Source organism: Oncorhynchus keta, chromosome 20, assembly GCF_023373465.1.
Source record: "Oncorhynchus keta strain PuntledgeMale-10-30-2019 chromosome 20, Oket_V2, whole genome shotgun sequence".
Lineage (NCBI taxonomy): Eukaryota > Metazoa > Chordata > Actinopteri > Salmoniformes > Salmonidae > Oncorhynchus > Oncorhynchus keta.
In genome coordinates, this window is record NC_068440.1 from 10,682,256 (window position 1) to 10,743,203 (window position 60,948).

The following is a 60,948-nucleotide window of genomic DNA, read 5'->3' on the forward strand; positions in this document are numbered from 1 at the left end:
TAGTTTGTGGATGAGGAGGTTGGGCAGCGTCCCTGTCTGGCTTTAGTCCCTTGGTCTGGACCTCTGTGGGTTCCCAGCTCTGTAAGTCCAACAGTACTGATACTCTCTTGTCTTCACTCTGGTCTATAGACTGGTTTATGTAACTTAAACACACACATGACGTTTTCTGAAGAACAATATGGGAATACATTTCTGTAAACATATTCCATGTTTTTTACAACTGCAGCTGACTTATTACCTTACCCTTGCTGGGAGGATGATAGTGAGAGAGCTGGCAGTGTTAAACACACAGGTAACCATGCAGATTATTGGACAGAGATCATCTTATCTAATAGGCATGATTACCTTCAGTATCCACTATGGTCGTGAAATACTTTGTTGTCCTTTCCCTCATTTTCTCACAGATTTTCATGATGGAGCAGCCTATTTTCTCCTGTTTCACTCCTGTAGGGAGGTTGGTGTGGGAGGAACTGTCTTCTCAAACTGAACAGGTAGCCATTCATATGCAGGTACCTCAGATGTTTCCTCAACCTTAGAACACAGACCTGTGTAGTTCAACTGCCAAATCTTTTAGCATCTATAATCAGTGGCCACCACTTGCGATCCTCCCTAAACATCTGTCACTCCTTTAGGCTACCAGTCTATCATTCAAACGGACTCTTAAATTGATACTGTCTTGTTCCTTAGAATGTGGATGAGGAGGTTCAGCAGCAGCCCGGTCTGACTTTAATCTCTTGGTCTGGACCTCAGTGGGTTTCAAGCGCCGTGAGTCCATCCATGCTGATACTCTCTGGTCTTTAGGGGGGCTTAAACATAAACATAACGTTCTCTGAAGAAGAAAAAAAACGTATGGAAATGCATTTCTGTAAACATATTCCCTTTTGTTATAGCCTGTCAAACTGCAGCCAACGTATTGCCTTACCCATACTGGGAACGCGCTGGTGAGAGAGCTGTCAGTATTAAATACACAGGTAACCATGCCGAAAATTAACCAATGCTCATGTGATCTAATAGGGATAATTACCTTCAGTATCCACTATGGTAGATTAATACTTTGACGTCTTTAAAGCTGTTTCTTATTTTCTCACAGATTTTCATGATGGAGAAGCCCATTTTCATCTGTTTCACTCCTGTAGGGAGGATGGTGTGGGAGGAACTGACTTCTCAAACTGAACAGGTAGCCATTCATGTGCAGATACTTCAGATGTTTCCTTAACATTTGAACACAGACCTGTGTAGTTCAACTGCAAACCCTTTTAGAATCTATAATACAGTGGCCTCCTTTTGAGATCCTCCATATACCAGTCGGTCACTCCTATAGGCTACCAGTCAATCATTCAAACTGACTCATAAATTGATCCTGTCTTGTTCCTTAGTATATGGATGAGGAGGTTGGGCAGCAGCCCTGTCTGGATTTAATCCCTTGGTCTGTTTATTAATAATCACAGAGAACGCTCTACAATTAGGGTATGTCTTTGTTTTGCAGCCAAATAGTGAAGACTCTGGTTTTCCCTTTGAGAAGATGCAGCTGGTTGGGAACTGGGGTTCGTTTCATTTCCATACCTGGATAATCCGTTATGGACGAGTGCAGGTACTTCAGACATATTCTTAACATTTATGAACACACCTGTGTGTTTTAACTCCCATTTGTCTCTGGGGTTTCTTTTGTATGTCTGGTCCTAATTGAAACCTAGAGGAAAGTTGTTGTACGAACATCATGTGGGCTCTATATCACTGCCAGTGGTGATCACCTGCCAAATGATATAGAAATCTACATCTAAAATATACAGAGAGGTGTGCAGACTGAAGCTGTTTTTCCTTATAGCAAAACGAAGAGGACATGCATCACCTGTGCATTGTGAGGGGAGTGGAGAAACAGCTGTGGTGGAGCAGAGTCATTCAGGAAAAAATCCTGGACCCATGGGTGAGAGATTCTCAACTGATCTTTCATCTCACATGCACCTGTTTTGTGTCAAATGATGTACAAAATATAGGGCTACTTATATTTCCTGAATGAAATGTAATTTTTCCATGTGTCTCTTTGAAAGGGTAATGTCCAGGTGGTCCTCACCAACAAGGAGGTGACTGGTATTAAGGTACAGTCAAACACGCATAAAAGAAAATGGAAAGTGGCAAATGTCCATTTACCTATTTAAATAAATGTTGACAAAATGAAATTATACATTTAAATTTCTATCCTCATTTTTAGTACCTTGGTAGAAGGATCCATGGACTCAGGTCTTGCCTCGTCAAGAGGAGGTCAGAGTTCACCTATTATGAGGACGCCCAGGTATGCCTCGTTGTTTCTCTGTGATAGGATTTATTTCAGTGTTTGGTTGAGGGGTTTTCAACATTGTGGTTGGGCTGACGGTGTTGTTTGTTAAACAGCAGGTGGATATCTCCACCACAGTGGAGGGGTTCCAGGAGAGGGGGGATGACATGATGACGTATCAGTTCTCTACCTCTGACATTATCACCACCCCTCATGAGCCGTCCTCTGGCTCCTCTCAGCAGTTCCCCCAGGATTCTCCACCTTCCCCTCCGCCTCCCCGGTTCCCTTCCCCTCCACCTTACCACTTCACCCAGGACCAGACCCCTGATAGCACTTCTCAGGTAAAACTCTTTCTACAGTCAATAACCCTTTTTATTTGTTTTCCTGACATTTGTACTTGTGTGTACAGGTGTGTGTCTCAGTGTCATTGTGTTCCAAGCACAGTGTTTTGGTTTCAACAGGTTTGTCAAGTTTTTAGGTCAGGATGGAAGTATTGTTATGGTGTCACTGAATGTTTTGTCCTCTTCAGTTGCAGGTGAAATGCAGTTTAGTATTTATTTTTATTTACTTGTCTAGGTAAGTTAGTTAAGAACATATTCTTAACTGACTTACCTTGGGAGCCCAGAGTTGATGTTAATGTGATGTCTGTTTTAGGAGTTTGTGGAGGAGCAACATAATGTTGCAGATGTGCCCCAGCTGTGGTGAGTTTGCTTTCATGTGTTCATCTATAGTAAAAAATATTTGCTTTGAAATAATCTGCCCCTATATTGTAGTTATACAGATGTAGGACCTTAATAACCTTTTACTGCAGTGGGCTAAATCAGGGTCACTGTCAGGATCGTCATAAGAACACTCGGACCAAAGCGCAGCGTGAAATCGGTTCGACATCTTTTATTTGAAGTGAACCGCACAAAAACAATAAAGAATAAATTAAACGTTATGATCTGGAGTGCTCAAAGGCAACAACACAAAAACAAGATCCCACAAAACACAGAGGGGAAATGGCTGCCTAAATATGATTCCAAATCAGAGACAATGATAAACAGCTGCCTCTGATAGGGAACCATACCAGGCCAACATAGAAAAAAACACACCCCAACCTAGTCACACCCCAACCTAACCAAAAAAGAGAATAAAAAGGCTCTCTATGGTCAGGGTGTGACAGTCACACACAGTGTTTCTTAGTAGTCTTAAACAAATCTACCTTGAAACAAAAGTATACATCTCACACACATGGATATAGTCTTAAAAAAAGAAGACACCATTAGCATTTCAGATATAGAGTTGAAACACTTTATATACACTACCGTTCAAAAGTTTTCAAACAACTACTCAGTCAAGGGTTTTCTTTATTTTTACTCTTTTCTACGTTGTAGAATAATAGTGAAGACATCAAAACTATGAAAGAACACATGGAATCAAAGTATATTTTATGTTTGAGATTCTTCTAATAGTCACCCTTTGCCTTGACAACAGCTTTGCACACTTTTGGCATAGGAAATATTTGTTATTATGTGGATTATAATTTACATTTTTGAAGGGGTTGATAGATTTTTCATTAGGGCAAATCAAGTCTGTAATTACAAACTTTAAAAGCCTTTTTAAAACTAAAATACACTACAAGTGTCCCAGCAACAAACGAGTGATCAAATTAAGATCCTACATTGGTATGGTTTTTATAAATCCTGCAGTTGTAACATAGGCTAACATAAAAGGATATCTTCATCTCATGGCATTAATGTATGCTTTAGCTTCTTATGTTGCACATTTGCTACTAAACATTTCTATTTACAGGAGTTACTTTGGAAACCAAGGGACAAGCAACTTCTCTCTGAGGCTGGCTGGTATCCGATGTGCTATGGAGGTGAGAAAGTGAGAATTTACCACCTTTTGAATTTCATTTGATGTACATTTCTGTACCATTTCTAAATGTACTGTCTTGTTCTCACAGGCTCTGACATCCTCAGACAGTACCTCCCTTAATTACCTCACCCACGCTGGGAGGATGGTGTTGAGTGGACTGTCCGAGCTCAACCAGCAGGTAACCATTCAAATAATTGTACAACATTCATCAGACCAGATATATAGTTCCCACTGGGCACAGATGTCATTTCAGTGTGTCGTTTTTAGTTACATTTGGTTGAGTTGTCAACTAATATGAATTCAATAAAAAAAATGTACCATGTCATTGGACTTAGGTTAAAAGTTTGGTGAAAAAAATATGTTGATAACTCTTTTCAATTCCAATCAGTTTTCCATGTTGATTCAACATCATCACATTACATTGTTTTTGTTGAAATGACAAGGAAACAAAGTTGATTCAACCAGTCTTTGCCCAGTGACTTACATTTAGACTATAGTGATTCATAAGGTTTAGTTGAAAAGTTCCAATATCTTACAAGCCAAACAATCAGAGGCCCTCTGACTTACAGACCTGAAGCTTTGAGTTTATGATCCAAGTTCTAAGGAATTGTATGGTTGTTTTGTTTTGAGGATGTGAGCCAGTTTCAGCAGGCCTACGACATCCTGGTGAACTTCATTAATGAGCCAGCAAACAGGGAGCGACTAGAGCTGGAGATGGCTCTTGTAGGAGTAGGTTTACATGCAAGCTTTAGCGTTAGCTGCAGGCACCGTCTGCTCATCCAACATCTACTCAATGAGACTTTCTAAAGTGCTTGTCAATGAAAAATACGTAATTATCTTATTTGTTTGACTTCAGATCAACCACATCAATTTCACAGATGTATTTTATGAATTCGTTCTACTGAGCCTTCTTGAAGGAAAAACATCTCTTCCAACTTCTGTAAGTGACCCTAATAATGTAAACATCCTGTTGTTTATCTACCCCATCCACACTGTAGCCATACCAGGTCTGTAGACACTCACTCATGTCCCCTGTTCCTACTCCAGAGGCCTGGTAGCTTCTTTTATCTGCTCATGGAAGTGATGATGAGGATTCGCCCCCCTGGAGGAGCCTGGACAGAGTCTGCTGGGAACTTCTACCTCCTCATTAAGGTGCATATTTATTTATTTATTCTCCCTCCCTCTCTCTCTCTCTCTCTCTCTCTCTCTTGAACTGTGTGTGATGGTTTGTCATCCTTTTTTCTTTGTAGCTGGTCATTAACTATTTGTTGATGATGTGTCTGTTGTCGTCAGGATCAGATGAAGGCGTGGTTGGACTCCATCTTCAACCTCGATGAGTCCATCTATGAAAGCCCACAGAGGCTCTCGTGGCAGGTGATGGAGAATCTAGAAATACCGGTTGACTTCCTCCTGTCCAGCCTGGATTAAGGGTCCCAAACTGAGCTGAGGATCCCAAACACAAAATAAAGTATTTTGCATTTAAACATTATCTGTCAATCTCAAACTAATTTTACATCATGTCAAATCAAATCAAAGCACATTTTATTGGTCACAAACACATGGTTAGCAGATGTTAATGCGAGTGTAGCGAAATGCTTGTGCTTCTAGTTCCGACCGTGCAGTAATATTTTAAAAGTAATCTAACAATTTCAAAACAACTACCTTATACACACACAAGTGTAAAGGAATGAATAAGAATATATACATGTAATTATATGGATGAGCGTGGCGTGCGGCATTGGCAAGATGCAGTAGATGGTATAGTACAGTATATACATATGAGATGAGTAATGTAGGGTATGTAAACATTATATAAAGTGGCATTGTTTAAAGTGACCAGTGATACATTTATTACATCCATTTTTTTATTATTTAAGTGGCTCGAGATTTGAGTCAATATGTTGGTAGCGGCCACTCAATGTTAGTGATGGCTGCTTAACAGTCTGATAGCCTTGAGATAGAAGCTGTCTCTCAGTCCCAGCTTTGATGCACCTGTACTGACCTCACCTTCTGGATGATCTTTTTGGCCTTCCTGTGACATCGGGTGGTGTAGGTGTCCTGGAGGGCAGGTATTTTGCCCCCCGGTGATGCATTGAGCAGACCTCACTACCCTCTGGTGAGCATTACGGTTGTGTGCGGAGCAGTTGCCGTACCAGGCGGTGATACAGCCCAACAGGATCCTCTCGATTGTGCATCTGTAAAGTTTGTGAGTGTTGTTGGCGCTGTTGCGCCTTCTTCACCACACTGTCTGTGTGGACCATTTCAGTTTGTCCGTGATGTGTATGCCGAGGAACATAAAACTTTCCACCATCTCCACTTGTGTCCCGTCGATGTGGATAGGGGGGTGCTCCCTCTGCTGTTTCCTGAAGTCCACGATCATCTCCTTTGTTTTGTTGATGTTGAGTGTGAAGACATTTTTCTGACACCACTCTCCGAAGGCCCTCACCTCCTCCCTGTAGGCCGTCTCGACGTTGTTGGTAATCAAGCCTACCACTGTAGTGTCGTCTGCAAACTTGATGATTGAGTTGGAGGCGTGCATGGCCACCCAGTCATGGGTGAACAGGGAGTACAGGAGAGGGCTGAGAACGCACCCTTGTGGCAGTGGTGAGGATTAGCGAGGTGGATATGTTGCTTCCTACCCTCACCACCAGGACCCAGTTGCACAGGGCGGGGTCAAGACCCAGGGTCTCGAGCTTGTTTTTCCATATGAAGTTGTACAAAAGCCTATCTAAGGTACAGCAAGTGGATTTGGGAATGTCAATAGATGAAAAAAGATAGGATGCATAAAATAGCCCTTCAGCTTTGGATAAAAGCACCCTTCGTTGAAGACTTAAATCCAACCCTAACCACGAGGATAATTTTTAGTGACAGATTCAGTTACAGGGTTCAAATTAAGATCATTCACAGCCTTAAGAGTTTTGGTGATCTTTACACCGAGGTAGTTTACACTATCTTTTTCAGAGATGTTACAATCTGCTGGATTGACAGCTTCTTTCAAAGCAAACATCTCACATTTGGAAAGATTTAATGCCGAACCTGAGATTTTGGAGAACTGCTTCACGATATTCAATACTAATCTAGCTTGTTAAACATTTTTCAAAAAAGGTGAGGTGTCATCCGCCAGTTGGGATATCTTGATCTCTCTGGCCTGGAATGTACTGCCTTCAAATGGACTTTTATGAACTAATGAGCATAACATTTGAGATACTAACAAAAAATGTAAAAAGGTGAAATTGGACAACCTTGTCGTATTCCTTTGTAAATGTTAAACCTTGAGGATGTTCCATGACAGAGTTTTATACAGCAATTGCCACCATTATACAGAGTTATAATAGCGTAAACAAAAAAACGACCACATTTCAAATGCTTAAGACAATCAAAGATAAAATTGTGACTTACTGTATCAAATGCTTTCTGAAATTTCCAAAAATAGGATAACAGGGAAGTCATCCAATAAATCACAATACTCAACCAAGTCTCAGATTATTAGATATATGGCGCCCTTTCATAAACCCTGATTGATGAATGTCAATGAGATGTGGTCCTTCTGTGGCTCAGTTGGTAGAGCATGGCGCTTGTAACGCCAGGGTAGTGGGTTCGATTCCCGGGACCACCCATACGTAGACTGTATGCACACATGACTGTCAGTCGCTTTGGATAAAAGCGTCAGCTAAATGGCATATATTATTAGATCATTCAAGCAAGACTTGAACCTTTTTGCAAAGATCAAGGCTATAATTTTGTGGTCGTTATTTAGGAGTGTGATTGGACGCCAATTATCCATATTTAAGAGATCCTTGCGTGGTTCAGGTATAAGGGTAATAACCCCTTGCTTCAGAGAGGCAGGTAGTTCTCCCTTCTTTATAGCCTCCTTAAAGGTTTCAAGTAAAAATTGTGCTATTTCTTCAGAGAAGGTTTTGTCAAATTCAGAGGTTAATCCATCTCAACCTGGAGATTTGTTATTTTTTTAACTGAGCAACCCCATAATGGATGTCCATAATGGATAAATCTTGACAACAAGACCGACTGAATTCTTCACGAACCGAATTAACATTCTCTATAGAATCAAGGTGATCCTTAGAGTCACTCAAATTGTTATCTAAGGAGTAAAGATTCTCATAAAACTTAGTGGTAAAGTCTGATAACAATTCTCTATCATCAGTGGTAACCCCATTAATCGTACATTTCCGAAGTGTGTTGAGTTCCCCTCTCCTCTTTTCCAAATATAAAAAAGCATCTACTGTTCTTTTCGCATTTTCAGGCCATTGTTTTCTGGATCTTATGAAAGCTCCTCTAGCCTTTTCCTCACGCAATGTATATTAGTTGATTCTGTAAATCATTCAATTTAGCTTTCTCATTAAGATCAAGATGCTCAATCTCTGTGATATCCGCAATTGTCTTAGAGATTTCAGCTACCTCACATCTCCTTAAAGCAAGCCGTTTTCCATAATTAATACAGGCTGAGCGGATTTTACATTTCAGCAGTTCCCAATATTTCCCATATTCTGCATTAGATGTAGCTACCATCATTACTGCACAATCTTACAGTCAACTATATGACTTTATGATCTGTCAGGACTGCAGGCAGTATTTTTTACCTCTACAGTGTTGGGCTCAAGACTAGAGGTTTATCACCCACAAATCAATTCTTCATTGTAAAGAATGATCTCTATTACTCCATGTGTATTGTTTCTCTCCAAGGTTTTTAACTCTCCATTTGTCAATTAAGTCCAGGCTTTGGCAGAAATTCACCAACTTGTTCACACCAATTTTAGGCCTATGGGGGAATATATCAGTCTTATTAGAATAAATCATATTAAAATCTCCACCAACTATAATCTGACTGGATAGATATTTTCTCACAAGACTTTTAAGAATTTCTTCAATATCCTCTAGAAGTAAGTTATTTGGAGGACTAGAACAGTAGCCATATACATTACACAACACAAATCATCTGTCCATGTGGTTGATGACCGCTACTAGCCAATGTCCATTGGAGTCCACTTGAGAAAACAAAACATGTCCATTTGAAATTGTGTGCTAAAATTGCAACCCCAGCTGAATGATTAGTCCCGTGGGCCAAAACAATGACCTTGCCCCACTGATTTTTCCAATAATTATAGTCCTCTTTGCATGAATGTGTTTCTTTAACGAATACAAGATCTGCGTTGCAGTCCTTACAACAACAAAAACTTCTCTCTTTAACAGGTTTTGTATCCCCCTGGCATTGATTGACATAAACTTCAAGTCCGTATCTATAGAATAGAAAGCAAAATCCTATGCAATCTCAACTCTACCCTCTCTATAAAAAGTTGCTTCATATATGTATTAAACAGAAGTCTTAACTTGTAAACAGTAACACCATAATTCAAAACTAGAACGCTCAGTTTGCAGTGGGGAATGAGGTACCTTGTAAACCTACCGACAGAACAAATCACCCTGGTCGTGTTTATTTTCCATCGTTGAAAAAGGCTCTGATTCCCCTGTAGTATCCACCCTTTCCTTGATTTCGGGCCTGTTGTACAAGAGGCCACAATTTTGCCTTTGCTGCTGCAGTCTAGTCCTCACCGAATCTAAATTCTCTCTCTTTCACAAAGGCGCTTTCCTTTGCTTTCTTCCAAACTGCATCTCTCGCTGTCCGAAAAGCAAACTGGATGATGATCGAGTGGCTGATCTTGTTTCTTCACAATACGATGAGCGATATAAACAGCCATATCCATATATCCATCGGGGAAGTCCGGTGCCACATGGTTACAGATGTCTCTAAGCCCTTCACATTCTCATCCTGGTCCTCAGAGACACTATAAAGCCATAGCCCCCACATTCTCCGGTATTGCTCTGCTTCCGATAAACGCTCTTGCATGTCTGCAATGGTCTTCTCCTGTGCAGTGCATTTCTCAGAAGTAGCAGTGTTTGCAAGTTTAAGCTCTTCGATACTCTTGTATGCATGATTCAGAGGTCTCGAGGTCAACTATTTTTGATGTGTTTTCGCGTATCATTTTCTCCAGACCATCGGCTCTTTCGTTTATCTTTGCAGAGACAGCATCGATTATGTTGACCTGTAGTTCGCGCAAAGACAATTCTTGTCTTTTTGAGTGCAGGACAATTGACTGGATTTTCAGAATCAACCGAATGTCCAAAATCCTCCATTTCTTCTCTAATGACATCACTGAGAAACATTCCCATTAGCATTTCACTTCTTTCATATTAACATTTTATCAACTAGTCTTTGAGATATTAGGCTACCAGGGTTCTTACTTTGCATTTTGGTGTACTGAAAAAAATACTCTGATGTCCGTCTTTTTTCTGCCTGGCTGGCTACACACAAACAGTGTGCAGGTTATTTACAGTAGCTGGGCTTCTATCATTCTAGATGGACTTCGATTTAAAAGGTAGCTAGCTAGTCGGCTAGCAAATGTGAAACGGGTTACAGTGACAAGGGTTGACAGCTGTGTGAGTTCACCATTTACACAACGTATGCTGCAACCTTTTGTAATTTGAATATAGTTTGTTTTTTATTGGCTGGCTTCCAACAATAGCTGAATTTGCATATTTATTTTACCTTTATTTAACCAGGTAGGCTAGTTGAGAACAAGTTCTCATTTGCAATTGCGACCTGGCCAAGATAAAGCATAGCAGTGTGAACAGACAACACAGAGTTACACATGGAGTAAACAATTAACAAGTTAACACAGTAGGTGGGAGTCTATATACATTTGTGCAAAAGGCATGAGGATTTTAGGCGAATAATGGCAATTTTGCAGATTAACACTGCAGTGATAAATGATCAGATGGTCATGTACAGGTAGAGATATTGGTGTGCAAAAGAGCAGAAAAGTAAATAAATAAAAACAGTATGGGGATGGAGGTAGGTAAAAATGGGTGGGCTATTTACCAATAGACTAAGTACAGCTCTCTTGAATCGGTCAGCTGCTCTGTTGGCAGATGTTTGAAGTTGGTGAGGGAGATAAAGTCTCCAACTTCAGGATTTTGTGCCAGTCACAGGAGCAGAGAACTGGACAATGCTGGCAAAATGAGGTGTTGGCTTTAGGGATGATCAGTGAGATACACCTGCTGGAGTATCGTGCTACGGTTGGGTGTTGCCATCGTGACCAGTGAACTGAGATAAAGGCGGTGCTTTACCTAGCATGGACTTGTAGATGACCTGGAGCCAGTGGGTCTGGCGACGAATATGTAGCGCAACACCAGCCGACTAGAGCATACAAGTCGCAGTGGTGGGTGGTATAAGGTGCTTTAGTGACAAATTGATGGCACTGTGATAAACTGCATCCAGTTTGCTGAGTAGAGTGTTGGAAGCAATTTTGTAGATGACATCGCCTTAAGTCAAGGATCGGTAGGATAGTCAGTTTTACTAGGGTAAGTTTGGCGGCGTGGTGAAGGAGGTTGTGGAATAGAAAGCCGACTCTTGATTTGATTTTCGATTGGAGATGTTTGATATGAGTCTGGAAGGAGAGTTTACATCTACCAGACACCTAGGTCTTATAGATGTCCACATATTCCATCTGAACCCCAGGTGGTGATGCTGGTCAGGCGTGGCCTGGGTGCAGGACATCACGGTTGAAAAGCATGCATTTGGTTTTACTAGCGTTTAAGAGCAGTTGGAGGCCACGGAAGGAGTGTTGTATGGCATTAGCTCGTTTGGAGGTTAGCTAGCACAGTGTTCTTACGGGCATTTTGGTGTACTATAGAATGGTGTCATCTGCGTAGAGGTGGATCAGGGAATCGCCCGCAGCAAGAGCAACATCATTGATATATACAGAGAAATCCCCACCATACCTTCTCCGCTATGCAATCTGGTTTCAAGTTTGGCTGGTCATGGGTGCACCTCAGCCACGCTCAAGGTCCTAAACGATATCATAACCTCTATTGATAAGAGACAATACTGTGCAGCCGTGCTCATCGACCTGGAAAAGCTTTCGACTCTGTCAATCACCACATTCTTATTCAGACTCAATAGCCTTGGTTTCTCAAATGACTGCCTCGCCTGGTTCAACAATAGCTTCTCTGATAGTTCAATTTAAAATCGGAGGGGCTGTTGTCCGGACCTCTAGTTGAGTCTCTATGGGGGTGTCACAGGGTTCAATTCTTGGGCTGACTCTCTTCTCTGATACACATCAATGATGACGCTCTTGCTGCTGGTGATTCTCTGATCTACCTCAAGTCAATAACACCATTCTGTAAACTTCTGGCCCTTCTTTGGACACTGTGTTAACTAACCTCCAGACGAAGCTTCAATGCCATACAACTCACCTTCCGTGGCCAACTGCTCTTAAATGTCAAGTAAAACTAAATGCATGCTCTTCAATAGCAGATAAAAGTCTCCAACGATCGCTGCCCACACCTCCCCGCCCGTCCAACATCACTACTCTGGGGTTCTGACATATAATATGGGGACAACTACAAATACCTAGATGTCTGGTTAGACTGTAAACTCTCCTTCCAGACTCACATTAAGCATCTCAATCCAAAATTAAATGTAGAATCGGCTTCCTATTTCACAACAAAGCATCCTTCACTCATGCTGTCAAACATACCCGGCAAAACTGACCATACTACTGATCTTCGACTAAGGCGATGTCATTTATAAAATAGCCTCCAACACTCTACTCAACAAATTGGATGCAGTCTATCACAGTGCCATCCATTTTGTCACCAAAGCCCCATATACTACCCACTACTGCGACCTGTACGCCTCGTTGGCTGGCCCTCGCTTCATACTCGTTGCCAAACCCACTGGCTTCAGATCATCTACAAATCTTTGCTAGGTAAAGCCCCGCCTTATCACAGCTCACTGGTCACTGTGATAGCAGCACCCACCCGTAGCACGAGCTCCAGCAGGTATATCTCACTAGTCACCCCCAATGCCAATTCCTCCTTTGGCTACTTTTCCTTCCAGTTCTCTGCTGCCAATGACTGGAACAAACTGCAAAAATCACTGAAGCTGGAGACACATCTCCCTCACTGCTTTAAGCACCAGCTGGAAGCAGCTCACAGATCACTGCACCTGACATAGTCCATCTGTAAATGCCCATCCAACTACCCCTTCTTCATTCTGTAACCATTTATCTTGATCCTGGCACCCCAGTATCTCTACTTGCACATTCATCTTCTGCACAACTACCATTCCAGTGTTTTAATTGCTATATTGTAATTAGCAGTTCGCCACTATGGCATATTTATTGCCTTACCTCGTTTATCTTATCTCATTTGCACACAATGTATAGACTTTTTTCCTACTGTATTATTGACTGGATGTTTGTTTATTCACTGTGTATCTCTATGTTGTATGCTTTGCTTTATCTTGGCCAGGTCTCAGTTGTAAATTAGAACTTGTTCTCAACTAGCCTACCTGGTTAAATAAAAGTGAAATAAAAAAAAATACATTTGATGTTTTGGTGCCTTTTGACTTAAGGCAATTCAGAAAGCTGATTGAGGACCTTATTACTGACTAATGTGCCTGTTTATGACTGCAACATTGAGTTATTAAATCTCTCACGTCGTCTCCTTGTGTACGATAAGAACATGTTCAAATCAATTTAAACTTCATGTGCAGACAAAAGGGGAATGAGCAATGCACAAGAGGAATACAATTATTTTATCGTCTTCGTTATCAAATTATGCTTTTTTCTGTGCTGAAACCCTTTGGCAGAACATTTACATGCAGCCTAAGAGCCATGGAGGGAATTAATCATTTAACTCCTTCACGGGGGATTAGTTTAATTAAGATTTTGAAGTGAGGGTGAAATAGGGAAAACAGTAATGTGGAGTTCTGTAGAGTTATGGAGGAGCTCTGCAAACCAACATTCAATGGAGGTCCTGAAGAAAGCTTCCTTTCTTGCTAATGTGGTCCGTGACATGGTCACATTAACCATCACTTGTTTTGTAACTATTTAATCCTAGTAAAAATCCCCTGTCTTAGGTTAGTTAGGATGACCACTTGATTTTAAGAATGTGAAATGGCAGAATAATAGTATAGAGAATGATTTACTTCCGCTTGTATTTCTTTCATCACATTCCCAGTGGGTCAGAAGTTTACATACACTCAATTAGTATTTGGTAGCATTGCCTTTAAAATGGTTTAGCTTGGGTCAAACGTTTTGGGTAGCCTTCCACAAGCTTCCCACAATAAGTTGGGTGAATTTTGGCCCATTCCTCCTGACAGAGCTGGTGTAACTGAGTCAGGTTGTCACGTTCGTTATAATGATTGGACCAAGGCGCAGCGTGCGTAGAGTTCCACATAATTTTAATAAATCGAAACTCACCAAACAAAAACAATAAAGGACAACCGAACCGTGAAGCTACTGGTGTGCACACAGGCAACTAACTGTCCACAAGATCCCACAAATCACAATGGTAAAAATGGCTACCTAGATATGATCCCCAATCAGAGACAATGATAAACAGCTGTCTCTGATTGGGAACCATAGCAGGCCAACATAAACCATTAATCACCGAGATGACCCACCCTAGTCACTATCACGCCCCAACCAACATAGAAAATAAACAGCACTCTATGGTCAGGGCGTGACACAGGTTTTAGGTCTTCTTGCTCACACACGCTTTTTCAGTTCTGCCCACAAATTTTCTGTGGGATTGAGGTCAGGGTTTTGTGATGGCCACTCCAATAGCTTGACTTTGTTGTCCTTAAGCCATTTTGCCACACCTTTGGAAGTATGCTTGGGGTCATTGTTCATTTGGAAGACCCATTTGCGACCAAACTTTAACTTCCTGACTGAGGTCTTGAGATGTCATGATGACATCTATTTTGTGAAGTGCACCAGTCCCTCCTGCAGCAAAGCACTCCCACAACATGATGCTGTCACCCCTTTGCTTCACAGCTGTAATGGTGTTCTTCTGCTTGTAAGCCTCCCACTTTTACCTCAAAACATAACGATGGTCATTATGGCCAAACAGTTCTATTTCTGTTTCGTCAGACCAGAGGACATTTCTCCAAAAAGTACAATCTGTGTCCCCCTTTTCAGTTGCAAACCGGTCTGGCATTTGTTATGGCGGTTTTGGAGCAGTGGCTTCTTCCTTGCCGAGCGGCCTTTCAGGTTATGTCGACATAGGACTCGTTTTACTGTGGATATAGATACTTTTGTACCCGTTTCCTCCAGCATCTTCACAAGTTCCTTTGCTGTTCTGGGGTTGATTTGCACTTTTCGCACCAAAGTACGTTCATCTCTAGGAGACAGAACGCATCTCCTTCCTGAGTGGTATGACGGCTGCGTGGTCCCATGGTGTTTATACTTGCGTACTATCGTTTGTACAGATGAACGTGGTACCTTCAGGCGTTTGGAAATTGCTCCCAAGGATGAACCAGACTTGTGGAGCTCGACAAAACAAAATTCTGAGGTCTTGGCTGATTTTTTTTGATTTTCCCATGTCAAGCAAAGGGACACTGAGTTTGAAGGTAGGCCTTGAAATACAGTCACAGGTACACCTCCAATTGACTCAAATTATGTCAATTAGCCTATCAGAAGCATCTAAAGCCATGACATAATTTTCTAGAATTTTCCAAGCAGTTTAAAGGCACAGTCAACTTAGTGTATGTAAACTTCTGACCCACTGGAATTGTGATACAGTGAATTGTAAGTGAAGTAATGTCTGTAAACAATTACTTGTCATGCACAAAGTAGATGTCCTAACCGACTTGACAAAACTATAGTTTGTTAACAAGACATTTGTGGAGTGGTTGAAAAACTAGTTTTAATGACTCCAACCGTATGCAAACGGGGTTACAGCAACAGGATGACATACTAGAAGCATCTATTACAGGTTGTCAGGTAACCCGAATATTGCTACAAAAAAAAAGCAGGTCTCCCTCGTATAAGAGTTTGCATTTATTTGATTCTTAAAAATAGTCATTAAACTTCTTGAAAAAAAAAAAAACAATACAAAACTATCCTACATTATTTGTCACATTCATTCTTGTGGCAAGACCATCGTTCCTTATCTTCTCAAAACTGTCAAGAGGAAAGTCCCTGAGTGTTCTGTCTCCTGTATCCCATTACAGATATAATTCTGGATCTGGTCTATTCCATTATAGTCTTTGTATCAGAACGTTCAGATGCTTTGGTGAGATGCTTTATGGTAAAAGTCCAATCAGACAATCCAAAGCTTCACAACACATAACTTCACTGCAGTGCCAGGAATAGCTGTGTGACATTGCAAATCCCAAACAGTTAGAGAACTTGGCCTGCATGCATCAAATGAGGGAAGTTGAAGAAACTCTGCCCAAAACAAATATTGGTATTTGTTTCATCAGTCCATTGTTGATTGAAACACCAAAAATATAGTTTTGGGGTGTAGTTTTCCTTTCAAATGTGGCTGAGGGACACTAGTGAGTGAAGGATCTTGACTACAGTGAGGATATAGAATTAAAAACAGTCTTTGAACCCAAGATCCACATCATTTCCAGGTACGAGCTTGTATTTTATTTTCAATTATGTTATCCTGGTAGGCAGTACAAGTGAAATATCACCTTACATAAATGAGTTAGAAAATGGAATGCATTTAATAAAAGCTTCAACGTTACCGTGCGACACTCTACAGTCGTTTCACTTTCTGTATTGGCAGCAAATCGACTCATTTGAGGGTAAGAAATATAGATATGATCCCTGCTCAATTTCATTTCACAGACCAGATCAGTCCGTTAAAGTTTAGTGCCACCTGCTGGTCAATATGGAACAATGTCTAAAACAAAAAAAATTGAGGAAATGGTCCAGCGCCACCGGTTCTCAATCTCTGAGAAGACCGAAGTTATTGAGCAAACACTTCAAAGCATGTTCCAGATACCAGTTGTAACATTTTAAAAAGGCTGTTTCATACTTTTTAATCAAAGCAAGCAAAGTCCACACAAAGTCATGTCGTGGCTCGGTCAAGTGTCCTCAACTGTGAGAGCAGTAGCCAAACAGGTAGATCTATAAACCCGTCAAATCATGGTAAATGGAATGATTTAATCATTTGGTGCATACATGTTCGCCTGTACAATCTGGCAAAGAGATGCTCAACTAAGAAAGGGACGATGTGCTTAGAAATCATATATAAGCCGTCTACATTCCAAAGCATTCAGATACACTTAAAAATACAATTTTATATGTACATAATAAAAAGGCTTGCTGAGAGCTTATAAAAAAATATCATACTCGTGGAGAACATCGACTTTTCAAAGGAAGAGAGCGGACTAAGTTTACAATGGGTGAGTGGAGACCGCCATAGGAACGGTATTCCAGCAAAACAGCAGACCTCTTCCGCCAAGTAAAGAGGTGGTCTGGGGGGTTCAATTCTGAAACTCAAACTGTGGTGTATTTCATCCACCCATTAATTCTCTGATCTAATTATACAAGATGTACTCCTCCCAAACTGACCATGGATCAGTGTACAGAAACATTTTAAATATTCAAATTGGTGTGTGTGTGTGTGTGTATTTATATCTGTCGCTCAACATAGTTCAACTCAAATTGCAGTTAGACCCACTAAAGTCATTTTAAACCTGGGCAAGAACATCCGATACATCTGAACTCTAATTTCAGTGGAAATCCCCCATTGACGTCAATGCAAAATGTAGGCACAACTTAAACCAGCTTTGGCATCTCAAGTTTAGATTGGGCCCTCACTGAATAGCAGGCAGAGATTACTTTCCTTTAACACCCTTCAACCCTGAGAGATGAATGTTAACCCAGACGTTGTTCACGTTCTCATTCAGGGTTGGAGAAGACAAAACGGCACAGTAACTGTAGCAGAAACAAGTAATGGGACATATTCATTGTCAGAAGGACACAGCAATCTGAAAGCCTTATTCCTGTCCGTCTCCGTCTTTGGGGAGTGGGACTACTAGTGATTAAAGCCACAGGGGCCTTGAAACGGGAGGACGTTATTCTTTGTATTGACATCAGCAGGGAGAGGGTGGGGGGTTGTGGCTTTTGCAACAGTAAAAATATAATCACCGCTGCACTCGAAATGGCACGGACCATAACACCCACAGAGGACAAAGCTAACGTGGTGCCATGAAAGTCTAAACAATTCCCGACTTTGAAACAATTCATTACTACATTGTGAATGCGGAGTCCAATAAATGCTGGGAATGACTGTTGCCAACTGCATGCAGTGTCATTTGTACTGTAAGACGGTTATTTTCAAATAGGTATTCTTAAATACAATTCCCATTGCAGTGGAGCCCATGATGGTGGAGGTGGTAGGATGGAGGAGTGAGGGAGAGGGCAACTTTTGAGGCCTGAAAGAACTGAACAAAAACAAACAAGTGTTCTCTCCACAGACTGGTCCTCTGGCACCACGGATGGACTCGTCTTGGACATCTTATGATATGTAGTTGGCAACGTGAAAATGTATTTCCCACACCACTGACATGTCTCAGACGCCACAGACAGAGACCGAGTAACCCGTTTCTCTCAGATAGCATACACGTTTTCAGGCAGGAAACCTTATCCACAGGCTGAGCAGGTCCCATTCCAGCTCCTCAACCAACCTGTGATGCACCTCCTCCTATTCAGCACCTCACTTCGCTACTTGTTTAAAAAAAAAAACATGATTGAGGGAGAGAAAAAAACTACTGAAACGGCAGAAAGAGTAAGTAAATATAGTACAAACAAAACAAAACATTAAAAAACTCAGATGGGGGGGGGGGAACATAAAATAGCTATGGAAAAAGCTGATAGCCTGCCCCGTTGCCTGAGTTCGTGTCCATTTCTCCTTCCATCAGTGACATCAGTCTGTCTGGTGTTATGAGATGACCTCGGTGTGGGAGGGCACCGACTCCACCAGCGTCACCTGCTCCTCGGCCGAGTCCAGCTCCTCCGTCTTAATGATGATGTCTCCCTCCTGGAGCACCACCACCACCTCCTCCTCCTCCTCCTCCTCCTCCTCCTCAACCACTTCCTCCTGCTCAGAGGTGCCGTTGGTATGGCTGTGCGACATGGCCTCCAGCTTCATACGGTACTGCTCTGCTTCCTGCTCTTTGCACATCAGCTGCTGCCGGTACTCCTGGGCCTTCCGGTTGGCCTCCTGCAGCTGCCTCTGTAACTGCTCCTGGACAGATGGATGGAGAAGAGGAGAAAGGGACAGAAAGGTCAGACCAAAGTTCACACACTTGCACTTCACTTGTGCCAACTGCACAGTATCAAAGTACCAAAATAATCTAAAGAGTTTGTTTTCCCAACTTAAGCCCCCAAAACATTTCACAGCAGCATCTAGAATCGAGAAATATGCAATACAAAATAACTGAACAAAACATTTTGCTTGAGTCAGAAACCAGTTAAAATGGCAGAAGCATATCAGTTTAATGTGTTGCACAAGAGAAAATGTGCCCCCCCCCCGCTGACCGTGTCTCCAGACTCCATGTGGTTGGCAGAGGCCTCTAGTTTCCTCTTGCGGGCAGGCGGGGGCTGGGGTTCCTCCTCAACCACCTCCTCTGTCACCTGATTGGCTGGCATCGCCAACACTGCAAATCAACAGACAACAGCTCAGAGCCTGAAGGAACATAGTATTGAACAGGACCATTAGGTTAATTAATAAACTAAATGAATGACGAAGTCGTACACAATGTCTGACAAAGGAACTAGAACAACACAATCTGCCAGAAAGCTAAAAACTGTTGACTACAAATACAAGGTCCACACTGTCACAACAATAAGGTTGCTTGTAGGTTAAGTGGACATTCCACTGTGTGGCTAAAGTTACCTACCGCTTTAATGCTGCATTCATAAAGTGAGAAGGTGGTAATTACCAGTCACAAATACCGGTTGGATGCATTCACGTTCTTTGAAGTCATTGAGAAAGGCCAAGAATGTGCCAACCACATTAACAGATTTATAAAAAACAATGTTTTGTTGTTGCATTTTTTTATTTTTACCTTTATTTAACCAGGCAAGTCAGTTAAGAACACATTCTTATTTTCAATGACAGCCTAGGAACAGTGGGTTAACTGCCTGTTCAGGGGCAGAACGACAGATTTGTACCTTGTCAGCTCGGGGGTTTGAACTCGCAACCTTCCGGTTACTAGTCCAACGCTCTAACCACTAGGCTACTCTGCCGCCCCTTTTAATTGATGAAAATGCTGTTCGAGGTAATTTCCTTATTAGATGACGTCAGAGGTAAGCATGTGGGAGAGGTCAGAGCTGAGAGATGACAGACAAGTTTCCTACTAGTAATAACCAGTTGGAGGGGCGATAGTGGATTTTCCCAGTCGTACAGTATGTGGTAAGACCACCTTCCCACTTGGTTATGAATGCAGCATTAGAACACCAAGTGCTGGTTTCCCAGACCCAGATAAAGCCTAGTCCGAGACTCAAAACAGCTATCAATTGAGATTCTCCACTGAGCATGCCTTTTCAGTCCGAGAGTAGGGTCCAAGAAACTGTTCCCAAATGGATAGAGGCTATGGGAAGTGGCTACAGGCTGAAATGAGCACCGTTATGTGACCAAAAGTGATACGTTCCCTTACTCTGTTGTCCATGCTGCATGGTGACAAAGAATGGCTGACCAAGCCCTCCAGTCTGTAGGTTACCGTGTTGGTCGGTCACTATGGTGATAACCCTTTGACCTTGCTCGTTCACCATGTGCTGGATGCTGCCGGGATCCAAAGAATTGGCTGCTATGGCTTCCTCCGAGTCACCTGCTGTCAGACAAGGGGTAAAACAGAGGGAGAGCGGGGGAAAAGGGTCACTTTTAGTGTCGACCGTCGTTCTTGTATTAGGAAATAGGTCATGTTTAAGCCTATATACAGTACCAGTCAAAAGTTTGGACAACTACCTACCTATTCAAGTGTTTTTCCAGTATTTTTACTATTTTTATGTAGAATAATAGTGAAGACATCAAAAATATGAAATAACCCATATCAAATAATAATAATTAATTAATAATTAAAATATATTTTAGATTCTTCAAAGTAGCCACCATTTGCCTTGACAGCTTTGCACACTCTTGGCATTCTCTAAACCAGCTTCAATTGGAATGCTTTTCCAACAGTCTTGAAAGAGTTCCCACATATGCTGAGCACTTGTTGGTTGCTTTTCCTTCACTCTGCGGTGAAACTCATCCCAAACCATCTCAATTGGGTTGAGGTCAGGTGATTGTGGAGGCCAGGTCATCTGATGCAGTACTCCATCACTCTCCTTCTTGGTCAAATAGCCCTTACACAGCCTGGAGGTGTGTTGGGTCATTGTCCTGGTGAAAAACAAATAATCCCACTAAGCGCAAACCAGATCAGATGCTGCTTAAGTGTGCCTTGATTTCTAAATAAATCACTGAGTGTCACCAGCAAAGCACCCCCACACCTCCTTCATTCTTCCCAGTAGGAACCACACATGCGGAGATCATGCGTTCACCTACTCTGCGTCTCACAAAGACACAGCGGTTGGAACCAAAAATCTCACATTTGGACTCGGCCCAAAAGGACAGATTTCCATCACTCTAATGTCCATTGCTCGTGTTTCTTGGCCCAAGCAACTCTTTTCTTCTTATCAGTGGCCTTAAGTAGTGGTTTCTATGCAGCAATTTGACCATGAAGGCTTGATTCACAGTCCCCTCTGAACAGTTTATGTTGATACGTGTCTGTTACTGTAAAGCATTTATTTGGGCTGTAATCTGAGGCTAGTAACTCTAATGAACTTATCCTCTGCAGCAGAGGTAACTCAGAGCCAGTTTCATCATAGCGCTTGATGTTTTTGCAACTGCACTTGAAGTTTCCGGATTGACTTGACCTTCATGTCTTTAAGTAACGGACTGTAGTATTTCTTTGCTTATTTGAGCCGTTCGTGCCATAATATGGAATTGGTCTTTCACTAAATATGGCCATCTTCTGTATACCTCCCCTACCATGTCACATCGCAAGGAAAGAAATTCCACAAATTAACTTTTAACAAGGCACAACTGTTAATTGAAATGGATTCCAGGTGACTACCTCATGAATGTGGTTGAGAGTGCCAAGTGTGTAAAGCTGTCATCAAGGCAAAGTGTGGCTACTTTGAGGAATCTCATATATTTTGATTTGTTTAACACTTTTTTGGTTACTACATGATTCCATGTGTTATTTCATAGTTTTGATGTCTTTAGTATTATTCTACAATGTAGAAAATAGTTTTAAAAAATAAAGAAAATCTCTGGAATATGGAGCGTGAGGATTGCCAACCCTTCTCTATTGGCGCAGCGGTTTTATCCCCAGTGAATTTGGAGAGGTCACTTTATAGTAACAATCCTATTATACACAGCACAGTCTGCATCTGGAAGCAAAGAAAGGTCAATTTTGACCTTAAACCAATATCATTCCTGCTTCCTATTGCCAGGAATCCCTCCCCCTCTAACCTTGACAACCCCTTTAAGCGATGGGGAGAGCTCGGGATCAATACCATAGGGGATCTATATATAGAAGGGAACGTTGCCTCCTTTGATTTGCTGAGGGAAACCTATAATCTTCCCAGTAACTTTTTTCCCAGATATTTACAGATTAGAGACTGTTAGAAAACATCTTCCGACATTTGGAAACGCTAAACCTTCCATGTTTGACAGATGCATACAAATGTGTCCCACCTCAGGCAAACTGATCTCTCGTCTATATGACGCTTTTCAATCTGTTAGCGCACCTTCTACAGATGCCATTAAGGCAAAATGGGAGGAAGAGCTATGGACTGACATTTCTGTGGCAGACTGGGAAGATCGCTTGGAGTATATACACTAGAGGTCGACCGATTAATTGGAATGGACGATTAAATGGGGCCGATTTCAAGTTTTCGTAATCGGAAATCAGTATTTTTGGACACAGATTAAATTTTTATTTGATTTTTTTTAACACCTTTATTTAATCTTTATTTAACTAGGCAAGTCAGTTAAGAACGCATTCTTATTTTCAATGACGGCCTATCCTCTTTCTGTATGTTTTATTTTGTACCTATAACTCTGGGTCTTTTCGAATCAGTCTGCTCTTATGTTTATATAAGAATTGCATACTTGTCTTTTCTATAAAATACCTATACACCATTTGTGTGTGTGTAAAAGAAAACCATGGAATGAGTAGGTGTGTTCAAACTTTTGACTGGTACTGTACATAATCTGGACTGTACTTTGTGGCAGTCAACGTGTGGGCTCTCTTCTCATTTAAATAAGCATTACATACAGAAGTAACAGGGTAAAGCGCAAAGGAATTCAAGCTGTGAGAAAGTATTTCAATCTGATCGGTGAGAATCAATGTTTCTTTTCTGCATGACCTTTGATTCCCACATATCTCACATTGTGGTCACTACCTCATTGTGTGGGACCACAAAGCATCAACAGACCCTATCAGTTTATGAGATCAGAGTGATAAAGGCCAGGGAATAGGCACTAGACTAGAGGAAACAAAGTGTGAGGCACTTTTCTCTGAGGCGGGGGATCCTTGAAAATATGTAGCCGTTAACTGGAGAAACCAGTTCATTTTTACCTGACTGGCTGGCCTTCTTTCCATAACCAGCGGAGGCTACTGAGGGTAGGACGGCTCATAATAATGGCTGGAGCAAATGGAATGGTATTACAAACACGTGGATTTATTTGATACCATTCCACGCCAGTCATTACCGCGAGCCCGTCCTGCACAATTAAGTGCCACCAACCTTCTGTGTTTTTAACATCCACAAACCCTTCGTCAGAAGACCAGTCATTTCAAATAGTATGAACCCTAGCCGAACTGAAGGACGTTTGGTGTCTGTGTGTGTAGAAACCCAGTAGCTACCCGAGTTGATGTTGTTGAGGAGGTCTGCCAGGTTGACCACACCCCCCGGGAGCCCTGGGATGCCCTGGATGATAAACTGAGGCTGGGCCGAGCTCCCCGTCATGCCAGCCTCTGCGTTAATGTTCACCTGGTTCTGCATTCCCTCCTATAGACAAACATTGTCAACAACACTGTCAGAGAGACAGATAGACACACACGCACACACGGGAGACTGCCAGGAGCAAGTCCTTAGGTACATTTGTCCTTTTTGGTCTAGAATAGTGCGCGGAAACCTTCTCTCAACTAGACTCCACATGCAACTTAAGGTCTCACCTGTAGTAGGAGCATAAGGTCTGCATTCTGGATGTCTCCTGCGATGTCAAACGGCGTCTTATCAAATTTACTGAGAGCGTGAACATCGGCGCCATGTTTCACGAGCGTCTCCGCTACCCTTTGGTGGCCATTCTGGGCGGCCCAGTGGAGAGCAGTCATCTTCAGCATGTCCTTGGCATTAATGTCTGCGCCACTCTGTAGTGTGACCCAGGAGAAATGACAGGGACGGGATAAGACAGCTGGCAGACTTTGCAGCTTTACTGCTTTCTTCACGCATGTTTTCCAATTTTTCTAGTGTACTTAAATTTAAGAAATGTTGGTCAGAGAAAGAGCAGGACTCTGCATCTGAAAATGGCCTCTGGTCAAAAGCAGTGCACTATATTAGGAATTGGCCAGGTCAGACCCTAAACACACACAATAAACAGCTAAAACCTTAGAAAAGAAAGAGACAGGTGTACCCTGACTAATAGATCCACGATGACATTGTGGCCCTCTGAAGCAGCCATGTGCAGAGGGGTCCTGTCCACTTTGGTTCGGGCATCCCTGCTGACGCCTGCCCTGAGTAGCACCTCGGCAGTGGAATAGTGCCCGTGTTGGGCGGCCAGGTGCAACGGAGATGTGCCCAGCTGCTCAGAGTGCCAAAGAGAAAGAGGGATAAAGAGTCAAAACACCATACAGCTGAACCGGACTGGCAATTAAGACAATGTTTTACATTTAGACCACACAAACCAGCCAAAACCCTGGGTTGGGTAAAACTAGGTAAACTGAAGCAGATAATGAAAATTGCCCAGATAGAGAAGGTAAGACAGGAATCATTTACCCAGTCTGTGGTGAAGGGAGCCCCATTGGCCATGAGTGTCCTGACTTCATCGTCCTGGCCTTTCCGTGCAGCCTCAAGGAGCCGCTTCCCCAAATCCACCAGCGACATCTGAGACAACACAATTACAAAGGTTGCAGTATTTGGCCCTGTGACTGTACATGTATGCAACTGTTGCAGTATGTTTTCACTGAGGTGGTAGCCTGACTTAGGTCTGCTGTTAAACAGTATTAGGCGATTGTGAAGTTACCCGTTCACACAATGTAGGCCTGCCTACCTGTTACAGCTCATGTAGTGTACACATAAATAGGGTCCTGTATTTTGGTTAATCGTGTCACATTAACTGGATTTGAACCTTTTATCATAAAACTGTCCCCTTTTCTTTTTATGTTAGATGGTCCAGCACCATCCTCAGAGCATTTTTGGTCCAAATCTCATTTCTGAAAAAAGACTTCAAATAAAAGGTTCAAATCCAGGTCATATGACATGATTTACCAAAACACAGGGCCCTACTTAATAAAGTATGTACTTTTAAGCCAACTTTTGAAACTCAATAATGGGTTAGGGTACTCGTGCATTTTTGGCTAACTTAATCAAATGAGAGGACTCTGCCCATAGCATATATTTACAACTTAACATAGCTATAAGTGTGTTAATCCCAATTCAGATATTACATACATAAAGTTGTGTTATTAGCTATGCTAGATCAATTGTGTTAAACAGAAATCACCATGGAAGTATTACAGTCGTAATGGAACTTACAACTTTGACTCATCACATATGCTGCGGCCACTGTTTAGCATCTATCCTGTTTCCTAGTCACTTTACCCCTACCTATATGTAACATATCTACCTCGTACCTCTGCACATGTATATAGCCAAGTGATCTCGTTACTCATTGTGCATTTATTCATCGTGTTACTATTTTTCTCTCTGCGTTGTTGGGATTGGCCCTAATCATCTCACTGTTTGTCTACGCCTGTTAACAAAGCATGTGACAAATAAAATGTGGTTTGATTAACAACTTGGCGTTAGTAATGCAAGATATCGATCGTGAAATAGACCAACAACAAAAAACACGGCAGCAAAGGGGCGCGCTTTCGTTCTGTGGAGTGTCTGGGCTACACACCTCTGGAGAAGAAACGGGCTTTTGTTGTTGCTGCAGACTCGTGCTATTGAGGCGAATGAGTCGAGCCAATCCCGGATATATGCTTATCAGATGTCCCATTTGAGCACAACACAATTAATGATGTAAAGTAACGAAGTTAGTGGTTATGCTACAGATCTAACGTACATCACTCGAAACCCGTTGGTATCGCTCAATGCTGGTATGAGTGATGGTAGTTTTTCATAACAGGGAAGAAAGAATAGGCTAGTTATACTGTTGAAAATCGCGTTGATCGGAGGTATGCATCCGTAAACAATCACGCAGTGTGCTGTTGGACACAAAGTAAAATGTGAATAGCTTGATGTGCACTTTTTTGGTTGTCGTTACATTGTAGCTAGCTGGTTGGTTTACTATTACTACATCATGAAACCCCACTATAACGGGAGGCTCTCTTCATAGCAAAAGCGTGGAGATGGAGACGATGAGTAGCCATCTTATAAGCCTCGGTGGTGAAAACGAACAAGAGGCGGCCATGTGTTACATTATCCGTTAAATCATTCACCTACATTATTTAACAACCACGAACAACGACATTTAACTACATGACAGGAAACTCTTTGATATTAAGTTGTTTGTTTTCCGGGGGAAGTCAAGAGAAATTCCTATTTTACACGAAGAGAAAAAACTACTTCCACATCCGGTTAACAGCATTCTTTCTCGCACGCTTCATCAAATGGTTTCGCGCAATTTTTCTGATTTTAAACGATCGATTAATTCATAATTGCTTTTTGTCAAAGAGATGCCATCACCTTTACCGTGCGAGTATTTATACAATATCATATGAGCCTGATGGCGCCAGGTTTGTTATCTAACCAACCATGTAGCTAGTTAGCTAAGGTTCGCAAGCAATAACTTCACATACTAGCTACGTTAACGACACTTAAACACACTTAAGAAATGGGAAAATTCCACAAACTGTTTAGTGCGCGTGATTAATGTGGACTTTAGCACAATGTCCCAGCTTCGAAACTACCACCTTGCTGTGTTACTCGGTCTCGTAACTAGCCAGATCTAAGATAGTTAGCTAATGCCTGGCTAACTTTAATAACAGCTAACGCTAGCTAGCTGGAGGCGGAATCCCGAATGGACGCAAGCTAACGTTGTGTAGTTCTTACCTCAATACGGCTTCAAATGAATGTTCTTAGGCTGCAGACATAAGTTCCTTGACTTTACCCAATTATTTTGAATGTTCTCCTCACCTTAGATAATGAAAATAAATTATATTTTTGTATTAAAACGGATACAAAGATGGCGGCAACTCGACACCGGAGGTGGAAATCGAGCTTTTTGAACCCTCTTGTGGGCGGGCGAATGAAAAAGTAGCAAGCCCTTCAATGGCCAATTAACCCATTACGGTAAAAAGGCGATACTGAATTTACGCTGTAAAAAGAATATGAACGCAACTTGTGAAGTGTTTGTCCCATGTTTCATGAGCTGAAATAAAAGATCCCAGACATGTTCCATGTGCACAAACAGCTTATTTCTCTCAAATGTTGTGCACAAATTTGTTTACATCCTTGTTAGTGAGCCTTTCTCCTTTGCCATGATAATCCATCCATCTGACAAGTGTGGTATATCAACAAGCTGATTAAACAGCATGATCATTACACATGTGCACCTTGTGCTGGGGACAATAAAAGGCCACTCTAAAATGTGCCGTTTTGTCACACAAAACAATACCACAATGTCTCAAATGTTGAGGGAGCGTGCAATTGGCATGCTGACTGCAGAAATGTCCGCCAGATAATTTAATGTTAACTACCATAAGCCGCCTCCGTCGTTTCAGAGAATTTGTCAGTATGTCCAACCGTTCTCACAACTGCGGCCCACGTGTTTTTTGATGTCAACCTTGTGAACAGAGTGCCCCATGCTGGCGGTGGGGTTATTTAAAACAAAAAATATGAATTTCACCTTTATTTAACCAGGTAGGCTAGTTGAGAACAAATTCTCGTTTACAACTGCGACCTGGCCAAGATAAAGCAAAGCAATGCAATACAGAGTTACACATGGAATAAACAAACATACAGTAAATAATACAATAGAAAAAGTATATACAGTGTGTGCAAATGAGGTAGGATAAGGGAGGTAAGACAATAAATAAGCCATAGTGGCAAAATAATGACAAAATAGCAATTAAACACTGGAGTGATAGATGTGCAGAAGATGAGTGTGCAAGTAGAGATACTGTGACGCTACGGTCACAAGACGCAGGCCTCCTAATTATCCCTAGAATTTCTAAGCAAACAGCTGGAGGCAGGGCTTTCTCCTACAGAGCTCAATTTTTATGGAATGGTCTGCCTACCCATGTGAGAGACGCAAACTCGGTCTCAACCTTTAAGCCTTTACTGAAGACTCGTCTCTTCAGTGGATCATATGATTGAGTGTAGTCTGGCCCAGGAGTGTGAAGGTGAACGGAAAGGCTCTGGAGCAACAAACCGCCCTTGCTGTCTCTGCCTGGCCGGTTCCCCTCTTTCCACTGGGATTCTCTGCCTCTAACCCTATGACAGGGGCTGAGTCACTGGCTTACTAGGGCTCTTTCATACCGTCCCTAGGAGGGGTGCGTCACTTGAGTGGGTTGAGTCACTGATGTGATCTTCCTGTCTGGGTTTGCGTCCCCCCTTGGGTTGTGTCGTGGCGGAGATCTTTGTGGGCTACTCGGCCTTGTCTCAGGATGGTAAGTTGGTGGTTGAAGATATCCCTCTAGTGGTGTGGGGGTTGTGCTTTGACAAAGTGGGTGGGGTTATATCCTTCCTGTTTGGCCCTGTCCGGGGGTATCATCGGATGGGACCACAGTGTCTCCTGACCCCTCCTGTCTCAGCCTCCAGTATTTATGCTGCAGTAGTTTATGTGTTGGGGGGCTAGGGTCAGTTTGTTATATTTGGAGTACTTCTCCTGTCTTATCTGGTGTCCTGTGTGAATTTAACTATGCTCTCTCTAATTCTCTAATTCTTTCTCTCTCAGAGGACCTGAGCCCTAGGACCATGCCTCAGGAATACCTGGCATGATGACTCCTTGCTGTCCCCAGTCCACCTGGCCGTGCTGCTGCTCCAGTTTCAACTGTTCTGCCTGTGATTATTATTATTTGACCATGCTGGTCATTTATGAACATTTGAACATCTTGGCCATGTTCTGTTATAATCTTCACCCGGCACAGCCAGAAGAGGACTGGCCACCCCTCATAGCCTCGTTCTTCTCTAGGTTTCTTCCAAAGTTTTGGCCTTTCTTGGGAGTTTTTCCTAGCCACCGTGCTTCTACACCTGCATTGCTTGCTGTTTGTGGTTTTAGGCTGGGTTTCTGTAAAGCTCTTTGAGATATCAGCTGATGTACGAAGGGCTATATAAATACATTTGATTTGATTTGATACTGGGGTGCAAAAGAGCAAAATAATAGTATGGGGATGAGGTAGTTGGATGGGCTATGTACAGGTGCAGTGATCTGTGAGCTGCTCTGACAGCTGGTGAGGGAGATGTGTCTCCAGCTTCAGTGATTTTTACAGTTCGTTCCAGTCATTGGCAGCAGAGAACTAGAAGCAAAAGCGGCCAAACGAGGAATTGGCATTGGGTGTGACCAGCGAGATATACCTGCTGGAGCGCGTGCTATGGGTGGGTGCTGCTATGGTGACCATTAAGCTGAGATAAGGCGGGGCTTTACCTAGCAAAAACAAATAGATGACCTGGAGCCTGTGGGTTTGAAGCGAGGCCCAGCCAACGAGAGCATACAGGTCGCAGTGGTGGGTAGTATAAGGGGCTTTGGTGACAAAATGGATGGCACTGTGATAGACTGCATCCAATTTGCTGAGTAGAGTGTTGGAGGCTATTTTGTAAATGACATCGCAGAAGTCAAGGATCGATAGGATAGTACGTTTTGCGAGGGTATGTTTGGCAGCATGAGTGAAGGATGCTTTGTTGCGAAATATGAAGCCGATTCTAGATTTCATTTTGGATTGGAGATGCTTAATGTGATTCTGGAAGGAGAGTTTACAGTCTAACCAGACACCTAGGTATTTGTAGTTGTCCACATATTCTAAGTCAGAACCGTCCAGAGTTGCTGGGCGGACAGGTGTGGGCAGCGATCGGTTGAAGAGCATGCATTTAGTTTTTCTTGCGTTTAAGAGCTGTTGGAGGCCTCAGAAGGAGAGTTGTATGGAATTGAAGCTCGTCTGGAGGTTAGTTAACACAGTGTCCAAAGAAGGGCCAGAAGTATACAGAATGGTGTCGTCTGCGTAGAGGTGGATCAGAGAATCACCAGCAGCAAGAGCGACATCATTGATGTATACAGAGAAAAGAATCGTCCCGAGGATTAACCCTGTGGCACCCCCATAGAGACTGCCAGAGGTCTGGACAACAGGCCCCCCCGATTTGACACATTGAACTCTGTAATTTGAGAAACCAAGACTGTTGAGTCTGCCGATAAGAATGTGGTGATTGACAGAGTCGAAAGCCTTGGCCAGGTCGATGAATACAGCTGCACAGTATTGTCTCTTATCAATGGCAGTTATGATATCATTTAGGAACTTGAGCGTGGCTGAGGTGCACCCATGACCAGCTCTGAAACCAGATTGCATAGCAGAGAAGGTACGGTGGGTTTCGAAATGGTCGGTGATCTGTTTGTTAACTTAGCTTTCGAAGACCTTAGAAAGGCAGGGTAGGATATATATAGGTCTGTACCAGTTTGGGTTATGGTATGGGCAGGCATAAGCTATAGACAATGAACACAATTGCATTTGATCTTTTACAAGTTGAATGCACAGAAATAACCAGAATGAGATCCTGAGGCCCATTTTCTTTTTTAAAGGTATCTATGACCAACTGATGCGTATCTCTATTCCCAATCGTGAAATCCATAGATTAGGGCCTTATTTTCTTTTTTTTTCAATTGACTGATTTCCTCATATGAACTGTAACACGGTCAAATCTTTGAAATTGTTGCATGTTGCGTTTATGTTTGTTCAGTATATATCAGCGCTCATGATGAGACCTGCATCCCTTCACCAAGCTATAATACATAGTGTTTTAAAGTATGTTTGCGAGGGAAAATTCGGTCCTGTGCACTTTGAGCAGCTCTCTTTATTCGCAGGCAGCTAGGCCTATTTCTAACGGATTTCTATTTTATTTGCCAGGATACTTACTCAGATGTTTGGCATAGTTTTTGTCTGATTAATATCCCCATTTTTGTGATCTAATAGGCTGTTTTTTATACTAGCTGCTAGTAGCCTAGGTCAGTGGTCCCCAAATTGTGGGGTATGTAACGTAGTTATGTCACTGTTCGCAATAATCGCTACTGTGAAATAGCTGTCGGCTATTCCTTTATGATTCATTGTACAAATGCAATTAACTAAATACTGGTATGTCAATATCTACGCTTATACAGTAACTACTGTGAAACTGAACAATGTAAAGCAAATGAATAAAAACCTTAAATATTTGACCAATTTCTGTCCGATGTGTCAGTGTAAGTAAATAGGCTACAATGAATACTAATGTGCAATGCACCTAGGTATTTTAATCAAAGTATAATGGTCCCAGAGTAATGTACTGTCATGGGCAGATCTTTTCATTCACAGAGGCTACTATTGTATAAAACCTGTATAAAAAGCTGTTGGAAGGATTAGTCCAATAAGAATCCTGGAAAAGCTATTCGTTTTGGATAAGTAAACTATATATTTTATTGGGTGTTGAAGGACATAACAGGAGTCCATAGCCTACTCTGGCTGTTGGTGTTTAAAAGAAACATCTAGAAGATTGACCTCACTTTATTTTTTAACAACACCTCCCGTTCACATAAACTACATTTTACGCCTACAAGGTGCATGGCCATTTCTACACTGAAGCCGGTTTGACGAGACATCTCGAACCTACGACATGTTTTCTGGGTGAAATGTGACGTTCATTTCTCCATTTATTTCAAAAGAAGCTAATAGTGATTCGTGGTGAGATATCGCTTCAAACAAATGCTGCATGTTTAAAGCCCTTCAGTTCGAGATGATTTCTCACAGTAAACAAAGTGGATTGAATACACAGGATATCTTCCTTTATTTCAGAAAAGTCCAGACAAAGTATGATGAGTCACAATTGGGAATTTACTGCTCGTTGTACAATCTCACAAAAAGTTAGCTTTATGATTAGAAGTATCCAGTTAGAGCTACCGTACTTTCAGGAACACTTGCAACATCAGTCTTGACAATTAAAAACATGTATTTCCCTATTTTCATTCAACATTTCCATCCATTCTTTCCTTGACGTTCAAACTAAACATCAGGACAGTGCAGTAGTCTATGCAGAAAATAAAGAAAACAGTTGGCCAGCTCTGCATTTGCACAACTTGCATTGTGGAATCTAACATTTGCCCTCAGTCATTGCACTCAGTTGAGGCCTACTCAGGGCAGCCTGAAAGCAGCATACTTAATAAATAAAATTCATTGGGTGGGTTTGAGCCAGTCCAGTGTCTGAAACAAATCACAAGGCAACCAATACAAAGCGCAAAAGACAGTCATGTTTGTGGCTCCCTAAGTGCTTGTACAATATCTGTTCTGTGTGGAGGTGCTTTGCTTCACATTCTCCTACTTATACATACTACACGCAAACACTCCCAAGGCTCAGGTTGGCACTACCCTTCGAGGATATATTAGGTAAAGGGAAATAATTTTCACTAAGTTCAAATGAGGCAGCACTTTGCATTTGTTAGTGTTCAAAAATATGATGTAGCATACTCAAGTTACCTCACAAATTATGAATGTGTAAGTCCTTAATGTGAGACAGAAGCCTTGCAGTCAGTATGCAATGGAGCTATTTATATTCATTTAAAGGCTGACCTTGTTGCCATTTCTACCTAGTTATGTTCGTTGACATTAGCCAAACGAGTCATGTAGCCAGCATGTGGAGTAAACCTAAGCAGAAGTGCCTATACTGTCATTCACAGTGCCAGTCACCTGCAAGCTAAAACATCTACCCCTAATCCTGTCAGTATTATTAACAAGTTATACACAAAAAAACACAGTACAGACTAATACAGATTCAGTACTTCTTCTTGGGTGGGCCAGAAACTTGACAAAAAGCCATGGTTATTCAGATAAAGTGAGTGTGAGGAGAGGGAGGTTCTTATGACTGGGAGGCTGAGGTGGGATGGTCCTCACAGAAGCAGGTTGAAGTCGAGGAGGTTGATGCTGGGGATAGGCTCTCTCCAGTAGTTGAAGGTGGTGTACTCTAACAATTCGGCCTCTTGCTGCTTCCTTTGCTTGGCTAGGGCGGCATTCTGTTTCTTGGTGGCCTTCTTGCTCTTCTTGGTTGGCTTGCTTTTGGTCACACCCAGGTCTTCCAGCTCGGACAGGTCCGGGGCGGAGATGGGCTGTCTCCAGTAGAGGAAGGAGTCATACTCGCTGTTTGATTTCACCAGCATTTTTATCTGAATGTAAAAGAGGAATGAGGCCAAATTAATATGTGATTTTGGGTCATAGCTTGGAATAGATTAGACATACATACTGCTCTCATCTTAGTCTCTACACATATTTCAACTCCACTTAGTAACCCAGTACTATGTCCCTATAATTTTGAATGGCTCCCTGATATTTTTTCATTAATCCCAAAGGGACCCTATACTGTAGACGCCATGGGTAGGAGATAACCTGAACGTTTTGGCTTGACTGGCTAAGATAAGTCTATGCCATTACATAAGAACAAATGGGCACAGGATTTAAGTAGATTTTTCTTGAGATGCAGATTTAGGTCAATCCTTGTTGCTCATTTGGACCTAAGTGTTGGCAAACTGAAGCAAACTATGTTACATAAGTTTTCTGGTGATTGTGTTCTTTGTTCTAAAACCTGACATGGAAATGCTAGGCCTAGAGTGCAATACCGTGGAGTCCGCATATTTGTGAACATAACCTGATTAGGGATTCCTCGTAATCGGATCTAATCTTGAAATGTGTGTGTGATATATGAGTAATACTTTTTTGAACATTACTAAGTTAATTGTGACCACATAATTATAGGTTCCCCATTAATGTGAATGTCCTAAACCAAATGACAATAACACGGCCACGCAATTCTCTCACAAGTCTGGCTGTGGTAAAAAATAAAATAAAAATGGAACACTCAAAATGATGTAAATTGCACATAGTGAAAATGGACAAGAATCTGTTGTTAAAATGCAATTACTGTAGCATGAAATCAACATTTAGGGTACACATGACCCCACCCTGTCAGTCGGTTATGACATATTAAATGGGGTAAGAATGATTGTCTATCAGTGGATAAAGGTCACAGTATCAAGATGCTCTACAAAACTGATTTAAAAATTCCCTTTGAACCAATCGTTCTTATCCATTAGGTCATGCTTTTGTGTAGATCTGTCGAATACTGATTAAGAGCATCAACGGTCTTCAGTGGATAAAGGTCACAGTATCAATATGCTCTACAAAACGGATTTAAAAATTCCCTTTGAACCAATCGTTCTTATCCATTAGGTCATGCTTTTGTGTAGATCTGTCGAATACTGATTAAGAGCATCAACGGTCTTCAATACCACACCCATTCGGCTACAGAGAAAATTCACCATACGACGTAGACATATAAAAGCATCATTGATGCCTATGATGGTGCAGTGGTTGACGCCCATTGGGGCTTGAGACATGACTGGCGATTTCGATTCGGACATCTATTTATTCTCTAATCGTGTAAATATAGATTCTCTAATGACATCCCCTTTTTTGGACGGCATGTCATCTGTGCGAACGATTGAGACTATTCCAGAAACTGGGTCATGCAGTCCTAAATATATCTGAGATCATGTGCCAAGGATTTACATACAATAAAACATGGCAAAACATTATATAGACAGCATTGACATTCAATTCGGAAGTTACCCGTTTTTTAAGTGTGTGCATTTATATATTTTTATGTAAACAAGCTATCTGGCCTTGCCAGCGTAATGGACAACATTAGGTGATAGGCTATAGTATGTTGTTTCTTTCTTATGCCTATTGGAAATTGTTAAAAGGGTTAATAATAACATTACTATTACAGGCTATAAAAAAAATACATCAACGTTCAGTATTGTTAGTTTAAGCTACATGTAATTCTGGATCCACTATCCAGCAAAGGTGCTCTGAAAATAAAATATTATCTTACGTCTTGAGAAATAGTTCTTGGCTGACACGGTCCTCTGTTTGTCGCAGGATCGGCTCCACTGAGGTATAATAACAATGGCACGCTCTTGCAATGTGGCGATGCTGTAAAATCCTCGCGCACATGCCAGTTTTTTCAGCACCAGGGACAACCACTCCCACACTCTGTGACGAAATTCTGCGCCTGCGTTGGGTTTTTGTCATGTAAAATCAAATAGGCCTATTGTTTTATTAACTAATTATTGTGCATAAAAAAATGTAGTTTCTATTCAATTATGGGAAAGGTCTGTACATTTTGCAATAATCTACCAATACAGATCAAGTCTATAACGACAATTGTACTAATAACATTGTGATGTGATATAATGTTAGGCTAATAAAGTTCGACAATCGACTGAACACGTTGGGCTATATTATCATCTGATAATATGAATAGCCCAAATAGCCACAACTTGGATCCATGTTCAATCCAATACATATGGCTGTTTCATTAGAAAATGCATCGGTGACGTTTTACCCACCGTGAGGTTTCTCTGCTTCCCCAATGAAAAACCCTGTATTAACACCGAGGTTGGCGCTAAACTAAAGAGCAGGGCTACCGCACACAAAGCTATCATAGACAACCTTGATGCTACGGTCGAAGACAGGAATAAGTACAAGAATGCCAGCTATGACCTCCGCAGAGTCAAACCTGCCCAGGGACTGCGGTTGAAAATTAGCCGGCTGGCTAAAACCGGCACTTTTACTGAAACGTCGATTTCCCTGTAAAAATAAAATAAACTAAACTAAACGAGCAAAAGGACAATATAGGAATAAAGTGGAATCATATTAAACAGGCTCCGACGCCCATGTGATGTGGCAGAGGCGACAGACAGTCCATGACGGATTACAAATGAAGACCAGTGGCGACCCGTTATTCAGGGCAGGTGGAGCTAGCTAAATATATATATACAGTACCAGTCAAACATTCTGCCCCTGAACAGGCAGTTAACCCACTGTTCCCAGGCTGTCATTGAAAATAAGAATGTGTTCTTAACTGACTTGCCTGGTTAAATAAAGGTAAAATAAAATAAAAATGTGTGGGGGTGCTTTGTTAGTGACACTGTCAGTGGTTAATTTAGAATTCAAGGCACACTTAAGCAGCAGGGCTAGCACAGCATTCTGCGCTTAGTGGAACTATAATTTGTTTTTCAACAGGACAATGACCCAACACACCACCAGGCTGTGTAAGGAATATTTGACCAAGAAGGAGAGTGGTGGAGGGCTGCATCAGATGACTTGTCCTCCACAATTACCCGACCTCAACCCAATTGAGATGGTTTTGGATGAGTTGGACTGCAGAGTGAAGGAAAAGCAGCCAACAAGTGCTCCGCATCTGTGGGAACTCCTTTACCTGGAAAATCATTCCAGGTAAAGCTGGTTGAGAGAATGCCAAGAATGTGTGAAGCTGACATCAAGGTAAAGGGTGGCTACTTTGAAAAATCAAAAGTTGTATGTTGATTAGTTAAACACTTTTTTTGTTACTACGTGATTCCATGTGTTATTTCATAGTTTTGATGTCTTCACTATTATTGTACAATGTAGAAAATAGTAAAAAATAAAGAAAAACTAGGTGTAGGTGTGTCCAGAATTTTAACTGGTAGTGCATATATTTATTTTTTGCCTGTTTTGCATGTTCTTTTGGTATTAAAACGTGTCACATATCAGTTTGCAAACAATGTTAATATATATATATATATATATATATATATTGCTTTTTGAGTAAGACGGCTCCAAAATACAGGTGTTTAAGCCTAGCTCAGTGCTTTCTGTGGGGGTGGGGCAGCCAGTGGAAAATACAGAGCGTAGGTGTTGGTAATGTTCTCTAGATGCACCGTGATTGGCTAAGTGTTCTGTTATTCATGGAGACACTATGTCACCGCAAAATCTACAAGGAGTTTGTTGACCAAGTTTTTAAAAATGTATTTAATATATAATAATAATAATATAATAATATATGCCATTTAGCAGACGCTTTTATCCAAAGCGACTTACAGTCAGTCATGTATGGGTGGTCCCGGGAATCGAACCCACTACCCTGGCGTTACAAGCGCCATGCTCTACCAACTGAGCTACAGTAACCACGACATTTATACATTTTTCAAGCCCCCTGGGTAAAACATTTCTCCCCAATTTCGTGGTATCCAATTGGTAGTTACAGTCTTGTCTCATCGCTGCAACTCCCACACGGACTCAGGAGAGATGAAGGTCAAGAGCCGTGCATCCTCCGAAACACAACCCAACCAAGCCGCACTGCTTCTTGACATAATGCCCACTTAATATGGAAGCCAGCTGCACCAATGTGTCGGAGGAAACACCGTACACCTGGCGACCGTGTCAGCGTGCACTGCGCCCGGCTTGACACAGGAGTCACCAGTGAGCGATGGGACAAGGACATCCCTGCCGGCCAAACCCTCCCCTAACCCAGACGATGCTGGGCCAATTGTGCGCCGCCCTTTGGGTGTCCGGGTCACGGCCGACTACGAGACGGAGCCTGGACTCGAACCCAGAGTCTCTGGTGGCACAGCTAGTACTGTGATGCAGTGCCTTAGACCACTGCGTCACTCGGGAGGCCTTGTTGACAAAGTTTGATGACAAAATGTGCACATGAAGGACTGCCGCGCCTCCTTCCTGTTCAAGTGAGCCCAGCACAATAAGGTGGGTCCAAAAATGTGTTTTATGCTGCTGCATAAATGATGTCATATGCCGAGGAGATATGTATAATGTAGCTAAGAAAATAATACTAAGTGTATGTTGTGTAGTAAGCTATTAGTAGTAGCCCATGTGCCTCACCCTAATAATTTGGTCCCTTTTCCCCTAATAATTTAGCCTACTGTTCTGACTTGGTGGTGCACATGTAGCCTATAGCCAGTTTTAGAGAAATATCATCATCAAATATTGTAAGAGCTTTCATTGTTTGCTTACATACCCCCTTTATTTATCTTACTGTTCTGACTTGATGTACAGGGAGAATACTGTAAGAACGGCCCATGTTCTGAAGCATGTCGCTGGACATTTCATAAGTGCTGAACAAATAGTTATATTGACTATGTCCGTCCTAGCTCGCTCATTAACGTCTTAATCGAAATTACGGATTAGCTCTTATCCGCTCGTCGTCCCCTTATGTCATAGTTTGCACATCTCAATTGTCAGTAGAAACCACATTTGTTTCAGCAAGTTAGCCATATCAGCTATGTTTTTTTAAAGGCAGTAAATGAGGCTGAATTAACTGTTTCTCTACCAGACAAGGTTATGTTGATAGCCAGGTGTAGCAGTGGTAAAGTGTTGGGAATGTTGTTGGGACTCTGCTGTTGGGACAGCTTTATGTAGCCTCTTAACAGTTTGTGGGCACCATTTGTCACCGTTATAGTCCAATTAATGTATTGTTTAGTGTTGTGTTGTGTAGTGGCTTGCTGGCATGGATCAAAAAATTGGGGGGAGTTTGCCCCACCGCAGAAGGGCTGACAGGCATATTCACAGTAATGTTCAACCTCTCCTTGTCCCAGTCTGTAATCTCCACATGTTTTAAGATTACCACAATCATTCCTGTTCCTAAGAACTTCAAGGTTTCTTGCCACAATGACTACCGCCCTGTAGCATTCACTTCTATAATCATGAAGTGCTTTGAGAGGCTGGTTATGGCACACATGAACTCCACCATCCCAGCCACCCTAGACCCACTCTAATTTGCATACTTCCCCGATGCAATCTCAATTGTTCTCCACACTGCCCTTGCACACCTAGATAGGAGGAATGCCTATTGTGAGAATGCTGTTTATTGACTACAGCTCAGCATTCAACACCATTATCCCCTCCAAGCTCGTCACCAAGCTTAGGACTCTGGTTCCTGACAGGCCAACCCCAGGTGGTGAGGGTAGGCAACATCACGTCCAGCACGCTGACGCTTAACACAGGGGCCACACAGGGGTGTGTGCTTAGTCCCCTCATGTACTCCCTATTCATCCACGACTGTGTGGCCATGTACGACTCCAACACCATTATCAAGCTCGCAGTGCAGCAGGTAGACAGCTTCAAGTTCCTCTGTGTCCAAATCACAGACTTAAAATTGTCCAAATACACATGCAAAGTCGTGAAGAAGGTGCAACAGTGCTTCATCCCCCTCTGTAGGTTGAAAAGGTTTGACATGGACCCTCAAATCCTGAAAAGGTTCTACAGCTGTACCATTGAGAGCGTATTGACTGGCTGCATTACTGCTTGGTATGGCAATAGCACCGCCTTTGATCGAATTGCGCTACAGAAGGTTGTGTGGACAGCCCAGTACATCACTGGGGCCGAGCTCCCTGCCATCCAGGACCTCTATATCAGGCGGTATGAAAAGAAGGCCCAGAAAATCGTCCCCCAACCACCCAAGCCATAGACAATTTTCTCTGCTACCACACAACAAAAGGTATCAGTGCATCAAGTCTGACACCAAGAGGCTCTTGAACAGCTTCCACCCCCAAGAAATACGGTTGATAAAGAGCTACACAAACTGTGTTTACCTTGTATCCTTATTGACATTTTATTTCAATGTTTGCACTGTCTATGCACACTCACAGGGCCCTAGACACACATATACTCACTCCATTTGCTTATTCACACATAATATGCACATACATTTATACTGACTCTACACACCCACTCACATGCAAGCTGCTGCTACTCTGTTTATCTTATATCCAGTTGCCTAGTCCCCTTACCTCTATACATATCTACATCCATCACTCCAGTATCCCTGTACATGGCAATATGGTATTGGAACTGACTTTTTAAAATATTTCCTGTATATAGTATTCTTACTTATGTAAGTAATTGTGTATTTCATATTTCATGTTCTTATTTCTCGGGTTTTTATTCTTCTAGTAATACACTGCTATTGCATTGTTGGGTTTTGAGTTTGCAAGAAAGGCATTTTCACTGCATGTGACATTTAAACATGAAACTTGGATTGTGTACTAAGATTATGTCTATATCTGCAATTTCCCTGTAGGTGGCAGTGTCGACCTTATGATGACGCGAAGTCAAATGGTGTCTATGTCCATAAGGGGTGCTGTTTGACTTTACCGGCAAAAAATAAGCTTTTGAAAAAAACATTTTAAACATTTCAATTTCCTGATTGAACAACTTAGAACCACACCTCAAAAAACCGAGAATCAGCATAAGTGTGGTTGGTGCTATACGTTGGTGTTTGAAAGGGCATTCAGCGAATACTTTTGCTACTGGATATCGACATTGTTTGGGTACATTTAAGAACGGAGGTAAGTCAGCGCCGCTATTGAGACTTTGTTCTTCATGTAGTCTGCCTACTAGCTAATTCTGGAAATGAAAGGGGGTACGTGGTCATTGTTACAATGTTTCTCTTACTGAGAAGGCTTAGAGTTGGCCAAACCCAGAGACAATGGTGTGACGTTGCCTAGAATCTAAATATCCTTGCACTTTCAACATTGATTCATTTGAACGTTTTATGCTTTTAAAGTAAACGACCAGATTCGATCAAACTCGATGTCATTACTATTTGGTGAAATAATGCTTAGCCTATCGAGCTACATAAAGGTTTGCTATGTAGTGTATTTTGTGGCTATTCCCTTGGAAATGGCTTGGCTGGAGTGTGATCTGTCAGGTGTAAATCAAACACTTGTTTGAGTAGTTCTAGCCCAAGATTAGCGGACTAAACTCCGTGTTGAAGTCCAGAGACGTCATAAACCGGAGTTTAGTCCGCTAGCCCAAGTGTCTACCGTTACTCCTTAAGGTCGAAAGGATATGAATTTATTTTGAGGTAGACCGGCTCTAGCAGCCAAACTCAATCTAAAGTGAATCTATTTTAAACTGTGGTACGGTTCGAGAAACATGAAGCCCTTTACTTTCATATAACGTCAAGATAATTTCACAAATGCAACATATACAGTGTTTTTAACCGGCTTTAATACAGTTTCAACAGGCAGTATTTGTCAAGAGTTACACCAGCGTTTCGCAAACTCTGTGCTCGTTTTGGTTTTTGCTGTAACACTACACAGCTGACTCAAAGGCTTGTTGATATTTGAATCAGCTGTATAGTTCTCGGGCAAAAACCAAAACTTGCACTATGGGGGCCCCCCAGGGACCAAGTTTGGGGAAAAACCCGGCGTTACAAACAGGTGTTCAGAGCATGCTAGATAGCACAGGTGGTCCCTCTAACTATCTGTCTTCTGTAAACACGCTCATGGGCATGTGGGAACGCAAACCCTGATAAAGTGTACTCAATTGAACATGTTGTTTATTTTATTTTTTTTACAAATGATTTATAGATATGAAAGATGAAGTCATTATCCTTTTAAATTAGTAATGCTAGGGATGCGTGATACTGTTCATACCCAGCGTCAGGACTCTAAACAAAACTCCCCCATACAGAAGATGTCTTCATCCAATGACTGGAATAATTCAAGCCCTCTCTTTATCAGTTTTCATTGAAATGTTATGTTATTTATACTGAACAAAAATATAAACGCAACAGGCAACAATTTCAAAGATTTGACTGAGTTACAGTTCATATAAGGATTTTCGGTCACTTGAAATAAACTCATTAGGCCCAAATCTATGGATTTCACATGACTGGGAATGCAGATCGGCATCTGTTGGTTACAGATGCCTAAATAAATAAAAAAGTAGGCGAGTAGAACCAGTCAGTATCTGGTGAAACCACCTCATGCGGCACCACATATCTCCTTCGCATAGACTTGATCAGGCTGTTGATTGTGGCCTGTGGAAGGTTGTCCCACTCATCTACAAACATGCTTAATGGGTGACATGTCTGGTGTGTATGCAGGCCATGGAAGAACTGGGACTTTTTCAGCTTCCAGGAGTTGTGTACAGATACTTGCAACATGGGTCTGTGCATTATCATGCTGAAATATGAGGGGATGGTGGCGGATGAAAGGCACGACAATGGGCCTCAGGATCTCGCCGTGGTATCGCTGTGCATTCAAATTGCCATCAATAAAATGCCATTGTGTTGTTTTTCCGTATCTTATGCCTGCACATACCATAACCCCACCGCCACCTGGGGCACACTGTTCACAACGTTGACATCAGCAAACCGCTCTAGTGAACATTCCTGCAGTCAGCATGCCAATTGCATGCTCCCTCAACATCTGTGCCGTTGTGTGACAAAACTGCACATTTTTGTGGCCTTTTATTGTCCCCCGCACAAGGTGCACCTGTGTAATGATCATGCTGTTCAATCAGCTTCTTGATATGCCACACCTATTAGGTGGATTGATTATCTTGGCATTGGAGAAATGCTCACAAACGGGGATTTAAACAAATTTGTGCACAACATTTTAGAGAAATACAATAGTTTTGCGGATGGTACATTTCTGAGATCTTTTATTTCCATTCAAGAAACATGGGCCAAACACTTTACATGTGTTTTATTTTTTAGTGTACTTTTCTTTTTCACATTAAAGTAGTAACAATATGTTCCCTCAAGACACCGAGTATTCATTTCCTCGAAGAGATGAGAGAGCTAGACAAATTACATAGCCTGTTTATGACAAGATTTCTTATTTTTTGTCAGTTCCAAATTAGAGGTCTAAAACATTCAGGGAAGTCAGGCTGGCGACAGTGGCTCAGTCAGTTGACTGCATTGGGTAAAGTAAGCCATTGTGGTCTATTTTCAGGAGGGCATAGTTTTGGGATGAGACTGTAAATGGTCTCGTACTCCCTCACTGTTGCTTCTCCTCTATGGGAAAGCCCATTGGTCAGGGATGGGTTTGGCTCCTCTTCAATACTGTGTGCTCCAACCTCACTGTTGAGGTCTTCAGCTTGATAATATTGTAGCCAACCCTGGTCTCTGGCATGAAAACAAAACCCCATACACCACGGCCGGCCCGCTCATTACCTATGTTGGCAGATTGATAAGGGTGGCATTTTCTGAGCTAAACTGACCAAGGCGCACCACCAACAACACATAACACAACACATAACACATAACCCTCAACCAGTAGCATAAGAGCTTTTTGGGTGAGCGTTGATGCCGCCATGTGATAAGCAGTGCCCACTTTGTCAAAGGCAAGGGCACAAAATATTTTGCTTGTCCGTTCCCAGCGTATCTCTCCAGGGTGCTGTTTTAGAGACTCATCCCTGTGGCGTTCCACCAATGTCCCGTCAAAAAAATGTATTTGTCATAACTCATGTAGCAGAATTAGGATATGTCATAAATCTAAATATATCTGTGCTGTATTCAGTACTTGAATAGCTAAATTGATTAGTCACAGGAATCAGGACTAATAAAGCCAATGCAACGGCCTGTTTCACAAATGGTGGACCTACCCACATGGATGGGCATTCATAAAATTCCATTGCCAGCGACATGGTAGGCTACACCCCAGTAAGCACGAGCCGACATATTTTGGATGGCTATTCTCGGTTCTGTCCAGACCGGAAGTCTTTTTGTGTATTACAAATGTTAGGCTTACCACAGATGGGCATTCATAAAATTTCAGGCAACACTGTAGGCCTAAGGTAAACTCTAGTTTACCTTAGGGTTGGGTGGTAAATTAGATTCATTTGATTTTTGCAGTGGCGCGAGCATTGTAGGCCAAGGGTTAAACAAAAAATAAATGAATAATAATTAAATTGAGGCCGCAGGGACTTTGATACAGGAGGGGGTTGAATATCCAATTTTATCGGTCGCATACACATATTTAGCACATGTTATTGCGGGTGTAGCGAAATGCTTGTGTTCCTAGCTTCAACAGTGAAGTTATCTAATTTGTGTGTGTGTGTATATATATATATATACACACACACACATTTGAACAATTTTTTTGGGGTTGCTACATGATTCCATAAATATTATTTAATAGTTTTAAAGAAAAACCCTTGAATGAGTGGGTGTGTCCAAACTTTTGACTGGTACTGTATGTGTGCAGGGCCAGGGGAATTCTATCTTTTAGTTTGTTAGTGTTTTCAGTTCATGTCTGAGGTGGTTAGAACAGCCACTCAGCAGCTGAGCCTGGCATGTGGGGAGTGTACTTTACCCCCTGCTAGTGTGGAGTAACCTATGACGCGTGACACGCAGGGGGGGGTTGATAATTCCGATAAAGATAGCAGGAAATGTCAAACTAGCTGTATTGAGTCATGGAAGTGTCGAATCCCATTGTGACATTAACTGCATCCTTTTCTGTACGTTTGACTTTGTACTTGTTGCAGATAGGAGCAACTTTAATCTTAACTCATTCCTTTCTTTAAAAGGACACCCCAGTGTACACTGTCACATTAGTGACCTAAGTAGTGGGGGTAAAGGGAGGTTCCTATACTGTAAGCAATAGGTCTATGTATACATTGACCATACTTAATCTTTCATGAGAAGAGTCACTTTGGAGACCTATTTCATTAAGCCTACCAGTAAGTCATTCTGGGAGGACAGGACTTTATATATACTCCTGTTATGGGCTAATGGTTCTCTTCCCCATTTTAATTTGGGATTGATGCGTAGTTGCACACAACAGCTGATGTGGAAAATGGACACTAGACCTCTTTCAGACCTGAATAACTTGATTTTGAAGAGACCTATCTTCACCAACTATATTAATGTAGCTGCTACCTGCGTTTCATCTAGTGCCAGGCAGGAATCACTACACTGATGCTTTTCTCGATTTTAAAGCAACCGTTCTAAAGACCTCAGTTCCAATAGAATTCTAAACACCTGAACCAGTCATCAGATCGTGGATGGCAGTGCATTGGATTCCGTGAAAGATCCATGTTGTCCTCAAGCTGTTGCTTGAAAACTGATGTCTGTGGTTTTTAAATGTGCCATTAAATTCAAAACTTTACAACTGTGTTTTTTTTAACCAGATCCCATGAAAAGGCCTCATTGTAATTCCTCCGTTAGAGACCACTCTCCTCCTTTCTCCTCTCGCCTTTTGACAGTGAGCCACTGACCCACATCCAATATTCCACCCAGTTGGTAGGTAGCTTGCAGGTCTCTATTGCATTTGCACACGCTTATAGGATAGGTGGTGTAACTATTGAGCATGTCATTGAATAACTGTGACCATTGAGGGGGCATTCTGCAGTTGCTACATACATTTATGCATATGTACCCATTTGATTCTTGAGGAATATAACTTCTAAATATCTCATGAGCTTAGTTCAACTATTGTACCGCATTAGAACCCAAAATTTAAGCTTGTTTTGCTCCAATGTTTGTAAACTAAGTAAATGTAAACAAATGCTGTATCGTGTTTTTTTTTTTACAGCTAAAACTATAATGTTGATGTCATGGATGCTCCGCGTATGAATTTGAGTTGTTACACTTCTTCAGCCCCACCCCTCCGCCTTTTACAGAAACCGTGGCGGTGAAACGCTTTGTTTATTGTTTCGACTGCAGATTGCCTCGTTAAAACAGCCAACAAGGGTATCAGAACATCTTAATCTCAACATTGTTGTTGCTGAAAGATCTCATTGAATGGTTTTGAGATGCGAGGATCACAACCAGTGTACGAATCCTAAGGTTCCAATTGTATCTTTTCCAGCTCCCATATAATGCTGTTAGATCTGGCTCTATTAATTGGTCATCACGCTAGGTTACTCCCTACTCGTCTAGGCCAGAGGCGTTGTCTTAATGCCTATAGTGTGACCTGGCACCTTATCCTTTTTGAGGGAACAGAGCTTGGCATTATGAGCCCATGTCAACAGGGAGACTTCTGTGGAAAGTTTTTATTTTATTTGTATTTTTTTGTTGCCTTTGGTGTGTTGTATGAGCATCTGTGAGCTTGTCTTTAGTCCGGGTCGAATGTCATTTTCATCAATACCTCTGCTCACATTACCTCTTGTCTGTGTTGCTTCTCAATTCATAAATCCCAGTAAGTTGTAGCCATCAAGCTCTATGTACACACGTGCTGTTCATTCTGCCTATTTGGAAAAGAGAGCTGCAATGAAATGTGTTTTACAGGGATGTCTGTTAGCATGTCTGTGGAATTTTTTAGCCACGTCAGTGTTTGGTGAGTTAGCAGGAAGTGTCGTCACTGTCAGCCTACCCACGGGGATATGAAATGAACAAACCCACGTTGAGACCATAAGTCTTGCTAACTGCTTCAGACTAGTCAAGTTGATGCCTTGTATTAAAATAAATTAAAATTTGAAGATACATTTCAATAAGCCCCCCAAGACAAAAAGGCTGGGTTAGGTGACATACTCGGTAATTGGACTCGTGCATCACATGCTGTCTGCTACTGTAGCTACATTGTGGTGTTTGCCGTGTCATTTTAACAAGGTTAGTCTCACATTGCTGCTTTGTCAACCTTCTTGTTTTGGCTTTTCTGCCCGTTCAGCACAGATAACAGGGAAGCCTCAGCAGCACTGAGGATCATGTGAAATCTGGACTGACACAGGAGTCCAGTGAGTGAGGTCAGGAGGATTCCATTATTTGTGTTGGCAATATAAACACTTCTGAGTTCTCACTCTGTCGATGCAAAGATACACATGCATCCGTAGAAGGTTGCTGGATGGTTTTGGCACAAAGACGTGATGTTGTCTCAAGGGATCCTAACAGGGTGAAGAACTATTAAACTGTCAACCATTTTTGTACCGTCTGAGGAACCACCTTGCCCATTTCATGATGAGACAAAGTTGGGTGGGGGAAAAATCCCTGTTGGGGAGCCAGAACGATTCTTCCCTGTTCCCACAGGGTAGCCTGTAGTAGTTGAACGAATAAACAGCTGTGGCCTAAGAAGATATGCAAAATATAGCACCATCTTATCAAGGTCTCTCCAGCAGTTCAACAGATGAGTCGCCAGTAGTAATTCAACAGAACTGGACTGTCACTCTTCTGAAGAGGGTTCGTTTTTGCTCATCGTTCGTTGCTCTTCAGAGGAAACCTCAAATTAGAGAGAGACTGCCCCAGGTCTCTGGAAAGCCGGTTTATTTATACAAGATGATGAGCATGCCGTCAGAGACCAGATGAGCCCAAAGCGAGAGTTTCCGTTAATCCTTACCTCACCAGACAAGTATTTCAACTGCCCCAAGTCTGACCCTACCCCCACCCTCTGTTCTTCTTTTGGTGCTATGAATCATGGGAAACTTGGTCATGAGGTTACTCTCCTCTAAATAGTGTACCATAGGAGATATTCTGAGCCCCAGTGCTGTACTATAGACAGTTCACAGTTCTATCCCTCTTTCTGAGTACCGTGTTCTCACCATGCTGTATGTCCTCACTATAATCCCTTTTTTTAAGTGTACCTGCTCTGGGGTGAAACCGTAAGAGGTCAACGCGGAGAGAAGTTAGACCCAGACTTTGCCTGTGCAAGGCTGGCTCGGCCAGTGGCTCAACTCTACAGACGCCTGTGTCCTATTTGACTTGTGCCAGCCTGCCTGCCTTGCCGTCCATCCACACCCTTTATGTCGTCATAAGTGTCTGTGTACAGACTTCATCCCAATAAGCCATGGGGCCTGAGAACCGTCTCTACACCCACTGACCAGCCCCTCTTACAACCCTGATGCCTTTACCGTGCACCAGTCGACTGGCTCTCTGACTGCCCCGATGACTGTTAACTAAAAAGCCTATAAGTGAACTATACAGTGAGTGTGTCAGGCTAGTAGCTTACCTGTTAAAACCGCTGTGATGCCCAAATGGCAGCAATGTGCTTGTGCTATCAAGTGACCCACTCTGTGTGGTGCCTTAGGTTTACTCTTACTTAGTTCTGGAAAACAACAGCTTTGTGTGAATTTTTCCTGAACTGTGCTAATTCAAATGTCTTAAGGAGGTTATTGCCACAGTATTTCTGTATCGGGTTTGAGAGAGCATAGGCTTGACCTTGTTCTTGTGAAAAGGTGTGTGAGAGAGACTCCACCACACACACACACATTCCTAAACAGTTTCCTCACACAGCCTCTGGGCACGATAAAGCGGAGCTGGAGGGGAGCCATGTCATTATGAAAGTTTAATCAAACGATCGGCAGCGGGCCCAAAGTAAACTAAAGTCCAAGCACAGTAGTGGAAAACAACCTGTAGAAGCAGAGTCCTTGGAGCAGGCGGTAACCATGGCGCCGCTACTCTCCCCTATTTGACCTAGATTTTTTTTGTTGATGTAGGCTGTGTGCTGTTTTTAAAAAAAAAAGTTTTATTTGTAGTTCTGTTCTAGTCTAATGTTCTGTATTATTTTTTTGTGTGGACCTTTTAGGAAGAGTAGCTGCTGCTTTCGCAACAGATAATGGGGATCCTAATAAAAATGCCAGAAAGCCGCAGCTCTAATTTGCCTTAACGGCTCATCAATGACCACCTTAAGCATGGTGATAAACCAAAGACGACACTAAGTAGTATAAACCAAACTTTTATGAAGGCAATAATGGTCTTGGCAGAACTTTCTTTCACACTGCAAAAGAGGTCATATAAATGGCTTCGGAGATGGTGCTCCACAGTGTTTATCTTTTAGGCTTCCTCATGTGACTTAGCAAGGCTGGAACTGGGACGAGATGGGAACAACCTAGAGGCGAAAGGCGGATGCTTCGATCCTTACTAGGACAACTGGTCCTTACTGTTTGCAAATGTTTTTTTCACCCTTTGGTATGTCTTTCTCATGGCTAATGTGCTTGTCACCTTGTTTTGTAAAGCTGTAGGTTTAAATGTGTTCTACATCCGTCTCTGATCAAACCTTCCGTTATGTCGGAACTTGGAACAGGGGGGGGGGGGGGGTCTGTGGTCAGACCACAAACCCTTGAGTCTTAGAACTGGGGGACGGGGCAATGTGAGTCAATGTGTCGTCATCGGCACAATTCGGCACTCATGAAGCAGACTACTCACGAAGAATTGCATCATTTTAAAATGGTGCGAGCTAAACACTGTTCTAGACCAGATGCTGGTTTGGGTAAAATGCAGTAAGTAAGTAAGTACGCTGCCTACACCTGCATTGCTTGCTGTTTGGGGTTTTAGGCTGGGTTCCTGTACAGCACTTTGACATCAGCTGATGTACATTTGATTTGCTACCACCTTAGGAGGTTAGGCTTGCAGTGATATGTTGGCTAAAAATAAAATGAACTAGTAGGACCATGTTCACATTACATTGGCTATTTTTTTTTATAAACTCCTGTCTCAACAGATTAAACCCTGCGGTCTTTAATCTGACTGGATACCCGAAGAAGGATCAAGACGCCGGGAGGCTTGAGCGAATCAGGACCTGACCTTTTGGGGGCAGTGGGTTTGGGGATTGACCAACTTTGGCTATCTGATGCAAGGGATCTGGATGCATCAGGACTATCCCAAGATTGAGGGTCACAGAGGCTACCTGTCTTCACCAGCCTGCAGGGCGGCGACAGAGAGCAGGGCGCTGAACCGACAGAACCGGCAGAGCCCAGGAATGAGCGAGTTCTGGCACAAGATGGGCTGCTGCGTGGTGGCCAAACCCCCACCGGTGAGTCTGGGCCAGCTGCCCTTTTATTTACTCATGTAGAGGTATAAAATGCCCACTACTCTAACGTTCTTTGTCAGGTTTCACAAAATTCCTCATCAAATAGATGTATTTGACTATGAAGTTTACTCCCCAAGCTTGCGCTATATTAGATCCTGGCCAATTCTATTCAACCCTCTCTTGCCAAGTTCCACAGAGGTTGTTAGAGGTCCCTGGCTAATCTTGTAGCCAAAGGCAAGGTTTGGGCATCCCAGGCAGCCAAGCATGCTTACTCTGACCACACACAAGAACTTAGTGTTTTTGGCTGTTGCATTCAACACAAAGTTATCAGATTTTTATTGGTATGTACAGAGGCCCAATCAAGGGAGTCCTAAATGCATGCTTAGAACAGCCAAAAGTGAAACACTCCCCAACGATCTATCTACCCATTATTTATTTTTTACGCCAAGATGTTATGGGGGACTCTTTTTAAATGCATCAAAGTTCAATAAATCTGTTGGCAAAGGCCGACGTATTTATGGTGTTTTTCAGACTCCATCTGCATTCACTTACAGGCTATCTTTAAACGGGGGTTTTATAGCTTGCCGTTTAGAGGCATCCACATCGTGAGCGATATCTTGAGTGCCATCTTTTGATTTATTATTTCACGTGTATTATACTTGGGGTGAATGCCAGTCATGAATATTCACTGACCATGTGACCCACATTTATTTAGAACTTTGACCGTGCATAGTTGTGTCCATCAGTAATGTAGGCATCACAATATTGGGACTGACTGTATTGAAAACATGTCCTTACTATCTTTACATTCTAGTCTGATGTTGATTTAATGACGCTAACGGTTGAATCGATCTGTCCAGGGAACTATAATGCCTGGACCTAGAGTAGCTTAGCGTCGTCAGGTGTTTCAAAGCATTTCATGGAATCCTGGCCAGCATTACAGGGGTGAATAGAGGTCCTTTTTGACCGAACATACCAGTGTGTCGCCGGAGAGTGGAAGAACTTCCCTTTAGCCCTCCAGAAGCGACCGCTGACCCTTGACCTCAGGGCGGCACCCTTTCCTGGCCCGGGTTTTGTAAGGAGAGTTTCGTAACGGAGAGTTGCGTAACGGCGGGTTGTGTTCATCCGTTCCCACTCGTCAACAATGAACCTGGGGGCCCAGGAGAGAGGAAGGGGACTGGGCCCAGAAGAGAGGAAGGGGACTGGGCCCAGGAGAGGGGAAGGGGACTGGGCCCAGGAGAGAGGAAGGGGACTGGGGCACTGTCCCGTGGGATGGCTTTTTCCCTTCCTCTTTTCTTATTTATTTTTAGGGCCTGTGTTTGTTCTGTTGAGGGAGGACTGTACAATTACGCCACTTTATATAAATACATGCAGGGGTTTACATGGTGGAACTGTTTAGAGAGGAAAGGGGCTTGTGTGGCATATTTTTTTAATTTTATATTACTGCATTGAGACCCTTCTTACTGATGCTCTCATGAGATGTTGGTAGTTTGGGTCTGCCTAACTTCCTGTATGTCAGTCATGTAATTGCTACCCACTTTTCTAAGCACAGGCTATGCCAAAGGGTTTCTGACACCAAAATGGTTGCTATTACACATAGTGAAGGCCTCTCCTAAAATAAGTTGCTAAGCGACGGTTTCTCTTTTGCAGCACACACAGCTGACCAATTAGCTAGACCTTCCATCAATCAGCCACGGGATAGCCTACCTCCCGTTATGCAACGTTGTAGTGTGGGCTTATTTCTGAGTTTGGTATGACTCATGGCTGCCACTTGAGTGGATGCCAACCAGCTGTGCATTTGGTTAGGTTTGGTATGCCTTTTTTAATGTTTTCAAGGGCTGTTTGGACTAAAGTACCAAACGGCAAAGTGTTTTAAGTTTTAATCGATTGCCGTAATTTCTACTCGGAAGTTGGTCTACACAGAGAGGCTCCTACTTGATCGTGGAAGAATGTCAATAGAGCCATGAAAAGTATAGGGGTTACCTTATTTGGTCGCATGTGTTGTTTGAGTTCAATTCCTGGCATCTTACGTTGCTATGTGTTCACTGATTCAATATGCCTGCTGAAATGGTCGTGAGGTTGTCTTTCCGAGTCTGTGGGAATGACTGCTTTCCTCTGTCATGCAAATGTAGCAACAAGAATGGTCGGTAAGATGCCTGATTCATTGGGTATGTAGGCATGCTCCAACAGATCCTCCGAAGGCAAGATGACGTCAAGAAGAAAAGACACACGCACACAGTGGTCTACCTTGTTTTTGTTACATGACTTGCTCATAGGATACAGGGTTCAACGTTTGGTCAGCAGCAAATTTGTAAACATCGGTCAAGGATGCTTATGTAACACTTAAAATGGCTAAAGGTCTATATCCTGGTCAAATCAAATGTATTTATATAGCCCTTTATACATCAGCTGATATCGCAATGTGCTGTACAGAAACCCAGCCTAAAACCCCAAACGGCAAGCAATGCAGGTGTAGAAGCACGGTGGCTAGGAAAAACTCCCTAGAAAGGCCAAAACCTAGGAAGAAACCTAGAGGAACCAGGCTATGAGTGGTGGCCAGTCCTCTTCTGGCTGTGCCAGGTGGAGATTATAACAGAAGAACATGTTCAAATGTTCATAAATGACCAGCATGGTCAAATAATAATAATCACAGTAGTTGTCGAGAGTGTAGCAAGTCAGCACCTCAGGAGTAAATGTCAGTTGGCTTTTCAAAGCTGATCATTAAGATTATCTCTACCACTCCTGCTGTCTAGAGAGTTGAAAACTGCAGGTCTGGAACAGGTCAGGATTCCATAGCCACAGGCAGAACAGTTGAACCTGGAGCAGCAGCATGGCTAGGTGGCCTGGGGACAGCAAGGAGTCATCATGCCAGGTAGTCCTGAGGCATGGTCCTAGGGCTCAGGTCCTCCGAGAGAGAGAAAGAAAGAGAGAATTAGAGAGAGCATACTTAAATTCACACAGGACACCGGATAAGACTGGAGAAGTACTCCAGATATAACAAAATGACCCTAGCCCCCCCCAACACATAAACTACTGCAGGATAAATACTGGAGGCTGAGACAGGAGGGGTCAGGAGACACTGTGGCCCCATCCAATGATACCCCCGGACAGGGCCAAACAGGAAGGATATAACTCCACCCACTTTGCCAAAGCACAGCCCCCACACCACTAGAGGGATATCTTCAACCACCAACTTACCATCCTGAGACAAGGCAGAGTATAGCCCACAAAGATCTCCGCCATGGCACAACCCAAGGGGGGGCGCCAACCCAGACGGGAAGATCACATCAGTGACTCAAGTGACGCACCCCTCCTAGGGACGGCATGAAAGAGCACCAGTAATCCAGTGACTCAGCCCCTGTAATAGGGTTAGAGGCAGAGAATCCCAGTGGAAAGAGGGGAACCGGTCAGGCAGAGACAGCAAGGGCGATTCGGTGCTCCAGAGCCTTTCCGTTCACCTTCACACTCCTGGGCCAGACTACACTCAATCATATGAAGAGATGAGTCTTCAGTAAAGACTTAAAGGTTGAGACCGAGTCTGCGTCTCTCACATGGGTAGGCAGATCATTCCATAAAAATGGAGCTCTATAGGAGAAAGCCCTGCCTCCAGCTGTTTGCTTAGAAATTCTAGGGACAATTAGGAGGCCTGCATCTTGTGACCGTAGTGTACGTGTAGGTATGTACGGCAGGACCAAATCAGAGAGATGGGTAGGAGCAAGCCCATGTAATGCTTTGTAGGTTAGCAGTAAAACCTTAATCAGCCCTTGCCTTAACAGGAAGCCAGTGTAGGGAGGCTAGCACTGGAGTAATATGATTTAAAAAAGGTGGTTCTTGTCAGGATTCTAGCAGCCGTATTTAGCACTAACTGAAGTTTATTTAGTGCTTTATCCGGGTAGCTGGAAAGTAGAGCATTGCAGCAGTCTAACCTAGAAGTAACAAAAACTTGGATTAATTTTTCTGCATTTTTGGACAAAGTTTCAGATTTTTGCAATGTTACGTAGATGGAAAAAAGCTGTCCTTGAAACAGTCTTGATATGTTCGTCAAAAGAGAGATCAGGGTCCAGAGTAACACCGAGGTCCTTCAGTTTTATTTGAGACGACTGTAACAACCATTTAAGATGAATTGTCAGATTCAACAGAAGATCTCTTTGTTTCATGGGACGTAGAACAAGCATCTCTGTTTTGTCCGAGTTTAAAATTAGAACATTTGCAGCCATCCACTTCCTTATGTCTGAAACACAGGCTTCTGGCGAGGGCAATTTTGGGGCTTCACCATGTTTTATTGAAATGGTCAATGGCTATGGCATCTGCAAGCTCGCATCAGGAGATGATAAACTAACAATATAGTGGACAATTAAAGCCTTCGTTTTTTTTATGGCTTATGCATAGCAAGAACAATATATTTAATATTCTAAGCCATCACATTAAAAACTTATTTTTAAATAAAAAATCCACTACTTGACTACTTCTGCAAGTTTTTTGCATAGAGGCTTTTTTGACATTGTTTACTATCCGGCATCAACTTCTGTTTGTTCTACAGTATTTCATCCCATGAACAATAAACCACCTCATGGTTTACACCTATAACCAAATAAGTGTTCCTCTCCTGTGTCTCTAATAAAATAAGCTGCTTATTTGTGGACAAAATGTTGATCATTGTTCGATTTTAAGTGCATGTTTATGTTGTAATTTTAGAGCATCTTCTGAATTCGAATCTAATTTCGCTTTAATTTTTGGTTGCACAGCTGCTGTGCTATGCTGTTGCCTAGCCATATTTGAATTACTATAGGTCACTGGCCACTGACCTCTGACCTCTGGCGTTTTGCATTTGTTTCAGAAGAAGAAGAGGAGGAAGATTGACTGCAGCATGATCGGAGAGCCCACAAACTTTATGCACCTCACACACATTGGCTCCGGGGAGATGGTGGAAGGTTTGCCGCCGGTATGTATAAAGTTTTGGCTACTTTCACGAAGACCATCCTTTTTACACATTTTGTAATCAATGTTTTTGAAGAATGATAGGTCAGTCTGTAATCTTGACAGATAAACCTAACAATTGCTGTTGGGCTGCTCATAGTGAGTACTATTATTTGGTCTTTGCGTTATACTTGCATTGCATGTCAAATTAATTTTAAAAAAAAAAAAAACTTATTTCAATACTTGGATCAAGTCTGGAAGATATTGCTTAAAACATCTCAGTGCACCATGGTACAAACCAGGGAATTAGTATTGTCCAGAGGTTTTCTTTGGACAAAAATGAATACAAAAACACTGCTTTCATACATGAACTGCTACACTTGTCCCACACCCATTCATTGGCTAATTGGCCCATCTCCAGCAAGCCACCTGCAGCCTCACTTTTGAACAAGGCTCAGCCTGTGCAAGAGGCGGAAGTGGTCCTGTGAAACGCAGGCCCTGAAATGGACCCCCTCCCTACCACTTCATGCCCATGATGTTCCCTACACCCTATTACTCAGTCCCTCTTCTCTCCCTGGGAGTGATTCCAGAGGGCACACAGAGAAGGGACAGTGACAGGGGACACAGCTGGAAGGCCTTGGCTGCTAAATGAAAGGCCCCCTCTGTGTCCTGCAACGCTGGTTGAAGATTCCCCCAATCATCTAGCACAGCAACCTAAAACAAGAGCTCCTTTCTGTGCCTGTTAAAGGGGAACTCAGACACCCCACTGAAAACCAAGTCAATTCACCAGTGATCAAGTCTTGTTTACTTAGCATTGACAACCTTAATGAGCTTTAATGCCGAATGAGAGGCGTATACGTTTTGTTTCCACTAAGCCGGTGACTCCATTGTGAACCATGACTAACCCTTATAATGATGCAAAGCCCATTAATGGGCTGGAACATTGTAAATAGGTGTGGTAGACAAACACTGCTGCCTTTTTTGATGAAGCAGAATTATTACATAACACCATTATGAAACGTCTGTCTGTGTAATCTTGACACTGTGTCTCCTTCAGCGCCGTCAGTATTCCGACTACAGGTTATTATTTAGTTTTCATGCACGGTGTTCTAATGTTGCAAAGTTAGTTAGCATTTTCACATAAACTAGAGGTGGGTATCCATCAACCGCTCGGGATTGTAGGGCTACAGTGTGTTTCCATTCGGCATATGAAATGTCAACATATCACACCATTTGTGAGTGAGCGAAGGGCACTTACTTAGCAACCACATTTTTCGTTGTGTAATCCAGCTGCAGGTGGAATGACTCAAGGTATCTTTAATAATACCGACTGTTGCATAATACCAGAAAACAGGTCATATTGTCAATGTCCTCTGTTCTTGCTGGTTGACGCTCCACTGAATTTGACATGACTCTACCAGGCAGTGATGTTCGTATGACTGCCATGTTGCTCTTGTCCCTCATGCAGTCAGGGTCAGTCCAAGAACAGATGAGGTCCAAAGGACCCAGCACCAATGGCAGAAGCAGCCTCTTATAGCCAGTAAGTACTGTCTATATACTCCAGTGCGCACACATACTCACTCTTTAGATCATACTGTTTTAGGGGTTAAATAAATGTCCAGGTGAAAGTGTTCATCTTAATTAGTTTATTTTAGACTGGGGAATTGTTTGTCAAGCGGTATGAGTGGGATATTAATGGATGGCTCTCCTTATATTTTGTTCTTCCACATGACGACGATGAACTACTTGCCTAAGTTCTTGGAAAACTTTTTTGAAACACCTTACTGTGGATTTTTTATTTTTTTTGTATCTGAACATATTCTTCTATGTTTAGCTTTTTATTCAGAAACTACTGCTCTCCAATGACATGTTTTGTTTGCGGTTTCAGACATATGGACCAATCCAAGGACTCGACGTGAGCTCATTTCCCCCTTCCTCGGACCCAGCCTCAAGCCAACCTTCATGGACCAACTCTGCATATTGCACTGCGGCCCACAATGACCCCCGCAAATGGCACAAAAAACAAAAAAAAAGATTACTTAATTTCCCAGAATCCCTTTCGTCCCCCATCATCCAGTTTCAAATGGAACATGACTCTTGCCTTGAAGCGGGAAAGTACCCTGGATTCTCACTCAGCACTGGGGACTGGACGGGATTGTGAGTGGGCTTTTAGGAGGTATTTGTTACACTTCAGGCTGCTGGCGGATACAGATTTTCCCATTTGCCTCTGTCTCAAGCAAGGGATTGTCCGAAGATTTCATATTTTACCAACAAGACCGTCTCACAAGTGTGATACTGCTCTTTCAATAACGCAAACAAAAGTTTTCTTTGTTCTTGACACAAAGTGGTGTGCATTTGTGCCCTTTTAAAAGTGTTGTCTGTAATGATTATAATGCCTTTATAAGTAGTAAATGGTGGAAACTGAGCCCATATGTTTCCTATAGTGCCGTGACAAGCAGGCACTTTTCATATGTATTGCTGAAGTGCAGTGGTCAAATTGTTATTTAGGTTTTGGAAACAAAGTTTCTCAATTAACAAGCAGGATGTGGCATCACCCCTGGCTCCACCCGCTACTTGTCTGGAGCAGTTTGAGATGCAGTCTTAGCAGCACTGTAGACCTACAGTGTGGGAGTGGTCACGTGTAGGCCTACTTTGCTAATGTTTTGGCACTTTGCCCGTTTCACGTGGATGATTCTTAGGAGTTTTCTAGTCTCTCACACACATTCCACCATTAGTTACTCAAGTCTTCCTTAGAAACGCACGGCAAGTTTTTCATAGACAACCCTCTCATATATATACTTCTACCTTAAGTGTTATTGCCAAAGTTATACCTTTATATTAGTTTATTTTTTACCATGCCTGCTTTAACACCAGCACATCTGAACACTGGATAGCACTGGCAGGAAGCCAGCGGCGGTTAAAGCGTTGGGGCAAGTAACCGGAAGGTCGCTGGTTCAAATACCCGAGCAGGCGAGGTGAAAAATGTATCGATGTGCCTTGCTCATAGGCACTGTACGATGGCTGACCCTGTAAAACACTGCACCTATCTGGTGTACGAGACACAAAAAAGAAGAAATTCATTACCTTCTGTCGTGTCCCATAGACTCCCTTTTTGGGAGTTTGTATGGGGTAGTAGTCTTCTTGCGCAATCCACTTGTAAGCGCTTGAAAGCTGAATGTAAGATGCCGTAACTAATCTTAATCGTTTGCCTTTATCTAAAAACGAATCTAGTTGGACTGTTAGTTCAGCAGGTTTATGACGCCAACATCTCAAATGTATCATAAACTATGGCAACTTGGCCTTGGTTCTCCTGTTGCACAGTGTTCCTCTTAGAATTGGCCCCTGCCTGTCTAAGCTGAGACATGCTCATTCACTTTTGAGCTATTCTGAAAGGTGACTTTATGGGCTTTCTGTTTCAATGGCAATCTGCAGTTCAGGTTAGAGGAAACGGTAAAGCCTATAATACTACGGTGAGAAAGTGATGGCTGATTTTGCTTTCTGTTATTTTTCAATTTATCAAGTTATTTTGCCTCATTACTGGTAAATGGACCCGCTGTTGTCATTGTATTCAATATTACATTTAGATGCATGCCTACTACAGTTCAGGCAAACACTTGCCGTATGAGAGAGTAATTTTCATTATTTGTTTTACGACTGCCCTCCATATTTTTGTCAGCTGTGGAGCTGGGTTTTAAAGTTTTGTTTTAAGATTTATCTCTGACTGAGGAGATTCCAGGATGCAATGTACGTGCTTTCTTTTTTTCAGTTGCACTGTTTTCCTGGGTCTCCCTCTTTAGTTTGAATTGCACATGTGTTCCACAGTCATCCTATGTGGACGTTGGTGAACAGATGTGTGATAGTAGAGGAAGTATTTCAACTGCCGCAAATCTGTGTTTTCTCCGCTTCTGGGCTTTTTCCCTCCTGAAAATACAGTCTATTTTATGTATCGTTGTGTGTTTTTTGTGTTTACTTGAAAGTGCCATTTACTTTGAAGGGGCACATCCTCCAGAAGTGTATTTTTTTTTTTTTTTACCTTTTTTATTTAACTAGGTAAGTCAGTTAAGAACAAATTCTTATTTATACACAAGTACATATGAAAAATAAATGTTCCCCAATTCTGAAAGAGGGTAGCTCCAAGTTTGGGAACCCCTGATTTAGGGAATAATATGCAGACAAATTATACCCAGTTTAACAGTTTGGTGATAAGTCAGCAATACTTTCTGAGTTCAGGGAAATCCAACATTTCAAGTGTTTAATTAGTCTTCAGACCCAGATTGACAGCAAAAGTCTGTAAACTAATCACTGATATTACATTTGCTGCGATGAACACGGCTCAAATTTGAGTTCCCCTGTTTCCAACAGCCAGAGCAAATCACACTGCAACGTTGCAGGAAGAGACTTACTGTTATGAGAGGTTTCATCCAGCCTTCGCACATCTCATCCTCCAACATCTTGTGTTTTTATTACAAGCAGCTGTCTGAGACCACAGTAATCTCAACAACAACATAATAATGATTTTAATCTGTGTGAGCAGCCCAGAGTCAAACCATGGAGCAGAGCGCAGGATAACGCATTCATTACCTACTTCACTGGGGAAGGGGGGGGAAAGTGCACATGGAAAAATTGAAAATGTGGTAGGTGTAGTTCAGTGTAAACAATGTGGGAGAAGACTGAAGCTACAGTCTTTTGCACTGACTAAACTTGACAGAGCAAGGATGCCCCGATAAACTACTGGCTGGCTGTCGTGAGCTATTTGTAATTTATCTCCACAGACTAGAAATATATTTAACTTGATGCTGCCCACTAATTTACTTTCAAGTATCATCACTTACTATTTCCAGTTAGTTTAAAGACAGAAAAAATAGGGTTAGAAATGTTCGTTGAAGGTTTTTGAATGTTGATGACATTCTAAACCTTCAACTGAACCATCTGAGACTAAATGTAAAAAGTAGACCGCATACGTCCCTTTACTCAGTGTGCTACTTTCCCCGGAATTACATCATATTTATTTGCTCCTTTTTTTCTACATTGGCATCTCTTTGAACCTACCCTACAATAGTGTTTGTTTTTCTCAGTGAGTTCTGTCCTGTCCTCGCCATAAGGTTTTCAGCTTCTCTCATCCGGCACTCTTCAATGTTTAAATTGTTTTTTTTTTTTAGAGGATATTAAACCTTCAACACTCTACTTCCTCTTTAACAATGGATGCTGTTTCTATATAAAACATTGGGCATAGCCAATAGTTTTGGCACTTGGCTGCAAACACCACTACACACATGGGGCCTGTCCTTGGCAGAGCCCAGCAAAAGCCCATCGCCTGAATGAAGGAAATCTATGGTCCATTGTGCTTCTTGATTACACTAAAAGCCGCCGGCAGATCAGATCGGGCCTGGAACAAGATAAGAGCTCCTTTTCATTGGGTTTCAGCATGAGAAGTTGGAGCTGTTGGTTAATATATAACATGGGCTGTTTATATCGGGCCTCCAAATAATGACTGGTAGTGGTGGTTCTGTAACGAATCTTACACAATGACTGATGGTAGTTATCAGATGACTGAGCCACTGCTGAACTTGCTGTACTGCAGGTCCTGTTTTACAACCCAACTAATGGAACATGCTGTAATGTCTCCAACTGTATTTATGGATGATGTTATAAAATTCTAATGAATTAAACTAGGGATTAAAGCAGTTCGGAGGTTTGAATGGGTCGTGGGTGTCCGAGATAATAAAATTAAAAACAATTTTTATAATGGAAAATATTCCAGTCTGAACTTAAATGACTTAAACCAGGTAGAAATGATAATGAACTTATTTTTTAATAATTTAACTTATCATATAGAAGTGTTTGTGACTTAATACCACATTTGGACATTGAAAACACAAGCCAATGATGAGATACAATATCAAACAAACCATCTACTCTATACAACCCAGAACAGCATATCATGATTTTCTAATCAAGGGCTTGAAAACAAATCTTGATGCATGTACAGTAAAGAAAGTAGCAACATCAGTAAAAACATCTAGATTCAAAACACCTATTTTAAAGACCTGAATGACTCAAACTTTGGACTTCTTTTCCTATAGTGTAGATGGGATCGGCCGAGCCTGATTTCCGTAACTGTAAACCTCGGCCTGGCACCAGTCTCACACTTCATACACTGTTCTCTGTTCCTGTTTATTGAGTTTCCCCACATCTACCTCACTTCCTCTCCCTGTAAGAGTCCTTTTCCTGTGTGTCTGGTGGCTCCAAACAGCCAGTCTCACCTTCTGCGATCTGGGCCAAATTCCCCACTCCCTCTGTGTTCCTTTTATTAA

At 42.2% G+C, this 60,948-nt stretch overlaps 4 protein-coding genes and 1 long non-coding RNA gene across 8 annotated transcripts in view; 3 read left to right on the top strand and 2 right to left on the bottom strand.

The window, feature by feature from the left end:
• Window positions 1-4,942, top strand: part of LOC127909811 (uncharacterized) — a 6,113-nt gene extending 1,171 nt beyond the window's left edge. The window contains exons 3-17 of the mRNA XM_052471842.1: window positions 4-81; window positions 227-292; window positions 405-491; window positions 688-765; window positions 891-971; window positions 1,091-1,177; window positions 1,487-1,591; window positions 1,826-1,924; window positions 2,049-2,096; window positions 2,210-2,290; window positions 2,389-2,613; window positions 2,927-2,973; window positions 4,067-4,136; window positions 4,224-4,313; window positions 4,766-4,942. Coding sequence (XP_052327802.1) covers window positions 257-292; window positions 405-491; window positions 688-765; window positions 891-971; window positions 1,091-1,177; window positions 1,487-1,591; window positions 1,826-1,924; window positions 2,049-2,096; window positions 2,210-2,290; window positions 2,389-2,613; window positions 2,927-2,973; window positions 4,067-4,136; window positions 4,224-4,313; window positions 4,766-4,942 — 1,311 coding nt within the window. The 5' untranslated portion in view covers window positions 4-81; window positions 227-256. The remainder of the gene's footprint in view (window positions 1-3; window positions 82-226; window positions 293-404; window positions 492-687; window positions 766-890; window positions 972-1,090; window positions 1,178-1,486; window positions 1,592-1,825; window positions 1,925-2,048; window positions 2,097-2,209; window positions 2,291-2,388; window positions 2,614-2,926; window positions 2,974-4,066; window positions 4,137-4,223; window positions 4,314-4,765) is intronic.
• Window positions 4,943-15,984: 11,042 nt separating this feature from the next.
• On the bottom strand, window positions 15,985-27,492 carry LOC118399360 (GA-binding protein subunit beta-2-like). 4 transcript variants are annotated; one of them, XM_035795387.2, is made up of 8 exons: window positions 27,373-27,492; window positions 25,009-25,116; window positions 24,647-24,814; window positions 24,189-24,383; window positions 23,877-24,021; window positions 20,619-20,792; window positions 19,498-19,616; window positions 15,985-19,204 (listed from the first exon to the last, which is right to left on the bottom strand). In XM_035795387.2, exons 2-8 carry the CDS (start codon window positions 25,114-25,116, stop codon window positions 18,899-18,901), a joined length of 1,215 nt encoding a protein of 404 aa, XP_035651280.1. In that variant the 5' UTR covers window positions 27,373-27,492; the 3' UTR covers window positions 15,985-18,898. The 4 variants fall into 4 exon arrangements, with proteins under 4 accessions (XP_035651280.1, XP_035651279.1, XP_035651278.1 ...); XM_035795386.2 differs by having other exon boundaries at window positions 27,289-27,438; XM_035795385.2 differs by lacking the exon at window positions 27,373-27,492 and adding an exon at window positions 26,135-26,383 and having other exon boundaries at window positions 20,619-20,789.
• Window positions 27,410-31,604, top strand: LOC127909859 (uncharacterized). The gene is made up of 2 exons (XR_008072620.1): window positions 27,410-28,847; window positions 29,135-31,604. It is a non-coding gene; the product is annotated as an uncharacterized LOC127909859 (long non-coding RNA).
• A 577-nt stretch (window positions 31,605-32,181) lies between these two features.
• LOC118399361 (protein AF1q-like) lies at window positions 32,182-36,088 on the bottom strand. Its single transcript, XM_035795388.2, has 3 exons — window positions 35,816-36,088; window positions 35,299-35,478; window positions 32,182-33,574 (listed from the first exon to the last, which is right to left on the bottom strand). Exon 3 carries the CDS (start codon window positions 33,566-33,568, stop codon window positions 33,302-33,304), a length of 267 nt encoding a protein of 88 aa, XP_035651281.1. The 5' UTR covers window positions 33,569-33,574; window positions 35,299-35,478; window positions 35,816-36,088; the 3' UTR covers window positions 32,182-33,301.
• Window positions 36,089-40,412: 4,324 nt separating this feature from the next.
• Window positions 40,413-58,580, top strand: LOC118399363 (CDC42 small effector protein 1-like). The gene is made up of 5 exons (XM_035795390.2): window positions 40,413-40,591; window positions 49,409-49,720; window positions 54,555-54,659; window positions 56,103-56,174; window positions 56,523-58,580. The coding sequence occupies exons 2-4, from the start codon at window positions 49,538-49,540 to the stop codon at window positions 56,169-56,171; spliced, it is 357 nt and encodes a 118-aa protein (XP_035651283.1). The 5' UTR covers window positions 40,413-40,591; window positions 49,409-49,537; the 3' UTR covers window positions 56,172-56,174; window positions 56,523-58,580.
• Window positions 58,581-60,948: the final 2,368 nt, after the last annotated feature.

What these genes read in the sequence shown, in the direction of transcription:
- LOC118399360 (XM_035795384.2), bottom strand. Translation starts at nt 26,233, where the DNA reads ATGGGACATCTGATAAGCATATATCCGGGATTGGCTCGACTCATTCGC. An exon ending in AGCCCGTTTCTTCTCCAGAG is followed by an intron (nt 25,117 to 26,134) that starts GTGTGTAGCCCA and finishes GTGTTGTCTCAG; the next exon opens with ATGTCGCTGGTGGATTTGGG. An exon ending in CCTCAACAACATCAACTCGG is followed by an intron (nt 20,793 to 23,876) that starts GTAGCTACTGGG and finishes CTTGTCTGACAG; the next exon opens with CAGGTGACTCGGAGGAAGCC.
- LOC118399361 (XM_035795388.2), bottom strand. Translation starts at nt 33,568, where the DNA reads ATGCTGGTGAAATCAAACAGCGAGTATGACTCCTTCCTCTACTGGAGA.
- LOC118399363 (XM_035795390.2), top strand. Translation starts at nt 49,538, where the DNA reads ATGCAAGGGATCTGGATGCATCAGGACTATCCCAAGATTGAGGGTCAC. An exon ending in TGGTGGCCAAACCCCCACCG is followed by an intron (nt 49,721 to 54,554) that starts GTGAGTCTGGGC and finishes CATTTGTTTCAG; the next exon opens with AAGAAGAAGAGGAGGAAGAT. An exon ending in TGGTGGAAGGTTTGCCGCCG is followed by an intron (nt 54,660 to 56,102) that starts GTATGTATAAAG and finishes TCCCTCATGCAG; the next exon opens with TCAGGGTCAGTCCAAGAACA.